At 39.4% G+C, this 72,089-nt stretch overlaps 2 protein-coding genes across 3 annotated transcripts; both read right to left on the reverse strand.

The window, feature by feature from the left end:
• Nucleotides 1-16,694: 16,694 nt before the first annotated feature.
• Nucleotides 16,695-34,096, reverse strand: cant1a (calcium activated nucleotidase 1a). Of its 2 annotated transcripts, none has more exons than XM_055183156.2 (4): nucleotides 33,939-34,096; nucleotides 24,046-24,707; nucleotides 23,294-23,497; nucleotides 16,695-18,236 (listed from the first exon to the last, which is right to left on the reverse strand). In XM_055183156.2, the coding sequence occupies exons 2-4, from the start codon at nucleotides 24,683-24,685 to the stop codon at nucleotides 17,866-17,868; spliced, it is 1,215 nt and encodes a 404-aa protein (XP_055039131.1). In that variant the 5' UTR covers nucleotides 24,686-24,707; nucleotides 33,939-34,096; the 3' UTR covers nucleotides 16,695-17,865. The 2 variants fall into 2 exon arrangements, with proteins under 2 accessions (XP_055039131.1, XP_055039140.1); XM_055183165.2 differs by lacking the exon at nucleotides 33,939-34,096 and adding an exon at nucleotides 27,275-27,382.
• A 2,882-nt stretch (nucleotides 34,097-36,978) lies between these two features.
• On the reverse strand, nucleotides 36,979-45,847 carry syngr2a (synaptogyrin 2a). Its single transcript, XM_073856786.1, has 4 exons — nucleotides 45,634-45,847; nucleotides 40,232-40,471; nucleotides 38,582-38,716; nucleotides 36,979-38,355 (listed from the first exon to the last, which is right to left on the reverse strand). The coding sequence occupies exons 1-4, from the start codon at nucleotides 45,730-45,732 to the stop codon at nucleotides 38,152-38,154; spliced, it is 678 nt and encodes a 225-aa protein (XP_073712887.1). The 5' UTR covers nucleotides 45,733-45,847; the 3' UTR covers nucleotides 36,979-38,151.
• Between the last annotated feature and the right edge of the window lie 26,242 nt (nucleotides 45,848-72,089).

Here is a 72,089-nt window from a genome sequence, read left to right on the forward strand (position 1 = left end):
GCATATCACTATAGATATACAGTACAGTTATCACCATAAGTAAAATTAACCATTGTTTTATTAGTGTATTAACCATGTTTTAGCAGATAAATTGCCATTTTTATTATCATAGTTTTACTATCAAAAAACTGCAATAGTTTTTAGCAAATCACACATATCGCCTTCTGTTTGATACTGGTGAATTTTTTTTGCTGTCTATTCTGTGTTAAACTCATGACATTCAGAGTTTATCTTTCTATATTGTTGCCTCATTTCAATGCAGCAGCAGTCAGTGAATAAACAGCACTGCAGACTAGCGACATCTGTTGGCAGATATAATTTATCCAGTAGAACTGTTTGATTTATGGTGGCAAAAGCTGCACTAAGGTCCATTTAAACAAGAAGTGAAATTGCACCATGATCAAATGCTAACTGCAGGTTATGATGATGTTTCAGTGCCATGGTGGGTCCTAAAAGGGAGATTAAATTACAAATTGGCTGGGGTTTAACTCTTAAGCAACATCAGGTCCCAGGTGGATAATTATGTACACTGTTCTAGTTAACTGACAGGGCTTTGCTTTGTGGATTATTTACTGAATGTAAATTCAGTAAATAATCAGATCCGTTTGTATTTGTATTTATTATTTATAAAGAACATTTCAATACAACCAAAGTTGTCCAAAGTGCTGTACAATAAAATAGACATAAAATTCCTAATAAAAATCTAAAATATCATATACAAAACATAAAACATAACACTTACAACATGAAACATATACATAACTAGACGTTAATCACCTAATATAGGATAAGCTGAATTTAGGAAATGAGCTTTTAGCAATGACTTAAATCTAGAAATTGTCCGGGCAGATCTAATAGCAAGGGGCATTGAGTTCCATAACTTTGGAGCAGCTACTGAGAAAGCCCGATCACCTCGAAATTTTAGTTTGGATCTGGGAACTAGACCTGTTTGAGTCGTGACTCACTTGGATCTTTCACCCGGATCTTTAAATTAACTCACGAGTCCCGAGTCTCTAGTATCCTTAACCCATTCAGTTGAGTCCAGTGTTGGGTAAGTTACTCAAAAAAGTAATCCACTACAAATTACTAATTACTACTTTAAAATTGTAATTTGATTACATTACTGATTACTACATGCAAAAAGTAATCCAATTACTAATTACTTTACTTTTAAGTTACTTTGACATCATCAAATGTAAAAAACTACAAAGTGAAACTGTCAGAAACAAGGACGGATAAACCCAAACGCAGTGTTAATGTGAAAATGTTTCTTGTAACATTTGAAAACAGGCATGATTACAGTGCATATTTGAATGCTTAAAGCTATTTTTGGTGTGATTTTTCCCCCTCCTAAAATTACTGGTCATATAATGATCCAGAAATATTTGTAGCTTTTATAATAAGTTACACATGTTTAACATCTATCTATCTATCTATCTATCTATCTATCTATCTATCTATCTATCTATCTATCTATCTATCTATCTATCTATCTATCTATCTATCTATCTAGTCGCGAAACTAGAGTTTTAACATGTCATCGCATTCGTGAGGGATATTTTGGTCAAGTTAAAGAATGCTAATATTCATGTAAGTTCGTTAAATATAACAATCAAAAGTTGTTTTTGTAATTGTTTAAATAAACATATGATTAATTAATGCACTGCACGTGTAACAATAGCCGGTTTGACAATTTAACTTTAATTGCCAGATCAGAACAGTTTAAATGTTCATCTGTTGTTTTTATTTTGTCGTTTTACTATTGACCCTTGAGGTACCCAAACAACAGACAAAACTAGTTATTAAAACTCAGTTTTATTAACAATAAGAAAACAAAGCAGCACACAATGCAAAAACATTAGCATCTATACACAGCTAGACAGGAAAGTTAAAATTGGCCATATCAATGGTTGCAATCACAGGCTGCATTACAAAAATGGACGTTCTAATGCCCCCTAGAGGGTGTAAAGGTTCTGAAGTCACAGTTACTTTAACAGGTAAATTTGTTACTACAATTTCACACTGTAAAATCACGTCACACCATCACGCTAGTATAAAAAAAGAGAAGCTAATATCCATAAAATAGGTTGTAGTCGAGTCACCAACTGTCGAGTCCGAGTCGAGTCTCGAGTCCCAGTGTTCGAGTCCGAGTCCAAGTCCGAGTCACCAAAGAGTCAGAGTCGAGTCCGAGTCGAGTCACCATTTACCAGAGTTCGAGTACGAGTCGAGTCTCAAGTCCCCAGTGTTCGAGTCCGAGTCGAGTCTCGAGTCCGGTATTCGAGTCTGAGAGTGCCTACATGTCTCCACTCTGGGACCTTCAAAAAACTGATAAAATGTATTAAAGAGGTTCTACATTAAACAAAAATGACATCACTGTCACGATTGCAAAGGGAGTTTATTTACTGATTTGACATATACACTTTGCAACACACTTTGCAACTTTACGAGGCCATCAAAAGCATGTGTTTACTTCCATTGTTGTGTAGCGTAGAAAATTTACAAATTGCATTTTTAATCATGCGGTGGTGAGATCGTAACAAGGGCGTGGTGAGCTTGAACCTGCTTACGTCACGAGTCATTTTTTGGACCCAACATCCAATAGGAAAATTCAACTGCAGTAGCCACCATTCAACCTGAAGAGGGCAGCACTCAGACGTTTTTACACCATATATTGTAGGATTGAAACACTTTATATCCAAATGTCAAAAAACGTACATCAAAATCAATGAACAGCACTAATAAACCATAATTCTTACAGATCAGTAACTAAAAAAACTTGGATTAGGGTTAAGTTACTCTTTTTAAGTTATCAACAGACAAAAAAAATGCTGTAATCTGAACCAGACATACATTAACCTTAGCTTCTTCTGTTTGTTATATATGCATTAGTCAGTAATATTTTTTTTAAAAAGCTAACGTTAGGCAATGGAAAGCATTTTTCTTACTTTTCTGGGTGCATCCGTGACAGGTGTCTGTTAAAGTTTGAGGTTGTCCCAGCCTTTTCCTCAGTTGTGCGATTACACACACAACATTAAGCGCTGCTCTTTCCAGCATTAGAAGCAAAATTCGCGTAGGCGAACTTCACGATCGGGGGCACGTCTTTCTGCATTTTACAAATGTGAACATTTAGCCCACGAATCATGCATCATGCATTGCACAAGCGTAAAAGTGAGTGACGTTAGTGAGTGTGTTGTCAAGCAAAGAGAGCGAGAGGTAGCAGTGTCTGTGAAGGGAGATCGCGACCGGTCTTGGGCACGAAACAGGAAAAGTGTAACACCTTATATAATTTTTATAACATATTTAGTCAAAAATAAAGTGATGAATGCTCAAGTCCGATTGTATATATCCTCGAGTCCGAGTCCAAGTATGAGTCATCAATCCGCGAGTCCAAGTCAAGTCACAAGTCCAGAGAATGGATTATCGAGTCGGACTCAAGTCCAAAGAATAGTGACTCGAGTCGGACTCGAGTCCGAGTCCAGGACTCGAGTACTCCATCACTGGTGTCAGCAGGGTCGTACGCACCCCCCGTCAACAGCCCTCACTCACGGCAATCCGAAGGGAAGACTTCTCCCGAAACTGCAAGGAGGGGAAAGCGAAACAGTAACGAATCGCGGGTAAAAACCCGTTCACTCACCAGGCAATAGCAAAGTTACTTTCCTATAGTACAAGGAGTAGAGTGCGTTGAATAACCCTTTGCTGTCTCTGCCGCGTCTAGACAGATGGCAGCCGGCTCGCTGTCACTGAGTTCCCAGGGAAAGCGTAATCCAAACGCTTCAGGTCTCGTCGGTCTCAATAGGGTCGCTCGCGTCTCCCGTCGACAGTGCTTACTCACGGCAATCCGACGACGAAAACTTCACCCGAACTGCGAGAAGGGGAAAGTGGATCAATACGAATCACAGATTAAAATTCTTCCACTCACCAGGCAATAGCAAAGCTGCTTTCCTTTAGTGCAAAGAGTAGGGTGCGTTGAGTTATCTTTTCACTGTCTCTGTCACGTCTGGACAGATGGCAGCTGGCTCGCCTTTACCAAGTTAACAGGGGCAGCGTAATCCAACGTTTCGGGGCTCGTCATTTGCGGTGCATCAAACTTTCATCGGGCGCCGGTCGAAGGAAAGCAAAGACCCTGTGTAAAGGAACCCATCGGCGTTTTATCCTCTCCCGCCACCAAAGCCACTGATTGTTCATTAGTCACACCTGAAAAAAAAGTCTCACCCACAAGCACACAAACATGTATACAGCCCTGCCCCCCCCAACGGTTCATTCAAATGTCCCAGTGCACAAAAGATCGTTCAACATTTCCAAACATGTATACAACCCTGACAATTCATTCATAATTTCACTGCATGTTGCCCCGCTACACATGCATTGAGCTCATGATAAAATAACATAGTTAAATAATGTTAACAAATAAAACCTTATTTTAGTGATTTAAAAACACACCTGTACGATCGCTTCTGGCAGACCAGATGTCATCGCGCAAAGCCCACTCTGAAATGCCAAGGTTTTGGACATGTATTGTCTGTATTCCACTTGAAGGACAACACCCGCTCACACAGCATCCATTTGCCTGCGTCTCCGATGAGTGATTAAAGCACATGCTCGTTAACTGACGCTGCGCGCATGCTCGTTAACAGACGTTGCTGTGCAATGGTAAAACGTCATTTTAAAATACATTTTAATTAATTTTTCAACACTTAATTTGTAACGCTAGTAACGTAATTTTGTTGTCATTGGTAACTGTAATCAAATTACATACATTTAAAATGTAAAGCGTTACGTTACTGCGTTATCAGGAAAAGTAATTAGAGTACAGTAATGTGTTACACAGTAATGCGTTACACAGTAATGCGTTTCTCAACTCTGGTTGAGTCCTACTACAATTCAATGTAAAACCATAAACAGCGCCACCACACACACAAAGTGTTTCCAGCTCTGACTCAAGAATCTCTCAAGTCTCAGCTCGTAACCGGCTGATCCGCGCGAACCGACTCTCCGGCTCTGACCCATTGTCTTTAACCATAACATAGTAGGAAGACTCACCATTTTAGATGTGGCATCGAAGTTTATGAAAAATAATCCCCTTATCAATGTTTTTAAACTTGACTTAAACACTTTTATAGATTGTATTTCTGGATTAAAGGGTAAATCAGCATTAAGATGTATGCAATACTTAACTGATTTAACGTAATTAATTTAACTGATAAATAAAAATAAGAAATATATTTCAGATGTGGCATTTTTTGTCTGCCATGTTACCGGCTTTACTATGACAGCAGTTTTCTGCAGTGTTTCATGAGTCCCATGGTCTGCGAGTGTGCAATGTTACCGGCTCTGAGAATCTCGAGTTGAGCGGATGGGTCTGTACTGAGTTTCCTTGGCGATTTAGCAATACTGACTCAAGTGACTCAAGTGACTCACACAACCCGGATCACTTTAGTGAGTGACTCACAATAACCCGGATCCTTAAAAGGAGTCGAGTTTGCCAGGCCTACTGGGAACCACTAAAAGAAGCCGGTCAAAGGATCTCAGAGGCCTGACAGAGAAATAGCGGTACACCAAGGTATCCAGATACTTTGGAGCCAGACCATACAGAGACTTAAATACAAATAGTAAAACTTTGTATTCAATTCGATGATGGACCGGCAACCATTTAAGAGAAGATAAGACAGACGTGATGTGGTCATGCTTACAGGTGCCTGTTATCAGTCTCGCAGCAGCATTTTGAACTGACCGTAGTCGGGACAGATCTTTCTGAGTAACTCCTATGTAAAGAGAGTTAGAGTAATCCAAGCATGAAAATACAAGGGCATGAACAACTGTTTCTAAGTCTCTAATAGAAAGAAAGGGCTTCATCTTCGCGATCGAATTAATAATACCACAGAATTAATCTGCTTATCAAATTTAAATTCTGGGTCAAATAGTACTCCTAAATTTTTCACCAGTGGTTTACTATACTTGGCCAAAGGGCCAAGAATAGAATTTATGGTACCATATTTCCCATCTGAGCCAAAAGGTATTATCTCAGTTTTACTTTCATTAAATTAAAAAAATGTTAACGCCATCCAGTCCCTAATGTCAGCTAAGCAGTTCAGCAAAGGAGAGATATCTGATCCCCTATCTTTTCTAAGTGGCAGATAAATCTTTGAGTCGTCAGCATAAAAACGAAATGAGACACCATGCTTCCTAAATATTGTTCCCAAAGGGAGCAAATACATAGAAAACAAAAGGGGGCAAGAATTAACCCTTGTGGAACGCCACACGTTAGTGGAACTGAAGTAGACATGCATTCACCCAGTTTCACCGCAAAAGTCCTGTCAGCCAGATAAGACCTAAACCATTTAAGGGCTGTACCACAAAACCCAACATGGTTTTCCAATCGGGAAACCATAATATTATGATCGACCGTATCTTCGTATTATGAAGATATTCATATTAAAACTGCTTGTCATACCATCTGAACCAAAGATCCATCACAACCTTTCCATTCAGCTAGGTTCCTCGACCATCACCCCTTCCAGGACAGCCAGAAACCTGGAAGTGGTCATTGATGATCAGCTAAGCTTCACAGAACATGTTGCCAGCACCGCCGTTCTTGTAGATTCATTCTCTACAATATTAGGAAAATTAGACCTTTCCTAAATGAGCATGCTACGCAGGTCCTTGTCCAAGCTCTTGTCCTGTCCAGGCTGGACTACTGCAATGCGCTACTGGCTGGACTTCCAGGCTGCACAACCAAACCCCTACAGATGATTTAGAACACAGTGGCAAGAGTGGTCTTCAATAAGACAAAGAGGACTGTAACTCCTCTCTTTGTCAAGTTACATTGGCTTCCTATAGCAGCTCGCATCAAATTTAAAGCTCTGCTCCTGGCCTTTAAAACCACTACTGGATCAGCAACCCGTACCTTCACTTGCTTATACAGCCTTACGTACCCTCTTGATCCCTGCCTTCTGTCACCGAGCAACGGCCTGTGGTGCCATCTCAAAAAGGGAAAAACATTATGGTGTACCTTCTCTGGAGCTGTTACACTACTGTGGAGTAATCTGCCGGTCGTGACACGATCTGCTGACTTTGTAGCTGTCTTTAAGAATTGGCTAAAAACCCATCTCTTCCGACATTAACTTACCTTCTAATATAGGACTTACTATCTTTCTCTTTTCCTTTTTCTTGATCTCTATCTGTACATTCTTACAAAAAACTTTGGCTATGCATACTACAGTTGTCAACAAGCCTGAAAATTACAACCCGACCCGACCCCGGCCCGTGGCTTTTAAAGCCCGGACCCGATCAACGTGAGTTTAAAGCCCGGACACATCAACGTGAGTTATCTGTCTGAACCCGACCCGCGGCCCGGCGGGTTCACGCAGGTCCCGTCGGGTTTGTCGGGCCGGCCCAACCCATTGAGAGGTCTAATGCATACTGTGTTAGACTTGATGAGACTTTTCCAGTGCACTTACTGATGTTCCTTTGTTGCAATAATTGGTTCTATTGTTTACCTCATTTGTAAGTCGCTTTGGACAAAAGTGTCTGCTAAATGACTAAATGTAAATGTAAATTTACTGTCATTGACTATGTTTACATGCACAAAATTTTGTCAATCCGACTAAATTTTATCCGATTATAGTGACAAAACCGTTTACATGCACCCTAAACAATACAATCTAATTAAAATGTTAGTTTACATGTACATTTGTAAGGAGGAGGCCGAGTCGGACGAATCTATTTGCAGATGTTTATTAAAACACCAATCGTACAAACAAATCCAAACAGTATAGGGTGCATGTCAAATTTTTGCACGCATTCCTCTGCCCTCTATCATCCTTGCTAACATGCAGTCCCTCCGGAACAGGTCTGACGAAGTGCAAGCCTGTGTCCGATATCAACATGAATTTAAAGAAGCATGTATCCTAATAGACAGAAACATTGTTGGAAAAAACAGACTCGGGGGGCCGGCATTACATTGGATGGGTTTGGTGCTCCTTTTCGTATGGATCGGGATGCAGCGACCACTGGAAAGTTACGAGGGGGCGGCATGTGCTTGTACATAAATGAGCGTTGGTGCAAAACAACAATAGTGAGAGAAAAGTTGTGTACAAAAGATATTGAACTACTCTCAGTGTCCTTGCTCCATTAAAGGTGCCTATAAATGTGTCGTCCCCCCTGGGCTCTGCTGACCACAACTGCGTGCATCTTATTCCAGCGTATCACACTTGTCTTCAGAGGGGGAAAGTGGATATAAGGCAAGTGAAGGTCTGGTCTGAAGAGGCTTCGCTGGCTCTTCAAGGCTGTTTGGACTCTACCTTGTGGGAGGAGTTTGTTCAATCCTCAAGGGACTTAGATGAATTGCCTGATGTGGTGAGCTTATGGGTTGCATATTGTAAGGACACTGTAATTCCTAAAAAAGTTGTCAAAATATACCCCAACAACAAGCCTTGGGTGAGTAAACAACTTAAAGATTTGTTGAAAAAGAAAAAGCAAGCATTCAGTCAGAAACAATCTTCAGGAATAACATAGTATTCAAAAGGAGATTAAATGTGAAATCAAAAGGGCTAAACAGGACTATAAACTTAAAGTGGAGCACAAACTAAGTAATAATCTGCTAGGTTCAGCATGGGACAGTATTAAAATAATGGTTGGTCAAAATGATAAAACCAAGTAGCATTGGAAGTCTTTACCTCAGACATATCTTTGGCCCAAGAACTGAATAAATTTTATTCTAGATTTGATAAGCATGATTTTAGTAATGAAATTTTTGGCCAAAAACATTTTTAATGTCCCATCACCAGTCAGCTGTATGTTTTCCTGTACAAAGTGTTGTGAACTCTTTTAAATATTGCAAAGCTAAAACAAGTCCCGGTCCAGATAATATTGGCAGCCGTGTAACTAAAACCAAAACTATCACTAGGCCTGGCTACTGCAGCAATATAGAACCTTAAATCTGCATTGCCTTGTATTTTTAACCTAACAATATTGTAAATAGGCCTAACAGTAAAGTTTCACTAAAAGATATCAATTTAATGTACAAAAGTAATTACTACTCAATGGAAATATAAAATTGCAATTTACATTTATGGACAGTTATAGGTTATAGCGTATTCTGTTTTTGTTAAAAAATATTCTTTTTGTGGTCAAAACCTAATTTAGTGCTTTTGTAGGCCCAGGTCAATGCAAACATAAAATACTTGATCTATTAGGCTACAACTTCAATGAAATGCTGCACTATGCACAGCTAAAACATCTGACAATGAATAAGTGGAGAAAGACAAGTTGTTCAACAAAAATATTTTTATTATTTAATCATTTCTCCCATTACACGCCTCCTCGTTGCCCGATCTGTTGCCAGGTTGAACACAGCACCTGTAATCAAACAGACAGATGTTTATGTTTATGGTATGTAGCATCCAAAGTCAAGTATGCTGATGTCACGAGTGACTATTGGGGCGGAACCAAAGTTGTGAAGGAAAGTTCTGCCCGGACCGATTTGTGCAAACACGTCACTTCCGGGTAACCCCGGGCAACGGAATCAGCGGGAGCAAGCTACAGGTGTGTACGCTGAGGTGGCGAACACTGACGGGACGGTTCACCGGAAGCAGGAAGTATAAATAGAGCGTGTGAAACACAATACGTGGTTTCATTGTTGTTCCATTGTTTCCTGTGGATGTTTGGAGCGGGCGTTGTGGCAGAGCGGTGTGTTTATGTGGCGAAGTGAATGATAAGGAACCAAAGAAAGGACCTGTTGGAGTAGAGAGAACAGAGAGATGAGTCACTGAAACAGGTTGGGAGGAAGACAAACTATATTAAAGAGGTACATTCTTTCCTGTGTGTGTGCATGTGCATTGAAGGCCACCGTGAAGCACGATCCTTGGCGGAGATCTCCTAGAGTCAAGCGACTTTGGAGAACCGCGGGAAGAGGACGAACGTATACAGAGGAAGAGAGATACATGTTACCAGACCGTGAGTACAAGTAGTTATTTACATTCACTGAGGCATTTGAAGAACAGATCGTAAACTGTTGTGTGTGTTGTTGTGTAGTGGCCCCACCGTGGAGAACGAAGCCAGTGGGCGAGCCAGCAGGTTGCAGAACATCCGGACCGCTGTGCGGGGACTCGTGTCATCTACACAACCGCCTGTGGAAATTAAAGGAAGTAGAGAAATTGTGAAAAACACAAACTAATTGTTGTGTGCAAACCCTGTGTGGAGAGGAGGCCTAGCCATCTGTCCCACTAATTTAGGTGTCGCGCTGACTCTGGAGAGGAAAAGGAGCTGACAGGTCTGTTACGGACATCATCTTGCAGTCCTATCTACATTCCCTCCCCTCTCAGGACGGCACAGGCCGTGACCAGGCCAGCAGCAACCGTGTGTAAGTGGGTAACGATTGTACTCTCTCGCCGTGGACCAAGGTTAGGTGACGTACAAATTCTTTCACCTATGTTGTAATACCCACCGGAAATGCTTCGAGTGTGATCGAGAGGCGGTTCAGCTAAAAGCCATACTTACCTGCCAGCAGCCTGCCATTGCAAACCTCCAGTGCCGGAGGAGGGCACGATAATACAGTGAGATTTTCGCTAACCTGTCTCTCGTGTGTAACTGTAGCAGGCCTCCGGGACGAGCTTGGGAGCTAACAGACCGCGGACTGAGGCAAGTCGCCCAGGCACCCTGTGTACAAAGAGCAGAAGAGGAAGTTACGGACACGAAGGAATCCCCGTTTATACTTACCTGATTACACTACGGTCATTCGCAGGAGCGAGACGTAGCACGGCTTGGGAAGCCACGGAGTTGATCCCGCAGCAGAGAAGGTAGTTGCCCCGCACTCATACATCCACTAATTACTGTTTTCACTCTGCCTCCAGGAGAAGAGGAGGGCGCCACGGGTTCAAGAAACCAAGGAGAAGGAGTCCTGTCCCCCTGTCTCCCCCCTCCTCTCAGCAGTGCCTGAGGCCTCGGCACTTGGCCCTCTCCTCCCCCTGCAAGACCCAGCTGGAGGGCAGAAGAAAGCTTATTTTAATTCCCCCTTTCCCCTTCCCAATGATAGTTTTAAATAATTTAAATAAAGTTTGTTTTAAATTTCACTTACCTGTCTCGTGTGCTTGGTCATTGGGGTGCTTTTGGGGACCTCCTCGAGGTGGACATTAGTAGTCCGCTCCGACTGGTAACACTTATTATCATGAAGTAAATGAAGTAAAAGTACAGTTTTTTTCACTAGAAATGTACTTGAGTAAATGTATCTGTCACAGGGTGACTATGATAGGGTGGAACCAAAAGCAGAGAAGATTGGTTCCGCCCGAAGATGGTTTCCGCCCACGCCGAGCAGTGCAAACACCAGCACTTCCTGGTTGCTGTGACAACATAATCAGGGCTGATAAGCAACAGGTGAGGAGGATTAATGTTGGCAATGCGTGATTGGAAGAGGTAATGAAGATGGGAAGGATAAATAGACCTGCAGCAACATAAGGAGAGGGAGTAGATTTCCGGGGCGAGCTCTGCTCCGCCAAAGGCGGACCACAAACGACACTTCCTGCGAAGCGCCGAGGGCGCCGTTGATCCGGGGATCGCTTTGGAAGCGAACGGAAAGAGTGCGGGCCCAAGAGAGGCGAAAGGAAGGAGTTGTAGCTATATAATATAGCAGAGCTCCACGGAAAGCGTGCTTTGTTGCTGTAGTGTTGGTTGCTGTAGCGAGCATTGTTGTAGTGCTGTGTTGCCACGGAGGTCTGGCGGAACTAGTAAACAGAAGAATCAGAGCTGGAGTAACTGGGCAAAGAAAACGTCGCTAAAGCGAGTCACTGGGTCAAGTAAGTGGAAAATAGTCGCTGTCATGATGTGGATGTGCTGACACGATATGCCTTTGTGGAGTTAGAGAATTTGGGAAGAGCACTTACCGTAGCGGACGGCGAAGATCATCAACAGCGGAAGCCTCAGAAAGTGTGAGTAAACAAACTAAACGTTGGGAAGAACGAATCCACAGTGTATTACCTGATCTTGTGCTGTGAGTTTACCACGCAGCGTTGCGGCCCCACTGGAAAGGGAAGCGTGGGCGAGCTGGGGAACAACACTGGAAGTATAAGACACATGTGAGTGGCATTAAAGTCTGTGTTACAGATTGTGAATTTAAAGTGTATTACCTGATCTTGTGCTGTGAGTTTACCACATAGCGTTGCGGCCCTACTGGAAAAGGAAGCGTGGGCGAGCCGGGGAACAACACTGGAAGTATAAGACACATGTGAGTGGCATTAAAGTCTGTGTTACAGATTGTGAATTTAAAGTAGATTACCTGATCTTGTGCTGTGAGTTTACCACGTAGCGTAGCGGCCCCACTGAGGAGAGAAGCGTGGGTGAGCCGAGGAGCACCAGCAATAACCACCGGGGGGTCCTGTGTCCATCTCTTAAGAACTTCTTCCCCTCCACCAAGAACATCACCCAACCAACTGCACGGCGGGCCCGGGTCGAGTTCTGGCTTGGTCCATAATTCACTAAGTGTGTGTGTAGTGCCGTGGGTGAGTCTGTGTCTTCATTGTGTGTGTACACCTAAGCTTGCAGTGTCGTGCTGTGCTCATGTTGACAGAAGCCACTTCAAGGCCAGAGGAGTCGTGAGGATATTCCAGCCGTTGAGGTCGGTGGTGTGTGAGTTGGAGGAATTTGCAACTTAGGACTTCCTTGAGGGTGAAGTGACGGACCTTTTCTCGATGAGTGAATGGGCAGTGGTGAAGTATCTGTTTACTGAAGTGAGTAAACCATTTTATGTTCAGTGCTTTGGACGGACGGTTGTTGGGCTGACGTCTGCACAAAATAACTGTCCTTGTGTGGAGCCTCTTCAAAGGTTTGCCCCTGTTCCGTGTCTCCGGTACTGTGAGTGGAAGAAGAACAAGGGAAGCGTTCGGCTCTACACATCCATACTCGACGTCCCCCTCCTGCCCTCTTGGAGGCCGTAAGTCCAAGCACATTGTGTTAAATCCTCACCTTGTTAAGCCCACTGCCCCAGAGTAAAGTTTATATGGAGAAACCATTGTGTTGAGAGGAATTTGGAGGAAAATAAAAGTCTCAGTCTTGTGTAACACTTACCTTTGCTTACAGCACGAACCTGAAGAAGGAAGTAAAGTCTCAGTCTTGTGTAACACTTACCTTTGCTTACAGCACGAACCTGAAGAAGAAAGTAAAGTCTCAGTCTTGTGTAACACTTACCTTTGCTTACAGCATGAACCCGAAGAAGGAAGGAAAAGTCCCAGTCGTGTGTATTACTTACCTCTGCTTACAGCACGAACCTGAAGAAGGAAGTAAAGTTTCAGTCTTGTGTAACACTTACCTTTGCTTACAGCACGAACCCGAAGAAGGAAGGAAAAGTCCCAGTCTTGTGTATTACTTACCTCTGCTTACAGCACGAACCTAAAGAAGGAAGTAAAGTCTCAGTCTTCTGTAACACTTACCTCAGCTTACAGCACGAACCTGAAGAAGCAAGTAAAGTCTCAGTCTTGTGTAACACTTACCATTTCTTACAGCACGAACCTGAAGAAGGAAGTAAAAGCCCCAGTCTCGTGTGTATTACTTACCTCTGCTTACAACACGAACCTGAAGGAGGAAGGAGACACAGTATTAAATTGGTAGACAGTATACTAACCACCTTCTTCTGTGATCTGCCTCCAGGAGAAGAGGAGCGTGCCGCGGGTTCAAGAAGACCAACCTCAAGGGGACTGTCCCCCTGTCCCCGTGGAAGCTCCGCCTGGAGCCGGGAAGGATTCATTGTTTTAATTGCCCCCTTTCCCTTCCCCATATTATTTTAAATATTTAATAAAGTTCATTTTAATTATACTCATTCCTTGTGTGTCTGGTCATTGGGGTTGGCTTTGGGACCTCCTCGAGGTGGAAACTAGGAAGGGGCGCGGCTTGTTACAGTCTGTGGTCCGCCCGACCTGTGACATATCCTTAAAAATCACTTTAAAGTACTAGTTACCCAAAACTGTAAATGGAATTTGTTACACACCTCTGGTTAAATCACCCTGTTAACAGACGCTAAAATAACAGATGAGAAGATTGTCTTTACCAACCACACAGTCGCTCTGACTGACACCTGCATTCATTTAGTCACTGATTAGGTCACATGGCGTCTTGCAGTGTAACCGTGAGTCTGAACCGAGTCAAACAATGATTAAATTGCCAAAGATTAATTTTCATTATAAAGATGGCGGCAGATACACTACACCAAAATTGCCAACATTCAAACTTAATAATGCACAGCTAGGGCTAAACCATTATCCACGAGTGAACATGCTAAAGTTTTCCTAATATCAACGACATTCCAATCATTAGTATACAGGATGATTAAAAAAAACAATGTTTACGGCCACAATTATATCAATAAATCAATACTTACTCAAAAGAGGGTCCAGCTGAAACGTGTCCCAGCAAAGAAAGTCTCGATTGACAGATGTGCATCGTTTAACCGTTCAGTAAAGGCTTGTCCCAGGATCCGACATGGGTCCGTTCAGGATCTGCTGTTTGACAGTAGAATTTACGGCGCTGAAGGAGGCGGAGCTGATCATCTGTGCGGCTCCAAAACGAATGGTTTGGCGGCTTGAACGCGGATCCGCATAGGAGTCTCCTGCTGTGTGAGGACCTATAGTCCTTACGTCCTTGTGATGAAGTGTTTTGAAAAGCTGATCAAAAGTAAACTGTCATCTATGACGAATCACCTCCTTGATCCACTAAAGGTTGCATACAGACTAAACAGGTGTCCAGGATGCGACTGTAAAAGTACTCAACCTCATTTTAAATCATCTTGAGGGCAATAGTAATCATGCCAGACTACTGTTTGTGGATTTCTCATCAGCCTTTAACACCATTCAGCCCCATTTGCTGGTTGAGAAGCTCCTACATCAGTTCAAACTAGAGGCAAACCTTGTGGGTTGGATATTAGATTTCCTCACAAATAGATCCCAGCGAGTGAGAGTAAATGGCCATCTTTCTGGCTGGGCCCTTACATCAACTGGTTCACCGCAAGTGTGTGTTCTTTCCCCCCTTCTCTATATTCTGTATAGGAAACAATAAAGAGGCTGTGTGCAGAACGACTTAAACACATGTTTACTTTCTTACTTAACAGACTCACACTACAGGTGCTGCAAAGGCTCAATAAGGTTTTCTCACAAAACTTAACATAACAACGGCCTTTACAATAATGACCCAAAAGGTGGCAGTCTCGACCTGTCAATACACAAATCTATTACACTAATGACTATCACTCTGTGACTGAAAACCGATTTTTTTTTTAATTTGCTGATGATACGGTCATTGTCAGCTTATTGAACAAAGAGGAAACTTCACATGGTTCGGTCATTGATCACTTTGTTACATGGTGTCAGGATGCTTTTCTTGAACTGAATGCCTGTAAGACCAAGGATATGTGTATTGATTTTAGGCGCAATGTCATTAACACTGAAAAAACTAGTATACATGGTCAGGGTAGAGGTTAGAGGTTGTTACAGAGTATAAGTACTTATGATCCATTATTGATGATAAGCTGTGTTTTGACACCAGTGTGCTCTGTACTGTAAGAACCTTTTTTACAGGTCCTTTGTTGAGTCAGTTGTTATCTTTAATTTGCTGGTATGGGTCTATCAGTGTAAAACAAACAACTCCATTTCGAGGTTAATCAAGGTGAGGAGCAGCATCACAGGTTCTAAGCAGAAAGGTCTGGAGGAACTTTACCACAAGCAGATATTAAGAAGGGTTGAATCTATCCTGGTAGATAATTCTTATCCCTTACAGGCTGAATTTCAGATGTTGCCATCGGGATTACGCCTCAAACTCCCAAAAGTCAGAACAAATAGATACAAGCACTCTTTTGTGCCTGCAGCCATTCTGCTTTTCAACTCTATGAAGAAGCAAAGATAACTTAGCGATTTAAATATTTATTGATTGTTTTTTGTTTTTATCATTTTTAACCATGTTTGTATGTAGACATTCTTTGTATTGGTTTGTGTGTGCATAAAATTGTGTGTAATTGTGTTTTGCTATCAGCTTGCACAGCAAATTGCCCCATTGGGGACAAATAAAGAACTTTGAGGCAAAGGGGTAGTCGTGGCACAGGCAATGGTCAAACAATAACAGGCAGTCCAATCCAGGCAGACAAAATAAAGGGGCAATCCAAAAGGCGTAAACACAAGATAACAGGCAACAGTCACAGCAGGTAATCAGAATACAAAGTAGAAAATCGCTCGGCAAGGCAGGTAAACTAGCAATACTTCGCATTGTGGCTTTGGCGTGAGCGTGCTTATGAAGGAATGGAAGTCGTGAATGAAGCAGAGGACTCCGGTGACGGCTCCCTCTGCTGGCGTGGCATAACAACACTCTCTGTAATCCCAACCAAACATCTGCATAACTAATGAATGAAATCCTTTCATCATTAACCTGCAGGGGAAAAAAAACCCACGGAGAACTTGAAAAAAGCTGATGACTTGGCAACGCCAGCCAGCACACAGCATGTCTCGTCGAATTCACGCTTTATCTCTGGATAAATGTACAAAGTCAAAGTTGAGTTGGAGAAAGTTGTTCTAATACATTTTCAAAAGGCACGTCGCAATTTTTTGCTTTATGTAGCCTCATGTTATGAAAGTACACATGAACATTGTAGAATGTACAGCTCGTAACCCCATTAGCTTAATAATGCGTTGTGCCATTGCCTTGCTATTACATGTTTACATGCATACTTTTTACCGGATGATCGGATCACAGATCGGAGTAGCCTACACCACGCATTTGAATGTGATCGAAATTTGCATCCGATCGACCCCAATCATATTGATTAAGGCGGTTTACATTAAGGCTTTTTTTGCATGTAAACATACCTATTGAGGCAGCACAATAAATACAAATGTAACTGTATAAGTATTACCCAAAAGTGTGCTTCAAAGTGATCTGTGGTAAATTATTTTATAGATTTTTATTTGAGCAGAGCAAGAATAAATATAACTATCAGCTGTTAACACTTCCTCTCAGTTTAACTTTATTGTGATTTTTTTTTCTTTTTTTTTTTTTTACAAAATCCCTAAAACCATTTAAACAGTTTATAAGATAAAACATAATTTTAAACATGATTAAAAGAACAAAATAACAGAATACCTGATATTTCTCAGAGAAAATAAAAAACTATAAACCCAGCGATGAGGCTTCAGGGAAAACTAACATTTAACATTTTGCAAGAGTTTAACTGCTTATACATTACATTTGATTGATTTTAAATGTATCTGATCTGTTTAGTTTATTACCAATTGATCAGGAAAGTGGATAACACACACACACACACACACACACACACAACTAAATATATGACATTCAACAAACCACATGGCAAACCTCAATGATGTGTATTTGAATTAAAATCATTTGATCTTGCATTCTATGGTCTATCACTTCATTTCATTACATTCATGACACGGCAAATACAGTACTGGCATGTAAAGGGGCATTGCACAAGATCTCGGGCCCTATTCATAGGCAGTCCTGATGGGCCCCCATGCCCCACCCCCATAATATATTCCAGACTTTTCAAGGGCCCCAGTCTGACACCCCTGGCCATATAAAACTAAAATAAAAATCTGATTTTGATGAGGACTGTAATGAGAATATTAAGTAAATAAATATGAAGCAAGAGTTAAATGCCTCAGACTCTAACCAGGACTAACCAGTAACTAACCAGGACAAGTGTCTAGACAAAGGCTGCCAGTTGCTAGCTGGCAACGTTTCAGATTCAAATCATTATATGGCTTTCAATTCTTTTCACATACAGACACTTAATGCCCACGACATGAACATGTACATCGTATCTAGTAGACAGTATTTCTCAGTCCTTGGCATTCGCAATATATGAATGATCCCTCACTAAATGAACTCGAGTCCCTCGTACTTTACATCCCCAATCTTAGTTTCAGGAAGTAGGATTCGCCCATCCAAGGTGAACGCTACAATGTAAGTGGCGATTTTTCCAGCATCCTCCTCAGACTTCAAGGCGACAATAATCTGGTCGTCTGTGTTGGGGACAAACTTAAAGGAAGAAAAGCCATGGGTGGGGTTCAGGGGTCCCACCTGTCTCACTTTAATGTTCTGGAAATCGGGTGAGCAACTAAGCATTAGATTGGTGCCACGGCGCTCATCGGCGGTCTCGTCGTAACGCTCGCTGCTAGCGCGCCGAGGCAGGAAAAACCAGCGCTGCAATGTGTCGCTCCAAGCTGCTGACTCGTGTATGAGGTATCCTGAGATGACCAAAGAGAAGACCATTAACAGAAATAAAGACAATACTGAATAAAATTAATAATAAGTCTATAGCATCGAAAACATGCCAAGGTCGTAGTTCACGCCAAAAAAATACACTAGACTGCATGAAAATCATTTAAGCATATAAAGACAATAAAGCCTTTGAGGACTATTTCTACATTGCCAACATAATTTGCTCCTCAGTTGTCATAATGTTAAACGCTTTCACATAAATGTCATTATTCACAGTTTTACATGAAAACCAGCACAAACACCAACCTTAGTACAAGAACTACTATGATGAAAATAATGTAAAACTAAACAAAAAAAGCTACATTTCTTGTCCAAAGATCTATACATGGTCTGTGAATGACATCCAAACACAATTCAATTACAGACAACTGTCACTTAATGAAGTTGAAATGAGAAGAGGTTTTAGAAATGTTCCTTTGAACTTTTATTGACAGCTATGGAGTTATTTGAACCTACAGCTTTAAAGTGTCAAGGACTTTTACTTTCTCTTTTCTTTAAAAGTACTTTTATTACATCATTTGACAAATTATAATCAAATCTGTTAAAATGATTAATCCATGAAACCACCAAAAGCAACTTTGACCTTTACTACAGTACTATATAGATTGAATTGTTAAAAAGGTTATAAAAACATTGCGTGCTATATATCATTGCAAAGCTTTTAGCAAAGAGTTTAGCATCAATACATTTAAAGGAACAGTATGTAAGAAATGTATATCAATGAATCATAAAATGGTATGTCACTAGACAGAAAGAAATGTTCATTTCAAATACTTATATCACTGACAACAGTGGTCTGGCCAAGATATTGTCATTTAAAAAAGGGAGTTGCAGCCCTCAACTGATGTTTATGTTGTCATGTTGTGTATTGGCCACCAGTTGTGTGATTGCAGTACAATTTTTAGCCACAATCCCACATTCTGTTCCTTTAAAGGTGCAGTGTGTAATTTTTAGAACGTCTCTTGACAGAAATGCAAAATAATATACAAAACTATATTATCAGGGGTGTATAAAGACCTTTCATAATGAACCGTTATGGGCTCTATCTTCCACCCGGCGCAATGCAGCGCAATGCGCGACGCAAGTCTCTTTTGCTAGTTTCCACCCTGCGCAAATATAATTTTCACGTTTAGCGCCACGTTGTTTAAATAGCAAATGCATTTGCGCCCCCTTTTGCGCCCATGGGCGTTCTGGTCTGAAAACAAGGTGTGTTCAGGCGCATTGTTGGCGCATTGCTATTTTGAGGCAACTAAAATAAACTACGCCATTGACCAACAAAAACCTGGTCTAAAGTCTAAAGTCAATGGCACAATATGTTTTATGTTATTTAAAGAGCGCATTAGTAATATGTGCCTATAAACGGGAGGACAACGCGGGTTTGCTTATCACACCTGGATGCGCAGCAGCACAAAAACGCTTTTAAATATGAAAGATTAAAGGATTAAATGTAAAAGATTATTATTGAGTCTCTTGGACATAAATGAGGACCGATTATGAGACGTTAGAAGGCACAAAGAGCTGCTTCACCTGTAGCCTGGTAAGTAAATAAATGCTTTGATTTAAACAAATGCATCTATTTTTAAATGTTTTTTTAAATGCTACCTCACGGATTTATTGTATATGATAACTCTGTACCTGTGGATATGGTGAGACGAGAAACATTTTTAAGTAATGCTTAAAAAAACTAAACGCTGTCCAAGTGCTGAAACGTGCAGAGAGCCGTTTGTAAATTCTTGATCTCCCGTTTGTTACAAATAAAGTATTTTTAGAGTACAAACCTTTTCTTACATAATTGTAAATTATTTTTTGATGATATTGGATAGCCATACATTTAAAGCAATTAAAAAGCCTCCTTTTTACTTCCATGACCAAACGAAAACGATTTTTTAAAGGTTTTAATAATAAAATAACAATTTCAATACAAGTGAAAAACAACACATTTTTTAACATTAATCTTAAACTGGGGATCTTCTTCCTCCGCTTAGTTTTTCAGTTTACAAAGTCCGTCATCTAAATAGGGATTAGACATAGCGCCAGCGCAACAGGCTTTTAAAGGGGATGAGAGCTGAGACTGTCATTGGTTTATTGCATGTTACGCCCAAAATACTCCCATTACAATAGGACCTACCCTTTTCGACCATGCGCTCAGCGCACAAACCATTTTTCCCGTCGTTAAATTAGCAAAAGTGGATTCGGACTAGAGGTGTGAATCTTCACTGGTTCCTCGATTCGATCCGATTATTAAGTTAACGATTCGATCCAATCCGATGTTACGATGCATCATGATGCATCACGATGCATTGCATCCTTTTTTTTATTACTGCACATTGCTACATTTATATTGATGAATGTAAGATGTCAGATACAGTATGTGAACTCCTTTTTATTTTGTTTTCTTCAAGAAGTATACTAAAGTATACTACTTAATAGGAAACAAGACAAACTTGGTCTGTAAACAGCAGACAACAGCAGCATTTAAAAAAACTGTCAATTAAAGTATTATCAACACTTGCATCCTTTAGCAGCTCGGGGTGAAAACGGTTAACGTGGTTTCTTAAATTAGTTGTATTGCCTACATATTTTATTTGTGCATGGCAGGCTTTACACACAGCGTGTGTCTTGTCCAGTTCGTGCTTACCAGCATGTTCACAGAAGCCGAAATGAGCCCAGACATTGGCTTTTAAGATACCTGGTGCATTTTTTATCACTCGTGTCTCACAACCTTCCGCCTTTTTTCTACCGCCACATACCTGTACGCGACGAATGACATCAGCAGGCTATAATCGATTATGGGTTATTACTGCATCGATGCAGAATCGTCCACCCCCGCATCGCGATGCATCGCACAATCGATTAATTGTGACACCCCTAATTCGGACACGCCCATTTAGACTTTGCACTGTGCGCTTTAGACAATGCGCTTAGATCATTAAAATAGGGACCTATGTGTTTATTAACTTAGAACGAGACCTTTTTATCTACATACACCAAGGGCCCCCTTACATGGAAGTCGCCATTTTGTGCCGCCATTTTTCTACAGAAGCCCTTAACAGACAAATCTTTTTACCAAGCTGTCTCTGACGATGACATGTTTGTCCTGTGTTGGCTACCAGAGCTTCTTAATGCGTTTCAAAAGCAAGGGGTGAGCAGTGGACTGAGCCGTTGGTTGCAATTCGCAACCTCATCACTAGATGCTGCTAAAATTTACACACTGCACCTTTAAATCTTATTGGTTCTTACATGTCTTGTGACTCATTGTCATATCCTAATGATCCTGTCTGTAAAATCACAGACTGAAGTCTTATAATCTAATAAAGAAATGAGAAGCATTACAATTTTATTTCAATCTTTGACATGAATATGATATCAAGATTATATTTACATGAATGATCTTTACATTATGTAGAAAACAGTCATCACTAAAAAAGACTTGTTGTTTTCTCAGGCAGGGTCACATATTTATAAAAGAGACATGCAAGAACCACTGACATTTAAAGTTTTCCATGTGCTTCAATATTTCATTTAAAAGCTAATGTATGGATTTCACATAGGGATGCACCGAATATTCGGCCACCGAAAATATTCAGCTGAAAATCGCCCAAAAGAGCAGTTTTGGTTTTCTGCCGAAAGACTTTTATCACCGAAACAATACGGCCGAAATGTTGTGATGACGCAAACAGAAACTGCAACCTGCACGTGCTTGTCTGAAGCAACATGTCTGCGGATGTATTTAACTCTGTACGCGCATAGGCACATGCGGTTGAATGTGTCCGGTCCAGTATGCCCTTAAAAGATCAGAACTCTTGATGTATAAACTTTAGAGAGTCGCGCTGTGTCTCATACTGTAGTCCATTAACATACATTTGGCGAATAAAGCAATTAAAAACAACGTAACATTTTTATGTGGAGCAACTGTTGTGCTGTTTGAGATTCGCTCTCTGTCTCTGTGTGCGCGTTTAAGTGCCCTCAATGGTGCACACACGAGAAAGACGCGTTTAAAAAACAAGCGAACATAAAATCTTTTTTTATATATATTGACAGGGCACATACAAACAAAATGATCTCCACAGTATTATTTTTCTAATAAAAACATTTGCTTATGTCTTAAGTGTATGTATAGATTACAGTCAGAAACCAGTCTGTGCTTATTTGGTCTTAAAGAGACAGTAACCTCAATTAAAATACTTAAGTCTGTCATTAATGTTAATCAAACAACCCAAGACAAAGAGAAAATCACTTCTGTAGCTCTAAAAAATAATAATATATTTAATTTATGCAATAAAGACAGTGTTATCATTCATTTAATTTCTGTACCTAATGCTAATTTCAGACCTTATAAATGTACAACTGTTCTTTTTTATAAATGTTTGCAATTTCTTTATTTGTTATTAGATTTTTCCCACCCCATTTTGTTGATCCGAAAAATAATCCGATCCGTGCCTCAAGAATTTTCATTTCGATGCATCCCTAGTTTCACATATATAAGACGACGTATATGAACCCACTGGAGTCGTGGTCCGATATATGACTTACACATGTTGTCATCACTGTAAAACAAATCTCATTTTAAAGCACATCTGCACACAGGAGGCTGAATCAAAAACAAATATTCAGATAGATTTCACAGCTGTTTACTTCAGTTTTAATTAGGGCTGCACGATAAATCGCATGCCATACCACGCGCATCACGTCAGTGATGCCGGTTCCTTGATTAGTATTAAATCGCCATCAGCTGTTTTCAGATGGCGCGACATTAACTGCACAGAGCCGTAGTTCCCTGACAATTTGGGCCATATCGCATACATATTGCAGGCGATACGTCCGCGATAATTAATGCGAAATTGCCCCGATTGTCAGGGAACTACGGCTCTGTGCAGTTAAAGCTGCTCCATCTAAAAACAGCTGATGGCGATTTAATACTAATCAAGGAACCGGCATTATGAACGTGATGCGCGTGACAAACACATGCGATTTATCGTGCAGCCCTAGTTTTAATACAAATACACATAAAGGTGTTGCATACCGGGTGGACTGATGCCTGCAGCTCTGCGGAGAGCATTGTACTGAGGAACCCAGTTTTGGTGCTGCACATCTCCGTGAAAGCCAACTAATTTCACCCACTCAGGATTGTTATTGAGCACCTCTCCGGTGGTGGTGGTCCACTCCTTCCCCAAACCTCCAACATACAGATGCTCATCTTTCACTGCCAACCATTCTGCCTTAAATCCTGAACAAGACCGAAACCGGGTATTAAGACTTAATCCACCTTTAATTTTGAGTCTTAAACATGTGTTTCATATTTCAAGATTATATTTAAAGACACAAAAACAAAATTGGACACATTTACGTGACATTAAACAGAATGTTGAATTAATTGGATCAAGAAAGTTGGGTGTTTAACGCAGGTGATGGAAGAGTAAGAGGGCTTGGTTACTTTCAGGAAAAGCCAGTTTATTACATTTTGTAACACTCTACAAGACAAACAATCTCACTAAACAACTGAGTCGATACATGGCCCACAGGATCCTTATGTATCAGGATTCCTTCTCGACACAATCCCAAAACTTGTCCTCATGAAACCTTGGGCACAGTGAAATGTTGACAGGAGAAATGTGCACACTACAGTGATTATTATGTGCTGCGATCAACAACTAAAGAAACTTTAGTTTATGAAGTGTTTGAGCCATGTAATGCATGCTGGGCTTTATGTAGTAATGCAGTGAATCATTACTCAGCTTGTCAATGAATTCAGATCGAACTCACATAAAGACTTACCTTTTGAAACAGAGCCATCTCCATCGGGCAGTATGACCCAAGGCACCGCCTTAAGTCCTTCAATGCTATACACGATGCCCGTTCGATCATCCACGCTGTACAGTTTACCGTTGAAGACGACTAATTCGGAGAGCTCCATGCCCCGACCCTTCTCCGCTAGGTGGCTTTCCAGGACCGCTCTTTCCTGATCCCACTCAACATCCACTCGATCTCCACTCTCCGACACCAGCAGGTGACCCTTAAGCATATAGCTGAACCAGGTTAGCTTCTTTTCACTACCCGAGTTCGTGTCCAGGTCCGCGATGACGGCGATCCTGTAGCGCGTGCCCAGTTCTGTGCGTTCTGCCGGGCTCAGCGGGTACGTGTCGTTGTAGCGCTGTTCTGCTCTGATGTCTGGATGACTTAACCTCGTGCCTTGTCTGCCCCTATGTCGGGGGTGAAAGGGCAGGAACTGCATGTAGATGAGGAGGACGAGGGTTAGCGCTGACGCTACCAGCACGATAGCTTTCCATTTGATGCGGAAGCGAGAGTCTGTGGTGTTGGTCATGGATGCCAGCATCGGGAGTCCTCCCACAGAGATACGCAGCGAGTTCATAGGCTCATTCTGACTAGGACGTGCATAGCCTGCAGAAACAGGCATGGGGAAGGGATGGCAGTCGCACCTGCGCGTAGAAAAAACACATACTATATGAGCGGTGCACATTAGGTAACCTTGACACACATAACATGATGTGTCCTAGTGATATGCCAAATTTTGAGATCGTCCTATTGTCAGCCTGTGAGATCTCCAAAACACAATAGTATCGGGGGGCGGGGCAATAGTTGACTCTTTATTTATTTGTTCATTTTTTACTAAGTCACTGGATTGGTCAACAAAAAAAGAAGCCGATTTACTCTAAGGGCAAGATGTGCATATTACAAGTCCAATTAATCTTCTGTGCAACAACACGCTCACACTTACTGATTATGGGGTCAATCAAACTGGGTGCTGAATCCCTCAATGTGAATAATGTCATTAAATGTAAGAAAAGGACAGCACTCACAGTTCAAATTGCAAAAATAGAGTTTAATCGCCCACAACGAACGTTTCGGGCTGAACGCCCTTCTTCAGCATGTAATGGCGATTTCACAGATTAATCACAGGTGTTCCCTTCAATAGGGTGTTCACCTCTGACCTGTATACAATTCCTCTAAAAGAGGGAGCTCAAGATACAAGCAACCATCAAAATACATTTCTGAAAATGTACAAATTGTACAAATACACTGATATGCAATAGACAAATGAAAAAAATGAAAACAATAATATATAAATAAATTTACAAAAAACAAAAAAGAAAAGAAAAAGAAAGAAGAAAGAAGAAGAAGAAGAAAGAAAAAAGAAAAAAAAGAAGAAACAAAAAACAAAAAACCAAAAAAAAAAAAAACAAATTTATTTATATATTATTGTTTTCATTTGTCTATTGCATATCAGTGTATTTGTACAATTTGTACATTTTCAGAAATGTATTTTGATGGTTGCTTGTATCTTGAGCTCCCTCTTTTGGAGAGGAATTGTATACAGGTCAGAGGTGAACACCTTATTTAAGGAAACACCTGTGATTAATCTGTGAAATCGCCAGTACGCTGAAGAAGGGCGTTCAGCCAGAAACGTTCGTTGTGGGCGATTAAACGCTATTTTTGAAGCTTGAACTGTGAGTGCTGTCCCTTTCTTACATTTTATCATATTACAAGTCCAACAATAATAATATTATCGGCAACTATCGTCATAAAAGCCCACTATCGGCCATATGTCTGACAATCGTCAATACAGGACAGTATCATCCATCGGCTAATGTGTCCATCATTTGGACTTACAATAAAAGTTCACTACGAAGATTTACTTTCTAAATCTTATTTAGGAAATGACACAAAGATAGGCTTGAAACGGCTTGAATAAGTCTGATAAAAGTAAATGAATTATTCTGGCCACACTTTTTAAAGTCAATTCTAACCATTAAAGATCCAATTTGTAGAATCTACCGCTAGAGGGCGCACAATCAAAACAATAACACTGACGTAGATTAATGGCGCTCTGAAGCAGCGTGAAATTATGGGATTTGTTGTCTTTAACTCAAATACTGATGGCCATCAATCAGACGGGAACGAGAAATCATTTTAATGGATGAGGTAAACGACAGGCGCATAAAATTCCACATTTGTCATGTGGTTTCTACGTTAATAAAGGCGGGAATAAAGGGTAACGTAGATATTAGCGTCATTGACAGGCGACTGCACTGCCCCGTGTCACTGTTTTGAATGGCAATTTTCTCATAATTTACAAGTAATTGAAAACATTAGTGATATTGTTAGTAATGAGCTGGACAAAATATGTAACACTGGCCTAGTGGTTTTTGGATATTTTACTGCAAATATCTTACAAATTATACCTTTAACTAACTATTATCTACTTTTGCCTCAATATACTACTAATTACTGCTTATTAATACTTAGTAAAATAGTTGTTACGTTTAGGAATTGGGTAGGATCAAGAATGTAGAATAAGGTTTTGCAGAATCAGGCATTAATATGTGCTTTTTAAGCATTAATAAACAGCCAATAACTAGGTAATATTAGAGTTAAGTAACTCTAATTAAATTACTAGAAAAATAAGAGTAATCTATTTTCAAGAAACAGTAATTAAATTACAGTAACTTATTACTTTGTAACTAGTTACACCCAACACTTCATGTCATTTTTAAAACATTGCTGGTTTTTCTCATGCAAGTAAGAAGAAATGTATTTCTCATGATTTAATTGTACTCCGTAAACAACACAGAAGTAAATTATGATCATGGTTGTTGTGTTTGTTATAAATCAAAGAAGATACAAATGTCACATGACAATGAACACATGCAAGATGCGGTATGCCCGTAATAAAACTGTATCCACGCATACTGTATAAAACGGTGCTATTTTAATGATAAAACAGTAGATACTTTCTCTGATTCAGTACATGATTTCATGAGTTCACAGGGCATATGTTTGTACAGTACGTGTCGGTTACAATCATCATCTCATTTTTGACCACAGATGACATTTAGCCGGCTTTGCATCTGAACTCTTCAAATGTTTAATTCATTTAATTCTCAAGTAACTAGCCTTTCTAAACTACATAGTTTTAAACCTAAATTTACAGAAAATACCAAAGGATTAGGAAGTGTGAGAATATTTCCAGACATGAGACCCTTACCTGCTCCTCTCCTGTGTCCCTCATAACTAAGTAAAGACAGTAAACCCATCTGATATCTCCGAGTATGAAATGAAAAGTGTATACGTGGAGGTAGGGAGTGGCTTACTGAATAGAGATTAGGCAAATATGATGAAAACAGGTAAGACTGGATATCATAGCAAACCTTTACTCTATAATAATCTGCACTTATTAATACAATATATTAGGAAATGACATTGTGATGCAGTTTCCCGGACAGGGATTAGACTAGTCCTAGACTAAAACAAATGTAAGAGCTGTCCAAACTGAAAACAACTTGCACTGACATATCTTAAAATACACCATTGCCTTTTGTTTAGCCTGAAAATGCACAGACGTAATGTCTTTAGTAAAGCATGTTTGTTAAATTTATTTACTAATTAAACTTAGGCTTAGTCCTGGTTTAAGCTAATCCCTGTCTGAGAAACCACCCCTATGAGTTTAACCGCACAAATGCTCTGAATAAACCCTACCGTCAATAAAAGGATGCTGTGTACTTTTTATATTCTGTCAAACCACACCAATCTACAGCTCATCTGTATTCGTCTACACATAACCTTCATATTGAATAAGATATTTTAGCAGCGTCATCAACAACCAGGCCTGGACTGGGGAAAATAACACATTCATGTAATGTTTGGCCTTAAGCAGCCCACTATACGATCACAAATACCACCCATCGTTGTGCTTATGTGACTGTGTATACCAATTCCATAAAGCCATATAATGACACATTAAATACTTATAATAAGTGTCATGTTATGATTGTGATGTTAGGTAAAGTGTCAGAGTTATGATTGTCTTTAAATCGGAATCAAATAACTGTCAACTTATTCCATAATGCCTAAAGTTCCTAAAAATATACTATTCAACCTACAATCAATAATAAATAAAACAACAATACTGCCAGCTGACTCACTGTTAACTTAGCCATAATGAGATTATTGTAAAAAATCCATAAATTATTGTCATTTTCCGTGGAGTTGTGTACTTTATCCCAAAAGTACCCAAGGATTTGTAAATCCAGAGAAAATCCTATTTTAAATAATGTATCGTCCCTTATCTCCCTTGTGATTGTTGCCCATCAACAAAGTAATATCCGCACCATCCTGTTTCTGGTTGTAAAAACTATTGTAACACAAGTAGACAAACGCCTGGAAGACACTGAATGCCAGCTGTTTTTTTCAGCAGAGCGCCAGCTTTCTTCAGCCGAGCACTTTGGTAGCTGTGATACTTGAGCTGTGAGCCGGTTGGTTGTTGTGATACTTGTCCCGCCCCTCCTCCACTGTGATTGGGCGGGCGTTTGAGAACTGACATTGACGAGCGAAGCTTTCCACCCAAAGTTGAATCTCTTTCAACTCTTGACACTCAGAGCTGAGTGCGGAAAAAACGCAGAGCGCCAGCTTTCAGCGCGGAACAAAAACGCAGAGCTTCCATTGGAAACAAAGAGATAAAAAAGAAGAAAAATGCTGCGATGTACGAGTGTTATGGGCCGGTCAGACAAAAATAGTACGAGTTGTATCAGCCCAAAAAGTATGTCGGCCCCGTAGGAAATTGCTGTGTGTGTCAGATGGCCAGTCCAAGCACTTACCCATCCAAAGAGGAAAAACAGATGGCATGACTTTTTATTTCCACTGTAAACTAAATTTGGACTTTTATAAGCTGTTGATTTAAATAATGCTGCAGCCGATATATATTGGCCGATATTTGGACCTTTTTAATTATCAGCACCAAGCCACCAAATTTTTCTGTTTATATGATAATCATTTCAGTTGCACCTTATTTATTCAAATCTTTTTACAGAAATAATAATTCATTTATATCTAATATTTTGAGGTCTGACTGCTTTACAATTGCATGTAGTCCATAGTAAAGACTGGGGGTGTGTACAATTTCATGCAGCGTTGCGCAGACCGATCGGCATATGACCACAGGTGTTCTGTTGAAGTCTGTTTTTAGGCTTGTTGTGATAGCAAGTGATACTGGTCCCACACAGTGGTTAGCCTCTCACCGCCTTCATTTGGATTTTTTTATAGTATACAAAATCATTTAGTTCAGTTAGAGAGCAGACACTTCAATTAAAAACTGAAAATGTCTCATCAATTCAGCGCGAGCTAAACGAGAGTCACAGCACAGATGAGCAGCTGTCAGATTTAATTTATAAACAACGAAAGGGTCACCAGCAGACTGACAAGATGTGTCTAAGCTGTGTGCTTATTCCTTTTGTTATTAAGGTTTTATGTTTATTCTATGTGAGTTTGTCATTGTTTTGTTGTTGTGTTTCTCAATATGAATAAAAATGAACTAGGGATGTGCATTTGTCATTTTTTCATTTCGATTAATCCATAGGTCTGAAGAAAGAGTACTCGATTAACTGGGGGCGGGGCAATCAAAGGGGCGGGGCGTACACGTCATGGTGAAAATTAAAATATTTTTATTAAAAACACTCAAATAAAACTTAATTTGAAGAAACTATGACAGAACAATGAACACATACTAGATTTTTAATGAATTAAATGTTTTTAACAGAAACCTCTAACAGGAAAAGCTGTGTGATGAAGTGAAACTAAAGGGTTAATAAACACAAACCGAAGCTCTTTCTATATGACGCACTCTGCATAATATTAAGCCTTTATATACAACATAAATGTACAACGTGCATCTATCTGCATTAAATGCAAGACTTTAACTAAGTTATCTAAAAAAAAGAAAGTTTAAATCCCTTTGTGGATGTCCATCATAAACGGCGCACTTTTAAACACGTTCAGTCAAAGCTCAAGCTTCATAACATTAAGCAGCTTTAAGTCTTTTGCTATCATTTTAGCGTTTAGCTGTGTAGTGTCATCCTCTTACCTCAGTCAAGATGTAATGTTAATGCTCGTATGGCTCTCTGGTATCTCTTCACAATTAATGTTTAAATATGAGATGATAACCCATTGAACTTTTGACGGCGCTGTACATTTTGCACCTGACTGACTGTATTTACGAAAATCACGGCATCCTTTTAAACCATAGTGCCTCAGTGATGTAAGTTGTGGCCGGCTTCGCGGGCTGGCAGTCTGCCGCGCATTGCGCAGATTGGCGGGTTCCTGCTGCGCGCCAGGCACGGTCGCGCGGAATTATCTGTTTGTTTTTGAATCACGCATGGTAATGTTACTGATGTCATACGTCGGTCTGCGTAGCTCGACACGACGTCAAACACGCATCTCCAGACCCAGTCTTTACTACCACATGCGCTTGTAACGCTAACCAGACATCCAAATGCCGCCATATCCACAATAAATAAATACATAAACAAATAAACAAACCCACATGATCATCGTTTTCGTGATCGATCATCAATGCCACATTCGAGTACTCGAGCAATCGAGTACTTGTGCCCATCTCTATAATGAACCCAGGCGTGCCACTACCACCCCCGTTTCACACCAAACATACAAGTCAACCTAGCTATCCAAAATCTTAGAGCATTCACACTATCCAGACTAAAGCACACCGTGCCCCAGTGCGATTGTCTCCCGTCCCTACTCCCCCAGAAGCACTCAAAATGTACTTTTATCGATCCAAGCCCAGGCACGCTTTCGTCAAAAGGATGCGATTGTTTTGAACAAAGCAGGAAGTACCCTTTTAAGTACTTAAAACATATTTACAAGACATAATTATTGTGGATCTGACATCTCACAGTACTGTTTGAATAGGTGTGTTAAACTAGTGTGGTGTTGTGTGTGACATAACATAATGTCATGCTAAAAAGTGAATAATTGGTCATTTTACTGTCTGTCAGACGTTGGCTTTACATTGAGTAACACTGAGTGTCTCAATGTAATTCTCTAATAGAGAAATTTACTGGCTGATTGAAAAGATTCATGGGCCAATGCCAATCCAAATATCGGTGATATATCACCCTCTGCAATATATTGTCCTATCACTAATCGTAATGTGAAGTGTGTATTTTCTTATTCAGAGTTGTTAAAGGAATAGTCTACCCATTTGCCATATTAAACTATGTTATTACCTCAATTTAGACGAATCAATACATATCTATCTTTTTTCACTGCGTGCACTGTAGAGCGCGTTGTGAATGTGTTAGCATTTAGCCTAGCCCCATTCATTCCTATGGTACCAAACAGGGAAGCCACCAAACACTTCCGTGTTTTCCCTATTTAAAGACTGTTACATGAGGAGTTATACCAGTAAGTATGGTTCCACAAAATAAAACTTTTTTTTGGTACCATTGGACTGAATGGGGCTAGGCTAAATGCTAACACATTCACAACGCGCTGTACAGTGCACGCATTGAAAAAAGATAGATATGTATTGATTCGTCTAAGTTGATGTAATAACATAGTTTAATATGGCAAATGGGTAGACTATTCCTTTAACAAGGAGCTTAACTGTGGTGCTTAAAGGCGGAGTCCACGATGTTTGAAAAACGCTTTGGAAAAGGAGACGGGCCGACTACCAAAATACACTTACAGCCAATCAGCAGTAAGGAGCGTCCTACTAACCGACATCCTTGCCGGGTTGCGTATGTGTGGGGCGGGTCTATCAACAGAAGGTCCAGATTCTATTGGGGTAGGGGTGTGTTTGTTTAGGTGATTTCAAATATCAACATTGGCTTTCAAACATCGTGGACTCCGACTTTAAATACATGTACAAACATTACGTTTTCATGAACATGCGCACAGCAACGTGACATGGGCACGCAACCTCGATAGGGACTAGGGATGTTAACAATGAATCGATCTTTGATTAAAACTTAATGTGTTTGCGGCACCTGCGCAAAACACATACAGCCAGAGAAAAAAATGAAACGGAGAATTTAAACTAGCCATGCTCACAACGATGCTCGATGCCAAACAGACAACGCAACAAAATGGCATTCACAGTGTATCTGATAGGGTGTGACACAGAAAATGCAAATACGGTTGGCATACTGAAAGCAAAGACCCTTTTCAGGGAAGCCTGCAAGATTAGTATAGCAACGCTGCTAACGCTGCTATACACAGGAAAGGAGACCAGAAGCCGTTTTTAATGAACAGATTAAAATGTAATTTTAAATTCTGACAAGAAATTGTATAATGTAAAAGTCGTTACACTCTGAACACCCACAACATATATCATTGATCATCATTATTAACTGGCTGCTGTGTATTTTCTAATGGAAGGTTGCCATCTCCATAATATAAGCATCTTTGGTGAAAGTACGCTGCAGGTCTAAGCTGAGGTGACGACAGGAAAAGTGCCTGACGGGATATGCGACTGTTGCAGAGTGTGTATGTGAGGCGGAGTTATATAGTCATTGTATTGCATTACAAGTTAACATTTTTCTCATTTTACAATCCCACTAGCATGTTATATTTAGACAAAATAAAATCTTTTAATTTGCGTAATGAAGCTGGCGTTTTTACACACACTTTTATGTCATTGGTTATCTGCAGTAATTGCACCATTACTCGATTGATTTATCTTTAATTTAAATGATCATCGAATATAGAAAAGTGCATAAATTGAAATCCCTAATGGACAATCCCTAAAATCTCTACCAGTTGACAAATTTCTACCAATTAATTATACCAACCAGTTTATCACCCACCCCTAGAGTATGTGGTGTTTGTCTTCTCTTTTAATCCTCAATGCCATACTTGTTTGTGATGTTTGATCTCCTCCACAGCGCTTTATAATACATCATTCTGTCTAGAATCTAAACGGGTAGGATAGGTGTTGTTTTTGGCACTGATTCACGCATATGATCCACTCCGTGCTATTGCGCTGGACCAAACGCTTGTGTGCTTTAGCTGCTTGTGTGATACTGATGCAAAATCAGACTTCATTCATTCACCACAATGGACAGCATAATTGCACTGTCTGAATCATTCCCTAGTGTCTTTGCTTCAATCTACAAAGTATTTGATTGGACGGGAACTTTGATAAGAAGTTAAAGTGTAGAATGATGTCATAAAATTCTGAATTTGTTTTGGCCGCACGTGATAAACAAAACATGTAAGGCGGGACTTGATTTCATCCATCAAGAACTGATGGGATCGTTGGAAGTTGGGCCATGTTGCAAATTGACACAATCTTTTCCCAGGCATAACAAGTCTTGGATACACCACAGATTATCTTTTAAAAAAATTAAATAAACACTACAATTATTTATAAAAAAAAATTACGTTATTGATTTCATTGTGACTTTAATTTTAATGCATCTATTAGTTAAAGCTGTACAGTTGTACTATAAACCATATTTTTCCTGTAGTAAATTTTCTACTAATAAAAATGGTTTTAAATGTAATGTAAACATAGGACAGAAGTAACTAGTTAAATCTTAAAATCAAGTGATATCAATAACTGATTCCTTTAGTACCGAAACAGTATCTGTAAAAGTAAGCACAGAAATAACCCTGCAATATTGTAATGATATTTCTCTCTCTCTTTCTCTCAAACTGGGATTCAGAGGCCGAGAGTAATGTTACAGCATATTTCACAAACAACACTACAGCCTCACACAATCAGCTGACAAACTTTGTATAAACCTGACAAACATTGATTTTAAAGCTGTTTCTTTAGCCCGATAAGATTGTCATTGTTGGGTTTCTGCACAAACATAGCGCAAATTTTCTTTCTCTTTTAATGACAGACTCACCGCGACAGAATACGACCTCGTGCTCTGCTGAAGATAAAGTCGAAACTTTTTAATGTTATAAACTCTCATTCCAAACAGATCCATTCAGCACATACAGCAGCATTTCACATTCCCATTTACTTCCGCATTCGGGGGTGCGCTCACGTGGTGCATGGAAAACTAGTTTTTGCTGTTCATCCTTGCGTCAGCTTTACGCATTCTTTTCTTATTAACGCACACACAGCACCGATAGAAATATTGTCATATTCCACAAATAACAACAAGATTTAACAATTAATTTAAGAAAAACTACAAACACTACTAAAAGACACTTATTTTGATCATACTATCTAGGCTAGTGAAGACATGTCAAACCTGTTTGTCAGACACAACCTGTTGCAGAAATGCACTAAAAGTGTCAATGGGATTCTGTGTTTAAAAAGCTCTTCTCACACCTATACAATACAAATACACTGTGACCATGGTTAAGGTACAGACTACATGTAACTGGATTACGTAATCAGGATACAAAACATAGTAGCCTTACTGTGATTTGTTACAGTTACATAAAATATAGTAATTAGATGCAGTTACATTTAAACAATTTAAACAATTAATCTGTTAATAATATGTGTATTTGGCATTCTGCCGTGCCGGGGCGCCACGACTGCGCTTTTGGCTATAAGGTATACAGCAAATGAAATCTTGCCGGCTGAGTACTGTTCCTTCACCCAAAGCTAATCCTAAACACAACATTCCATTGGATTTAGGCTGTAGCTGTGTCCCAATTTAACCTAATCTTAAACTTTTCGGCGTTTGCTGTATCCCCTCTAGACAAAATGCAGCTGGCAAACTCATGCTACCGTCCTAATAAATTAATAATATGAATAAAAGGGGTTAATGGTACTGAGCCTTCACATGGCAGCCCTCATGACTCATTTCACAGTACCACACAATTCTAATGAATTTATTTTTTATTGGAATCAAAATAATGGTTATGAACTACAGAAACCACCAACACTAGGCAAAACAATATGGGGAAGGAGAAATATGCAATTAATTGTACTTGTTTTTCCACATAAATATGCTTGTAACCAATTTCTTTAATATATAATTGTACTTTTAATCACTCATCTATTATTCAAATATGCTTATTAAAATATAACAAGGTCAAAACATGTATCCGGCACCAGTATTCCTGGTTAAGGGGGAATACAAGGGAGTAATGGTCATTTAAAGGACCTGATGGCCGCCACTTTGAAAATGGGGCCTTTCGTCAAACTTTGGTAAACTTTTGGTATGTTTTTAAGTACATCTGATACTACTGTAAACCACAGAGAAGCCTTTTGTAAGAATTTTTTTGGGGTCAAACCATATTTGCAGCTGAGTATTAAGTAAAGTCCTTCATTGATTGGCGTTGTTCACTAATTTATAAATCATTTCCTAAACTAATTTTCCCCAGGAGTTTAGTTTCATGCACAAATGCATTAAATCAACACAGAATATGATGATTACATCTCTGTTTGGAGAGAAATCAGGTGTTTCATATAAGGAGACATCATTATGACCTGCTCACTGTTGACACATAGGCTACGCTTGACAAAGTAATCATGCTATAATTGCGAATTTCTTCGCATAATATAATATCATATTTCATATAACATTTGCTGAAACTAGGCGGATTATAAACATTTATGCTCCGCACAGTTTATACTACGGGGCAAGTTAACGGTCAGCAGCAGCGATGAATCAAAGCAAACCTGCAAGGACAATTAATGAGTTTGGCTGCGGGTGCTTTGGAAGTTCTTCATTAAACAGCTGACCAAAAATTAATTCATATCTTTGAGTGGACTTATTTATTTACTCATTATGTGAGTACACCACAGTTTTATCAGTATAAAAATTGTGTGTTTTCTTACTGACTGGCATAGACAAATGTGGCCTTTGTAATTTGGAGATTTTGTGGGAAAAGAGTATGTCTTAAAACATGTTTAAATGTTGTTTGGATTAAGGCACAGCACAGCACACTTATTTTGTTTTAAAATGTTCCCTTATGGACAGTCTGAAGTCATAAAAATTGGTTGATACTGTATTTTTCATGGGGAACGTGTAAATCTAATATTAATTTTAATGCTGTGAATTTGGACTGAACATCACACTTCTGTTAAACCATTTGTAAAATAAATTATTGTTCAATAAACGGTGTATAAATTGGATTAACGTATATTAATGTACACTTTATGAGGTGTTTTTAAAAACATGTTCATGTTTTATTTCAGATATCATTAAGTATTTTTATGTGATTTATATTTGTTTTTAATATAATTACATTCATGGTTTATCAAATTCTTATGTATTAAGAACAATAAAAACAATGTAGAGAAAATGGTTTGTTGGTTGATTTTTTATGCACAGGCATCAGAATGTAGAGGTTAGGAGAACCTTCTGGTAAAGTTCCCTGCTGGTTAGTTTAACGTAAATAGAACGTTCCCTTTAGGTTCTGAGACATTTCTGAAAACCATACCTGGAACGTAAATGGAACGTTCTATTTACGTTAAGAAAACTTTCCTGGCTATAACAGCAGGGAATGTTCTTGGGAACTTTACAGCAACCAAAAAAAAAACATTCCTAGAACGTTATGGGAACCAGAAATTTTGAATTTACACTGTTCAAAAGTTGTTTTTTAATAAAATTTAAGTCAGTATGAAAACATAGACTACTTACAGGCTGTGAGTTGGAAGTGGGCGGGATTATGATAATGACCATCATGTCCACGTCAACTGGCCAAGGAAGTAAACTGCCGACAATCCGTGTGTTTGTGCTGTAGTACATCATTGGAGACGATAACTTGCGTCATCGTTTACTTTAGGGTTTGTACCTTTTGCATATCGTTAACATGAACTAATACACACTTACACACACCAAAGAACATGTAAAATCGTGTAGATGATAATAAGAGATCTTTAAAGATATTTAATGTTTAATCTTTACATTTTTCATACCTTGTTTTTAGTTACTTGTATTAAGTCTGTATTAAACAAAATATGACTAATATGTAATATTAGTTAACAATCATGGAATCAAGTTTTTATTGGGCAGTGTTTCATTACAAAACAAGATCATATAGTAATAACTGCTGTTTCAGTAACAGTTGCATAGTAAATGAACGAGAAGAGAAAGCAAGAAGACAGTTTTTGCTTGAATTGAACAATTGAACCTTTGCCTTGATTAAACCCTACTGTATTATTAGACACTAACATAGATTGGTGAGCTATCCCGTTTCAATTCGGTGATATGCTGAAAAAGTGTCAATACATAAATAGATGTGTAGACTTACTTACTACAAGCCCCTTAAAAAGCCCAAGTACTTCAGTAAGAGGTAGAAACCTTGCATCGTATTTGGCCGGACACAAAAGAAGACATTTTAAAGATCACTTGCAGAACAATACACACATAGTGAACTTTATATGAAAGTTAAGCATTTCAAGGTGCATAAAGTTTCACTTACTTATCTGCATTATCAGTGCGCACACAAAACCCATTGTCTTGCACAAATGAAACCCAAGCATTTGTTTACAGTAGTTCATTTTCAATTTCATAACATCACTCCAACTACTCATCAATATCTAATTCAGTCTCGACAAGACTGAAGACAACTTTTAGTATATTTATTTGGCAAATAGGAAAGTCAACATATCCATGTACTATAACAATTATTATAATTTGGCAATGGTGTTGTTTTTAAAGAGTTCCTTTAGCATCTTAGTGTATTTGGCACATTTACACAATTAGTCTGGTTTTGATTGAGTTTTTCCAAGTGCATTTGTTTGGAAACTAACCCACTTCCTAAGAAAATCAAGGTAGTTATTCAGTGCTTGTTCAGCTATGTTAGATGATTGTAAATGTAGGACTGTCTGCCATCTTAATATAAAAACATACAGCTGGAGTCAAATCCATTTAGTGAAAGCCAATTCAGAATAAACCAACAATGAACCTAACAAGTTCATTCTCACTGATGTTAAAAACACAACTGTCCCACTCAAGGATAAGCGTGCGGCAGGTGCTAGAAGCCAAATCAAGTAAAAAATAAATAACTTTCAAGTTCCTGAAAGACCACATGAAACCACACCAGGAACCCAAGTGTCAAACAAAGGCTGGAAAAAACACAAAGTGAAGAATATGAATCAGTCCACACAGATTTGTGTTAAACTGCTTTCTTTAACACTAGTTAGCTTCAGTAAGACGGAGGCTGATACGCTCCTTCTCCTGCAGAACTGTTAGCGAACGGGGACTGCTGGTAACCTTCAGGAGCACCAGGAGGATATGGATACGCAGACGGATAAGGTGAGGTGTGGTCACTGACAGGATCGGTGTAGCCCAGCCCAACGCTGTCCAAGCCCTGACGGTAGTGTTTAAATGCAAACACGGTGAGCAGTGCCTTGAGAAAGAAGGAAGAAATTTCATCAAATCTACCAGAAGAGGGCACTATGACCACAATCACAGTATGGGTTCCATTATACTGTGTAGTAATGCTTAATAATAATCCATCAAATTTCTTCTTTATATTCATTTTATAGCCCTTAAGGAATTATAGTATATAATGTTTTAAATAGTGTTTAGCGTATTTGTAAGTGCAGGATGCCATACAATAACATTGTTCTCACCCAGGTAGCAATGGAGAAGAAGGAGAAGGCCACCACGGCTCGGGCTGCATCGGCGGGGATTCCATCAGTTGTCTGTGTGTTAGACCACTGATTGGCTAGCACACAGAAACACACAAACCACAGAAATGTCCAGACACCAGAGAAGTGAAAGAGAAAATGAAAGTAGATTTTAAAAAAACACTGAAAAACGGCTGTTTGAATCATTAATGAATGTCTGTTAGTTTAAAGGTGCCAAAGAATGCATTGTAATAATCTGTTAAATTGTTCTTTGATATCTACAAAGAAGGTTTGTGACTTTATTAAGTGCAAATATTATCTTTTACATGTTCATTTACAACCCTAGGATTTGTCTTTAGAATGAAATGGTCGATTATTACCTTATTTAAAAGGGTCATGAATAATAATGTGGAGCTCTGCTCTGATTGGCTGTTTCTCCTTCAGTAGCTCTGTGGCTGTTTCTCAATGTCAAGGATACTTCCTTGGCAGGACTGGTCTTTCCAAGTCACTTCCTTCAGAGGCTAGGCAAGGCTCCTCTTTAGAATTTTGAAAACACATAAATGGAACAGGCTAGACTCAGTCCTTGGTTGCAATTCCGAGGATCCTCAACATTGGAACAGTCCTTCGACGGATGTCAATGACGTAGCATCCTCGAAATTCTGGCTTCCGAGGATCCTTCCTTGACATTGAGAAACAGCCACTGTGTGTGTGTGTGTGTGTGTGTGTGTGAGTGGGCCTGGTAATTATCAATTATCAGGATGCCTGTCCCCACAAAGATAGGAATACCAATATTTTTGTGACCTTGTGGGGACATTTTGAGGTCCCCATGAGGAAACAAGCTTATAAATTAAACAGAATTATGTTTATTAAAAATCAAAGGTAGCAGAAAGTTTTCTGTGATGGTTTGGGTTAGAGTTTGGGGAAGGGAATAGAATATACAGTTTGTACAGTATAAAATGCATTGCATCTATGGAATGTCCCCACAAAACATGGAAACCAGAATGTGTGTGTGTAAACAGACGTTATGTTTGAGTCTGTAGATACAAATTTTGAGGAATAATCAATTGTTTGGACGCTTCTGAGTGGTAAGTTTGTGTTTTTTTTTCAGTACGGACTTGCAAAACGTTACTGTAACGTCAATAGTAGAACTTCAGGCTAAACGCTATGGGGGGGTTTCCCGGACTAGCCCTAGACTTAAACACTTTTAAGAGTTCTCCAAACTGAAAACAACTTGCACTTACATATCTTAAAATACGTCAGGCCCCTTTGTTTTACCTCAACATGCAAACAGGTAATGTTTTTAGTAAGGCATGTTTGTTAAAACTAGTCATGTTTCCTAATTAAACTAAGGAGAAACTACTTTATATAAGGAGAAAACAATCGTGTTTGAGGCTCACGGTATGTCATTACCATGTACACAACTCTTATTATTCATCTATGCTTAGATAAATACAATTTAACATTCTAATGCACCTTTAAAAATAACAACATTATTATTTCTGCGAATGTGACTCTGCTGAAAGTACTTCAACAATATACAATAGCTAATATTGCATAAAATCACAGGCAAAGATCAGATTGTGGTTCTAGATGAATAACATGAGTGGGGTCAAATGAAATTATCACTATCTGCTTAATTCATTTCAAAATCTTACCAGAGAAAACAAGATCACTCAGGACAACGTATTTTCTTTCGTTGGCATTGCTGATCTGAGGGAGATATGCATCCAGCACAATAAAGATAACACAGGCCAGGAAAGCTAGAATTCCAATAAAAGTACCATAACTGCAAGCACTGTCATTTTGATTGAAAATACATTTAGTGTCCGCTCCAGTTGATTCATTGATGTAGCCTTCAGAAATTAGGGTAGCAAACACTACTATTGAGAAGATCTGTGATGGAAATAAGTCAACAGAATTTCTTTAGTTAGGCATTATCACAAACACACACAACAAAAAAATGTGATGTCCACGTATGTGAACATCCAGGTCTTAGGAGTTTAAAAGCACTGTCAATTCAAATGCTATAGACCATTCATCTTACATCTTCTACATATGAAGAGTTTGCTTCCAAAATGCATATTTACCGCCAAAATCATTATTGTATCTGGTCAGTATTAAAAAGTAAATTCTTAATTTTACGCAAAATCCAATATCTGCCGTGTTATTCAGTCACATTTTCTCCCTTTTTTCCTAACCGTGACAAACGTCACTCTTCCTTCTCTGCAGAATGCAATAAATCTGCTTCACAAATCACAGCGCACAATTCCATGCAACAACAAACAATGGCAGCGCTCTGAATACACACGCAATCCTAGTTTTCCTCATCTACTTTGTACTTCGTGATCAAACAAACAAAAACAAAATAATACTTTTGATGGCATTGATAAACCTGTGGTGGTTTTCTGTGGTGGGGAAGAAACGTAAGCCATCGAAATCGAATAATTTACGTGAGAGGCACTCAGGCAAAGGAAAATGCAAGCTTCTGTCATGCTAACACATTGACCCCAGGTGAACTTATGAAAAACTTTACATTATTTTACTCGAAGTCAACAAAATCGAACAGGACCAAAACATTTTACAGCTGATTGCTGTCAAAAAAGTTTAGCGACGACGTCCCAAGGATGACAGCAGCAATGACAGTGTTCTTAATATGACATTGTAATAAGAAGTGTTTTGATCAGGGCTTTGAACCAGTTTTTTTCCCAATTGGTTCGTTCCAAACAGAAACAGTATTTTAACGTTTCAGGTGTTCGGTTCAACCCTAAAATTGATGTTCCTGAACCGGTTAGAAAAAAAAAAGTTCCTGAACCGGTTAATAACGTTCCATGTCAGCTGTGGGACATACAAATAAGGACATTAAACTTATTAGTCTACATAATTTTCCTTAAGTCTCTATGTTGTCATCAAACATTAAAAAAGGCTACATTATGTCATCTGTAATTCTGACATGCCTACATTTGTTGAGTGCACTTAAACACGCACACACACACAGACGGAGGATGAATTCCAAATGGCGCTTCGGGAAGAAGATGCAGCATAAACAGTCGCTCCACATAACGTGAAAATTATGTTGTTTTTCAGTGCTTTATTCACCAAATGTATTTTAATGGACTACAGTATGAGACACAGTAGTGCAACTCTCTCTCAAGTTTATACATCAAGAGTTCTGATCTTTGAAGGGCATAGGGATAATCACGTTTGATTGGAGTTGGACCGGACACATTCAACCGCATGTGCGTCTGTGAGTAAAGAAAATTGCTCACTTTAGCGCATTTTTGTGGTTAAATTGTTTAAAATCACTTAAGTGTTAACATTTGCAAGCCTTTGAAACATGTGCAAATCATCAAATTTTTGCGTATTAATCCACGAATCGCATGCGAGACGAACCGTGGGTCGTGATATGTCCGGAATGGATCACGGATCAACTGTGATACGTTACACCACTAATTAGTATTAAAAAAAAAAAACATCTTTCTAACGCGTTACTCCCATCAACTAAATGAATATAACATGACAAAGATAAATGCACATTTGAAAATTTAAAGGGATAGTTCGGCCAAAAACGACACCAAACCCATGATTTACTCACCCCCAAGCTGTCCGAGTTGCATATGTCCATCGTTTTTCAGACAAACACATTTTCGGATATTTTAGAAAATATTTTAGATCTTTCTGTTGATTGGGTGTGATGTTGCGGGGTCCAGCGGTGGTCCGCGACCTTCAAGTCCAAAAAAGTGCGTCCACCCCTCACAAACCAAATCCAAACGGCTCCAGGACGACAAACAAAGGCCCGTGGGCAATCCGCGCGGTGCTGCTGCAGAAATATCCATATTCAAAACGCCATCAACGTCACAAACTACCTTCCGGCAGCGCCGCCATCCTAGACTCAGTAGAGAGTATTAGCGTAGTGTACGCACTTTTCTTAGTGACGTATGACAAATTCGGAGGGCGGGGGCACAGAGCAGCAGCAGATAAAGTCTGTACGCTGCGTAAGCTCTCATCCTGAATGCGCATCACTCTACGTGGGCGGCGCTACCGGAAGGAAGTTAGTTACGTTAATAACATTTTAAATATGGATATTTCTACAACAACACCGCACGGATTACCCACAGAAGACCTTTGTTTATCATCCTGGAGCCGTTTGGATTTAATTTGTGAAGGATGGACGCACTTTTTTTGGACTTGAAGGTCGTGGACTATTGCTGGACCCCGTAACATTACATTTAATCAACAGAAAGATCTAAAATATTTTCTAAAATATTCGAAAATGTGTTTGTCTGAAAAACGATGGACATATGCAACTCGGACAGCTTGGGGGTGAGTAAATCATGGGTTTAATATCGTTTTTGGCCGAACTATCCCTTTAATGTAAGGGAAATGTCATTTTGTACATTCTGTAATCTAATGCGATGTTGTTCTTGTTCATGATGACATTTTCTTTTCTTGTTGTTGTAATTAAAGGCAGGGTAGGCAGGAATCATCTAAAAGGCCTTTTTGCAGATTTGTTTGAACTGTCTTTGTATACAGATACATAATCAAAATGCAAGTACTCTAAAAAAGAGAGTACAAAACTCGAGTGTCTGTAGACCTCTCACGACTGCCCCAAACACAGCTAATTATTTCCATTCGGGACGAAACAAATGATTAGCTTGCGCGAATATCACTCTCTCTCGCTACCATGGCACCATCCGTTGCTGTGGGATCTGCCCAGACATGCGCACACCCGATTGATTTGAACGTGCACGAGGCACTCTAGGAAGAGCAAAATGGCAGAGAAAGTGCTTTCAGAACTCACAGAAAGTGCATATCCAGTCAGCGAAGGCAAACAAGGCAAAAAAAATAAATAAACAAAGCAATCAAACGAGAGTAAATATCACGTGGCTTTTCCTCGAGTCGATGATGTGGTAGCGGTATTGTCTGCGGAGTGTAGTCCTCATCAGAGTCAACAATGCTTTCATCACGGAAACTCTTCCATGCAAAACACTAGCTTAATAGTGAGTACTAAAAGCCATCCTATCTGTTTATATTCCTAGTGATAAAGTTAGGTGTATTATTACATGTGATTGTGACATGATGTTATTACATGCACCGCGCTCCTTCCTCTCCGCTTGTCTGAGGTAGCAAAGCTGTCGGTGTCGCGCGTTCATGTGTTCTGGGGGCGTGGCTTTAGAAGAAACCCAGAAGGGAGGGGGTGGAGTGAATGGAAAAATGAGCTGTGTTTAAAACAGTGGTGAGAGGTCCACAGACACTGGACTTCCATACTCTCTTTTTCAGAGTACCTACATTTCACTATGTATTGATATATAAAGACAGTTTAAACAAATTTGTAAAAAAGTTTTTTTAGATAATTCCTGCCTATCCTGCCTTCAATTTATAGCATTCACAAGATGACCTGTTGAATTCATTTTGGGAGTGATGACTGACTGAATGTATTTTTGATCCAGTACCTGTATACAGTATATGGTATTAGTATTGACCAAATTCAGATGCTGTCATATGCCGATCAACTTACTTAAAAAATATCTTTTATATTGACTCAACAGATTTATAGCATTTTGAGAAAAAAACCTTGTCATGGACATTGCATTTTGTGAAAAAAATAATCAGTTTTTATAATAAATCTTTGAAAATCAAATTATGGATTAGAATTTGTAATGTTTTTATAACCTAAAGATGCTATGTGAAAGTTTGTAACAGAAAATAGTGGTTTTCATCTTGTCACTTTCTTGGTATAGAAAACATGTTTTTACCAAAATTAGTCAAAATGGGTTTTTTTGTGTTTTGGAACCAAACTCTTCATATATTACCATGTATTCTATGTCATCTTTCTATACAGCTGTTTCTTATGTCTTGACTGTTTTTGTGCCACAGAAATTTCTTGCAGAAGTGACCAAACAGATCAAGGTTAACTTTAGCAGTTCACAGATGCAGTAACTATACAATAACAGTAATTTATGTTTTTTTAATATCTGTGGTTCACATCATCACAGCTCAGGAGAAGTCCAGGAGAATAATTAACATTTGTTTGAAAGACAGATGCTTTGCTTGCACAGCACACCCTGAAAGTGTACACGGTTACACATGAACACTGACATCACGAGTCATGACAATGGTGATCCACAGAAACACATACAATCTTTACTAGAGTCTAACCTGAGATATGATGCGAAAGGCAGCAGTTTGTTTGTTAGGCTGGGTTCGCAGGCTGGTTTTAGTTTGTTAAGCTGGGTTAGTGAGGGATTCTAAAGTCTCATAATAATCATGCATCAAAATTTGATTTCAATCTATAACATGATCTCACTCACTATATTAAAGAGATCAAGTTGATATTTTTACAGAATGCTTTTTACATCATGTAGAATGATTTTATGTAGAAAGCTGTGTCACATTTATATATGTTGATGATCTAAAGCAGCATTTCCCAACCCTGTTCCAGGAGGCACACCAACAGTGCACATTTTGCACATTTCCCACATCTTGACCAGATTAATTCCCATCTTGATATCTCTATCAATGAGTCGATGAGTGGAGTCAGAGGTGTTTGTATAGGAAGAGTTGTGTAAAATGTGTAGTGTTGTAGTAGTGCCTCCTACAGGAAACACTAATCTGCCTTCAGAAGTAAATGGCCATTAGGAAAGAGACTGAACACACCATTGCTGCCATCTCCAGGTACATTACAACTCAGCAGACGGTTACTTTAGTTATTCAAACCAAAGCTGGACATTATGATCTGAATCCTCTCTGTTGTCATTTTAAATTTAAAAACAAATGTGAATTTGTGATATTTTGGGGTGTAATAGAGTAACATTTCCACAATTTAAGTGTAAAGTCCTGAACACACAAACAAAACTAGCTGCATTTCACCAAATGTATTAAAAAGTGTGATGTCACTCCTGCTGAGTCACGTGTCACAGATCTGAGCAAACTTTCTACCATATGCTCTGCTGTGTTGCGCGATTCGTTTCTTTAACAAATGCTACAGTTTCAGAAATGTCTCTATAAACCTGTCCGTCTGGTACTAGGACTAGTTAGTTAACGATTAGTGATCTCACCCAACTGAAAATCCGCACGATCGTCTGCGGCTGTTTAATAAAGCTCCTGAAATCAAAAGCTCCGCCGGCCAGCGAAGCCCCGTACGCGCTGTTGTCCATCGCTGTCGGTGTTTATTTCGGTGTTCGTGTCTTTATGTGTCAGATCTTCAGCGGCGGAGAGTTTGATCCTCTGCTGTTTACTTTTACACTTGTTTCCTGAAAGCAGCGCGCCGCCCTTCAAGGAAGTACACGTCACGAGTTACTCGGTAACATACTACTCTAATAAGCCGGACATCCAGTCAGTCACAATATTCACTATAAACTTTTCATCACCTGTGCTCACCACTGAAAATCTTTAGTGTCTCCTGTGCGGGGCTAGCTGTCGCAATGACCATTTACGATCATATCTGAAGATTTATTTGTTTCATCTGTCTATGGAGATTAGTCCGAACCCACCAAACATCCCTGCTGAAGAAAAAAAAAATAGAAACCATTACAGAAATTCGAATGGTTTTCATTACAAACCATTACCAAAAGTAGTGTGTTTTGGGCACATTCCAATATGATTTATTAGTTTGTATAGGTTTCCATTACAATTTGTATTGGTCTTTATTTACACTTTTGATGGTTTTGTATTGGTTCTGATGGTTCCATTACAAGTTTGTATTGGTCTTTATTTACACATATTTAATGGTTTCCATTACAGTTTTGTATTGATCCTTAATGGTATCCAATAAACAAAATGCCACCAATAGAAGGAAACAAATTACCAAGAGACCCACTATGACCATTACAGTTTTCTAAAGAAACCACTAAATTTATTGAAGTCATAATCCAGATGGCATTTCAACATTGATTCACTGTTGAATCAACGTCAGGGACCAACATTGAATTACCTTTTGGTTTTGCAAATTGAAACAACGTTGATTCTGTTATGTTGTTTCAATGATGTAACACTTTCAACATGGAGGAATTTCAACTTCCTATTTGTTTTAACTCTAAATAAAGATTTTTACTTTACACTGCAACTCATGCAATGTTTTCAGTGCATTTATCAAATAAATGCAACTTGCTGCTCATAACTTACAGTACAACCCCATTCTTAAAACGAAACACCTGAAGTAGGTAAAGTTTGAATGTGTACAAATATGACGGCACATGCCTAACCTTTATAAATAAACATGAAAGCAGCTGCTAAAATTTATCTTATATAGATAAAACACATTCTTTCAAATAGTTAGGTTTCCAGTTAGTAGTGTAGAAGTGGAAAATTCCAAATATAGAATAAAAACATAAATATGAAAACAAAATCATAATTAAAAGTCATTGAATAGAAAACCTTTTTTATTCAAGGAAAACGGCAAATATTAATTTTGTTGTTGGTTTAGCTGAGAGTCTTCTTATGGCCGCCAACACCCATCCATTCTGTACTTAAAATATGATGACAGTATCTAAAGAGCAAAAACAATCACAGGTTATTTGATTGTCAAAAATGCTGTATTTTTAGCCCATGTATAAAAAAATCTTGTTATTGTAAGGGCAAGATGTGTTTTTTTATTTTCTGACTAGAAACATAGCATAGCCATCTGATGAAGGAAGAAAGGTGTTGTGTTTATAAATGTGACATGAGCTTCTTGTTAGCAGACATCCTGACCTGATCAAAAACTTTTGATTAGAAGATGTCTTATTTTTAATATACGTTTTACAAACTTACCACAGGTCATCTGGCAAAGCAAAGACTTATGAAACAGCATCTTCCCAAATCTCCTCTTCAGGCTCATCTTAATGTATCTATCATGGCATTTGATAAAGTTATAAAAAGGAAAACATATTTCATTAGTATAGAAACATAAATGAAATTGGTTAGAAATACAAAAAAAAAAAAACTGTGGCCCAAGTCCAACTTTTAAAGGAATTAAGAATGTTTCCATTTTTTGTCATGACACTACTTCATTACGTTTAGAAGGGTACTGATTTGGGCATCTGGAAAGTCACATGATTCCACCTCTGTGTATTTTATCACACCTCTTCAAATTGCACGCCGATTTGCCTACAATATAAAACACATAATAACATAGAAAAACAAGCCATAGCCCCTTAAAAAAAAAACATAAATTGTGAAATACAAAACACTGCATCTTAATTATTAGGATTACAATTTTTGATCTGAATACAATTCAAAACAAATACTAAATGCATTGTAAGGTTGTAGGGGAGGTTATAGATGCTTCACAATAAAAAGGTCAACTATTGGTTTCCATTACAACATGGTAGCTTGGTGGTGCATTACAATGGTGGATGATAGTTTTAATTTAAAATTTTAATTGAATCCTTTCAAAAGTGATGTTTAAAACCATAGTACATAAAGATATGAAGAAAGAAATGCTGTTATGTACACAACAACAACAAAGACCCATTTTGTCTGTCAGTATGAAGCCATCTTTATAACTTGCATCAACATCCACTCTAAACTATGAATGAACTTCTGGCTCTGTCTACTAAAAAAACAAAGGGTTTGAAACATGTACATATATTATCCACTTTATTTGAATTATTTTCAAATGTGGAAGTAAGTCACGTGACGTATTTCCCTTCTTTGTGCAATATGTCAATTTCAATAGCTAGCCCGTAGAAAACAGTGTAGTGGGAGCATGCATAAAACATGATTTAAACAGTTATGGTGAATATTTACTACACCTGCCATCGACAAACCAGTGTGCACCAGAAGTGGCCTGATAGATCATATGGGGGTGGTTTCCTGCACAGGGATTAGACAAGTCCTAGACTAAAATAAATATAAGAGCTGTGCAAACTGAAAACAACTTGCACTGACATATCTTAAAATGCATCAGTGCCCTTTGCTTTGCCTCAAAATGCACACCAGTAATGTTTTTAGTAAGGCATGTTTGTTAAAACTAGTTATATTTCCTACTTAAACTAAGGCCTAGTCCTGGTTAAGATATGTCTGCGAAACCACCCCATGAAGATATATTCAATCATTTCATGTTGTTGTTCAGGGTGACGGGTCTTCAATGTGCAAATATTAAAGCACATGGGCATATCAGTATCTTTACAATGGGAAAGTCAGTTGAGTGTTTGTACAAGGAATAAATCAAGACTTTGTGTTTTTAACATTTTCAGGCGATGGTTTAAAATGTCACACTACTTTACTACTCAGACTACTTTAGATGACAGAAAAAATATTTACTGAATATTCATGTATAATAATAATAAAGAAAAATTAGGAAAATGATGTGTCCATGCCTGATGTTCTCATCCTCCGCAACACTTTTTGAGAACAGTTTAAGCACACATACAGAATTTTAATAAAGTTTGATTTTGAGTGACCAAGCACATGGACCAGTTACTTCAAGATGGCTACCAGGTAAGATCATTTTTTTACAGTTAATTTGAAATATTGTCTTGTCAGAATGCTTACACGACATTTTGATTATCATTACCGCAACAGATGCTTATTAAATGTTAATTTAATTAATAGAAGCATAATAATTTGATTTTAAATGCATGTGCAGAATCTCCAAATTATGTTCTTTCAGGTTTGTCATGTCATTTTGAAAATATGTCAGTGTTGATGTTTTCTGACTGTTACGGTAATGAGATTTTTTAGGACTAATTTTTTAAATTATGTTACACAAAGTGTTAAATGATAAGTACAAGTTTTAAAATTAATGTTCCCATTTACTCCAGACTTTGTTTTTCAATGTCTGGTGGGAAAAAAAAGTAAATTTAAGCAATTTTTACATTTTCATGCTTGACATTTTTAAAACCAAGTTTTCGTGAGAATCACCCCACCATTGTTTCCTACATTATTTTCCTATATTTCCCTAATGACAATGATAAACCAGTACTGAGAAATTCACGAGTTCACACTTACAAATAATTCAGAACAGAGTTATTAATATGCGTATTTGGCGTGCTGTCCGAGGAGAGGGCTCCGAGCTCGTTAATGGACTGAGCCCGGAGCGCTTCCTGGCGGGGAGAGGGTTCCGGGCTCAGCCTTAGGCCCGAACCCAGAACAATCCCCCCTGTTCTGGTTAGTAAGTAGACTATGCAATCGTGCGGAGAAGGGGAGGTGGAGGGATGCTGAAACTATCGAGGAATGAGGGTGAGTTGGTTTCCAGTCTATATAGGTTTCTGTTGATGCCGATCAGGTGGATAGCTGATTGCTGATTGTCAACAGCTGGTCATAGTTGAGGTGATTAGGTTGATTATTTGAACGTGTTCCTCCCGAACTTTGTTAATTAAACATCATCAAGTATCAGGTGTTTTTAAAAAGCCACTCTCACTTCTCACCTTTGAAGTTTCTTTTGTTTGTGTGTCATTCTGTTTCTGACCTGACAACCCTTGGCTTCCTGTTTCTTGTTCAATCCTGACAATATATAAAAATATGTTAATGCATACACTTGCATAATGCATTTAAGTATAGATCTTTTGCGAGTCGACGTCACAGATAAGTCACGCGCGCAATGTGGTGGCAGAAAAACAGTGGAAATGAATGAGACACGAGTGTAACGAACAATATAACTCACTAGAAAATGTCTTGTTGGGCTGTTGAGTGTCAGAATAGGAATGCCAAAATAGATGACCTTCATTTTTATAGTATACCGTCATCGAAGACACCATTTGAAGATAAACGTAGGTGTTTATAAACCCTCAACCGGACAGACTGGAGTGATGAAATCATCTAAAAATATTTTAATCATTTGAATAGAAAAAAATTAGAGAAGATATCCGGTGTTCTGTCAAAGTCTGTTCCCTCTATGTGTTTCTTATAGCGTTTTCATCACGTTACGTTTATAATTTATTTAGAAAGATTAAAGATTTGAATGAGTTCATAATATCAATAATATTACCATTTATTAAAGTTTTCATATTTTTTGTTTTCTATTACTTCTTTTTACCTTCTATCTTAGCCTATGTCTTCTTCCTGTTTGTTCTAAATTATGGTGTTTACTAATAAATATATAAACATAGCACACACACACACACACACACACACACACTGTCATGACTTGGGTCTTTCGACTGTTCTGTTTCTTTTGTTTTTGTTCTGTGTGTGTGTGTTTTGTGTTTTGACAGTTCTCACGTGCGCGTCTGCCACCTGATTGATCTAATCATCACTGATTTCATTCACCTGCGACACCCACCTGTTTCTCATTTGTCTCCCCATTCGTTTGGTATTTAAGCTCTTTGTGTTTTGTTGCTCCTTGCGAGTTCGTCATTGTTATGTTGCTTAAGTCTTGTCATGTCGTGTTCGCCGTTTTTGTTGGATTTATATATTTTTGAGCTTTTTGTCTTTTTTGCCATTTTTTGCTCTGCCTGCTCTGTCTGCTTTCTCTCTTTCACCACTCATTAGGACTACAGCACCTCCGCTCCTCTCCGCTTCAATGGATTATTACTCCTCTCTCTCTGCCCTGCCGGTCTCTCGTGTGTGGCCGTTGCCCTGTTGCACTGAGTGAGCACCTCTTCGCCACTCTGCTGTACCTATCGGACTTCATGCTGTGCGCTGTCCAGAGTACTGGTAATCCCTGCTGTCCAGCAGCACTGTGACGGATCGTTTGGTGTCCAGCCATCAGCCGGCTATACTGCCGTGTTGTCATCTCTTCTCTCTCCAATTCGAATCGGTGGTTTCCCTACATCGCGCGGGACGCGCGATCTCCAGTGCACGTCTGAGACTTCTATGTCATCACTGCGGCAGAGAACTTTGGACAGTTTTCTTGGACTATTATGACCGGCAGAGCGGTGGTTTGATCCCCCGAGAGTGTTTCCAGTTTTTTCTCCCTGGCTAGCCCAGTGGTTTTTCTCTGTCTATTATTTGATCTTTATTAAACGTTTGAGTTATCTGCAATTGGATCCTTGCCTCTGTGTGTTTTATACGAGCCCTGACAGACGAACTCGCCACAGATGGATCCAGTGGATGCTGAAAACGTACGCTCTGCTCTGGCACAACAAGGGGCATGGCTGGGGCAGCAGGATGCCCAGCTCACTTCTACATCGCGGGAGGTGGAACGCCTTGCCGCTCGAGTTTCCAATACCAACACTCAGCTCGAATGCTTGCGGTTGGAGGGTTCCATTCCTTACCATTCGTCTGATCCTGAGCCCCATGTTACCAATCCACCCACATACGACAGAGATCCTAATGCCTGCCGGTCATTTTTGTCCCAGTGCTCCCTGATTTTCTCTCTCCAACCCCGCAGATACGCCGCGGAGGAGACGCGAGTGGCATACGTCATCACTTTGCTGACCGGCAGGGCGAGAGAGTGGGCTATGGTGGTCTGGAATGCTCGATCTTCTTTCTGTCAGACTTTTGAGGATTTTCGTTTGGAGATGTTGAAACTATTTGATCGGTCAGCTCAGGGAGAAGTGGCCGCAGCTCATCTGGTCCATCTGGTGCAGGGTGGTCACACTGTCACGGATAATTCCATCCAGTTCCAGACGTTGGCGGCGATGTGTGGTTGGAATGAGACGGCTCTTCGGGCTCAGTTTGTAGAGGGATTAAGAGACGAGATTCAAGACGAGATCGCTACTCATGATCTTCCACGCTCCCTCGATGGGCTTATTGAGCTCGCTCTGCGGATTGAGAAACGCCTTCTGCATCGTCGCCATCGCCGCTCATTACGTCATCGAGCTCTGCAGGCGGCAGATTCATCCTCTCATTCTCCATCTGTTCCTTCCTCTGTGCTGAGTGAACCTATGCAGCTTGGAAGAATGAAGCTGACATCTAAGGAGAGAGAGCGGAGGTTGCTTAACTGTTCACTAAAAGACAATGCCCATCGGGGAATCTAGGAGTCCTGGCTGGTGGGCACGGCCGTTCATGAAATCTCCTCTGTTTCCAGCACTCTTCTTCTAGTCCTTTTGTCCTTTGATGGTATGGAACACCCCTCTGGGGCTCTTCTTGATTCCGGTGCGGAGGGGAATTTTTTGGACTTCGATTTGGCATGGAAGTGGGGTATTCCTGCCGTTCCTCTCAAGGTCTCGTTAACCGTATGGACTCTGAAGGGAAAGCAGACAGCACAGGTTACCCATTGCACTCCACCCGTTAGTTTGCACATATCTGGTAATCATCGTGAAGAGATTGTGCTGTACCTCCTGGATGATTCTCTTTCTCCCGTTATTTTGGGACATGCATGGTTGGCACAGCACAATCCTCACGTTGATTGGCAGCGTAATGTTATTTTAGCATGGTCACAGTCTTGTCATGCGTCTTGTCTTGGGTCTGCTCCTTCTGGTTCTGTTCTTTCTGTTTCACAGGTTTCGACGGTCGATCTGACCGGGGTCACAAGACCAGGAAAGGTTCCGAGGCACCCTCCAACTAGTGACGCCATTCGCCCAAAGCCAGTTTGACAGCCAGCAACTCCCGATTACCTACGTCGTAATTACGTTCAGCAGGGCTTAACCAGTGGGAGAAAAAGGCACACGGATGCACCTTCCCGTCCTTAGAGGACTGCTGGGACAAAACGGCGCCTACCCCGACCTCTGATGCATCCACCTCAACAATAAACTGAGCCGTAAGATCTGGAATAGAAAGCACAGGCCAATAACCTAGAATACATCCGTTCAGCCAGGAGATTAACCTCGCGACAGGCTCGTTGGGCACTCTTCTTTGACCGATTTAACTTTACCCTCTCGTACCGGCGGGGTTCTAAGAACACGAAGCCCGATGCTCTCTCTCGTTTGTTTGATTCTCCTTACACTAAGAGGACCGAAACCATCCTCCCGGAGGGGCGGGTGGTGGGTGCCCTCCACTGGGGAATCGAGCAGCGGGTGAGGGAGGCTGGCCGAGAGGGGGAAGTGCCAGATGGGTGCCCGGCGGGTCAGTTGTGGGTTCTTGTTGCTCTCCGTTCCGAGGTCATCCGGTGGGGCCATGAGTCCAAGTTTGTTTGTCATCCTGGAGTTCGGAGATCGTTGGCTACCGTCCGTCAACGATTTTGGTGGCCTTCTATGGCATCAGATGTCAGACAGTTTGTATTAGCCTGTCAGGTGTGTGCTCGTAATAAGACCTCTCATCAAACTCCCGTTGGTCTGTTAAAGCCCCTTTCTGTTCCCTCCCGCCCCTGGTCACATTTAGCCGTAGATTTTGTTACCGGCTTACCTAATTCTAAAGGTAACACTGTTGTTTTGACTGTGGTGGACCATTTTCCCAAGGCGGTCCATTTCATTCCCCTTCCTAAGTTGCCCTCTGCCAAGGAAACGGCCCAGATATTGATTGAACACGTCTTTCGCTTACATGGTCTGCCCTCTGACGTGGTATCTGATAGGGGTCCTCAATTTATTTCCCGTTTTTGGCAAGAGTTCTGTAGACAGATTGGCGCTACCGCCAGCTTATCTTCAGGTTATCATCCTCAGACCAACGGGCAATGGGAACGGGCTAATCAGGATCTCGGTCGAGCGCTCCGCTGTCTGACATCTCAATTTACGAGCTCCTGGTGCCAACAGCTTCCCTGGGTTGAATATGCTCATAATTCTCTTCCTGTTTCTTCTACCAACATGTCCCCTTTCGAGGCTTCGATGGGTTTTCAGCCACCTTTGTTCCCATCACAAGAATCCGATGCGGCTGTTCTGTCTGCTCTAGCCTTTGTTCAACGCTGCAAACGCACTTGGGACAGGGCTAGAACAGTTTTAATTCAGGCAGCCAGACAAACCAAAGCCGCGGCCGACCGCCACCGTCGACCTGTGCCCCATTATATTTGTGGGAAGAAGGTATGGCTTTTCTCCAAGGATTTGCCTCTCCGAGAGCATTCTCGCAAATTGACTCCTCGGTTCCTTGGTCCATACAGTATTATTAAGGTCGTTAGTCCGGTGGCGGTTAAGCTCAGATTGCCTCCTGCTCTCGGTTGGATTCACCCTGTTTTCCATGTGTCCAAGGTTAAGCCTGTGTTCTTTTCTCGCATTAATCCCGTTCCCTCTGCTCCTGCTCCCCCTATCCCTCTGCTAGTGGACAGCTCTCCTGCCTATTCAGTGAGAACTTTACTAGATATGCGTAGACGGGGCAGAGGTTTTCAGTATTTAGTTGATTGGGAGGGTTACGGTCCAGAGGAGAGGTGTTGGGTCCCGGCCCGGGACATTCTGGATCGGGAGTTAATCGCAGATCTCCATCGGCGACTAGGTAAGCCTCCTCCGAGACCGCCTGGTGGCGCTCATTAGGAGGGGGGTACTGTCATGACTTTGGTCTTTCGACTGTTCTGTTTCTTTTGTTTTTGTTCTGTGTGTGTGTGTTTTGTGTTTTGGCAGTTCTCACGTGCGCGTCTGCCACCGGAGTGATCTCATCATCACTGATTTCATTCACCTGCGACACCCACCTGTTTCTCATTTGTCTCCCCATTCGTTTGGTATTTAAGCTCTCTGTGTTTTGTTGCTCCTTGCGAGTTCGTCATTGTTATGTTGCTTTAGTCTTGTCATGTCGTGTTCGCCGTTTTTGTTGGATTTATATATTTTTGACCTTTTTGTCTTTTTTGCCATTTTTTGCTCTGCCTGCTCTGTCTGCTTTCTCTCTTTCACCACTCATTAGGACTACAGCACCTCCGCTCCTCTCCGCTTCAGTGGATTATTACTCCTCTTTCTCTGCCCTGCCTGTCTTTTGCCCAGCTGTCTCTCGTGTGTGGCCGTTGCCTTGTTGCACTGAGTAAGCACCTCTCCGCCGCTCTGCTGTACCTATCGGACTTTATGCTGTGCGCTGTCCAAAGTACTGGTAATCCCTGCTGTCCAGCAGCACTGTGTGGATCGTTTGGTTTCCATCAGCCGGCTATACTGCCGGGTTGTCATCTCTTCTCTCCCCAATTCGAATCGGTGGTTTCCCTACATCGCGCTGGACGCGCGATCTCCAGTGCACGTCTGAGACTTCTATTTCATCACTGCGGCAGAGAACTTTGGACAGTTTTCTTGGACTATTATGACCGGCAGAGCGGTGGTTTGATTCCCCGAGAGTGTTTCCCGTTTTTTCTCCCTGGCTAGCCCAGTGGTTTTTCTCTGTCTATTATTTGATCTTAATTAAACGTTTGAGTTATCTGCAATTGGATCCTTGCCTCTGAGTGTTTTCTACCAGTCGTGACACACGTAACTTGGTGAAAACCTTATAAGAAACATTACACTAAAGAGAAATATAGGGGAAACAGACTTCTACAAAACACTGGATCCATAAAAAACACAGTTTAACGCTAAAACACTTCACACCGCTATTGCAGAGCTGTCACTTTCTGCCACCAGTTGGGCTCCGCCCACAAAAAAACATCATCTCTGTTTAAAAACAAGCAAAAGGTCTATATAATGTAAAATAGCAGGGTTAACACGTCACAACATTACCTGATCTAGTAGTGGCTGTTGATGCATGAATATCTCAGCATTAACACGATCACCATCACTAAGGGCTCTGATAACAAAGACATTACAAAAGAGTTAAAAAATACACTGAAAACAAGAGCACTTTTGTCTGGATAATTAATATTTTAAATCTCTATTAAAACTATTCAACATTCATTACAATTCATTTCAATTTGAATAGCATATGCCAACTTACAATGCTTGACTTTTTTGTTCAGCGTTTTATGCCACTGACTGTAAATCATGGATACAGTGCGAGGGACAGCAGGTGCGAGCATAAGCATAACATGTGAACATGGGAATAGGGCTCAACCCGGTCGGGCCAGTGGTTCAGGGTTTTACTTGCCCTGTCAAATTACTATGGTCAAGTTAAGAGAATGTATTTTGGGGTGAACCACTCCTTTAACACGAGCAGAAACAGTTTTTGTTATGTGAGCTTTAAGGTGGCAATAATAGCATTAGTGCTAAAATACCAAGGAAATGACCTGAAAGAAAAGTGAACATAAATATACAATAGTTACTCCAGAATTTATGGCTTGTGTTTTAATTCTGTAAGTTACTGTAAGTTATACAACCTTAGATTTATGCGTCAAACCACAAATTGATAACTTGCGTTATTATAGTTAACTAAACAATGGCAGAGAAATTTAAGAGCAAGCATAACACATTTTTATAGAAGGTAAAGAAATAAAAGATCTGCACCACTAACGTTATTAGCTCTCACAGCTGCGTCACGCTTAGTCGTTCACATCAATAGTTAACATAGTTCATAATATATTAATCATCGAATTACCAACAACAAAATTAACATTACTGTTAACTTATTTTAATGAAGTAACCAGGAATTAAGGAAAACTTACCTCAGAATTTACCACAAAAACGAAAACTGTTGTCTGGGGAGAACATGAGTTAAATCCACTTTATTACACGGCTCTCTGGAATGCTTGATTCTGATTGGTCAGTTGAGACATTTGCAGGTTCGTTCTTTTCAAATAATAACCGCTCCAAAGTAATAACGCATAGCCGGTACTACTTGTATGTTTAAAATCCCTCCGCGCCAACAAAGATTACTGTTTGGCGCCATCTTATGACAAACACTGGACAATCGCAATTAAGAATGGTATATTAAAATAATAATTCTTTTAAAGGTGACATAGAATGATTGAACAGAGTATTTATCCTTGTTCTGTGATGTGACATGTAGATAAAAAAAATTATTTGGGTCTGTAATGCCTTAGAAGCTTCCTAAAAACCTCTCTCAGATAGCTCTATTAGGGTGGGGGATTTGCACCTATTTGGATCCCCCTACTGGCTTAACTTGCAATCTCATTACTGAATGTAGCCAATTATTTTAAAGTGGAGGGGCAGTTATATGCCTGTGATGTCATAAGCATCAGTTTTTCAGATTGGGTCGTTTTCTGGCTGACATTTCTAAAAGTGGAATTACTATGGGACTGAGATGTTTAGCATGTATAGCACTTTTTGTATGTTTGTGAATGTGGGTAGTAGACTACCATTATTCAACAAAGACAAGGTAAAAATGGTTTTTCATTCTCTGTCCCTTTAATAAGATTTATTTTAATAATTATTTTAATAATTAGTGGTGCTTGCATTTATTATTTATTATATTTTATTCTTACATCCGCACACTTTTTCGGCACTTTAACTCGTCCCGCACGGTTTGTAGTAGTCGTAGACCCATGAAAGAGGGCTCAATCAACTCAACTGGCTTATTGAGGACACGAATGCTATGACTTTTATAAGGGATCGGGCGCAGGATTTCCGAAAGGGGGGCGAAAAACCACCCGAAAAATCCTATTGACTTAACATTGCGCCCAACTTTGACATAGCTCCGCTCGAGGATTTTGTAGAAACATGTGGGTTACGACATTTGAAGAGGGTGGTAGGCTCTGTAAGAACATGCATCACAAAGGGGTGTAAGTTGTACCCCTGGGGTGTAAGAGGCGCCCAAATGTGCCCCAATGAAAAGTCAATGGGGGAAAATCCCATAGACTTAACATTGCAAAAATTTTGACGGGTCATAGCTCCGAGCGAGGATTTTGTAGAAACATGTGGGTTACTAAAATTGAAGAGGGTGCTAGACTCTGTCAGGACGTACCCCAAATTTTGCCACGGAATAAACAAAGCCTTATATCTTTGCATCAGAACATCGTAGAGACATGGGGGTTGGACCATTTGACTGGTGACTCGGAGTGTAATCACTAGTGGATGCCATATTTCCCCAGCAACCATATACAGTACCCTAGCAACCAAATAAACAAAGCCTTATATATCCACATCAGAACATCGTAGAGACACTGGGTTTGGATCGTTTTACTTGTGATTGGGTGTAATCATTCTTAGAAGATTTTGTCCCCTAAAATTTGCCACGTCAAGCATCACTTCACATTTTCTTCAGGAAATGTACCTATATAGTTATTATTATTATTATAAGTATTAATGGCAAACTCCTGGTGGCTAGATACCTGTTAATCCATTTCCTGAATTTATAACTAGCCATGGAAATCACATGTCCCACCAGTGTTAGAATCAATTAAATGATATACATAAAAGCATTTTTTGCTTCTTAACATTACATAACATGGGCAACCCAGAAAAATATTTCCACAAATCGGGTACTGAGATCACCACTTGTTTTGAAAGGGGCAAATAAAGTTACATAGATTATTTATTTGGATAAGCCCAATTCTGGCATCTTTACACTGGCTACCAGTTACATACAATTTAAAATATTACTAATCACCTACAAAGCCTTAAATGGCCTAGCACCCTCATATCTTAGAGAATTATTATCAGAATACAATCCATCAGGTGCACTGCGGTCGCAAAATTCTGGTCTCTTAATTATCCCTAAAATATCAAAAGTGTCTAAAGGTGGCAGGTCCTTTTCCTACTTAGCCCTTAAACTATGGAATGATTTACCAACCGACGTCCGAAAATCAGAGACAGTAGATAACTTTAAATTTATACTTTAAACTTTTCTCTTTAACAAGGCATTCACATAATTTGTTTTAGTAATGGTACTTATCTTACAATAGCTAGCTTGTACAAGCTAATAAAAAAATAAATTAAAACCTTATTTTCGTCAACACTCCAAAGCATGGTAAATGTCATTAATACTCTTTAGTAATATGTTGAAACTTTGAATTAGTTGTCGGTTTAGTCTTAATTTCCACATATGGTCGGGTTGCGATTTTGGCTTTTTCCCATGATCTTGAGAATAGTATGTCACACAGAATCGTTTGCCACTGTACGTTAGTATTAACGACGGCAGTGGGGCCTCTGGCCTCTGTCAAACGAGTTTCTGTTTCTGTTTTAAAGATCATATGGGGGCCCCATACATAGACTCACCCTGGGCTCACAAATTTTCTAATATCATCAACTATATGTAATACACTTAACCAGCAATAGTTAGCCTGTCCGGAACCGAGCTGACTTAAACCACATCACTGTGTGATTTGCTTTACATGTGAACGGCCCCTACGCTAATAAGATTTTGTTTCTCTCTCCCTGTCTCGTCCTCGAATGTGACTAACCAGAATAATCAAGGTTTTAGTATATTTTTTATTGCTACGTGGCAAACAAGTTACCAGTAGGTTCAGTAGATTCTCAGAAAACAAGGCAAGGCAAGGCAAGGCAAGGCAAAGTTTATTTGTATAGCACATTTCATACACAAAGGTCATTCAAAGTGCTTTACATAGAAATGAGAAAACAAAAATCAAAGATACATGAATTTGAAATATCAATTAAAAGAAAATAAATGTGATTTTAATAAAAACTGTTTAAATGTGTGAAAAAGAATAAAACAGGAATAAAAGTATAAAACAGTTAAAAATAAGAATAAAAACAAGAGAAATAGAAAATAATTAAAATAGTGCATATATAATATAGTGCAATCAGTTCGGACGCAGCATAGTGCTCATTCAGTAAATGCATAGCTAAACAGATGTGTTTTGAGTCTGGATTTGAATGTGGCTACTGTTGGAGCACATCTGATCTCTTCTGGAAGCTGGTTCCAGCTGCGACTGGCATAATAGCTAAAAGCTGACTCTCCTTGCTTTGAGTGAACCCTTGGTATTTCTAGCTGATGTGATCCTAATGATCTGAGTGATCTGATAGGTTTGTATTCAATGAGCATATCAGCAATGTATTGAGGTCCTAGTCCAATGAGTGATTTATATACCATTAATAATACTTTAAAATCAATCCTAAATGTAACTGGTAGCCAGTGTAGCGACCTGAGGACTGGTGTGATATGTTCATATTTTCTGGTTCTGCTCAGAATCCTGGCAGCAGCGTTCTGAATGAGCTGGAGCTGTCTAATTGTCTTTTTGGGAAGGCCAGTGAGGAGGCCATTACAATAATCCACCCTGCTGGTGATGAAAGCATGCACAAGTTTCTCTAAGTCTTGTTTGGAAACAAAGCATCTAATTCTTGCGATATTTTTGAGATGATAGTATGCTGATTTAGTTATTGCTTTGACATGACTGCTGAAACTAAGGTCAGACTCCAGAATCACACCAAGATTCCTGACTTGATTTTTAGTTGTTTGACCCCTAGCGTCAAGGTATGCATTCACCTTGAGAACTTCATCTTTGTTTCCAAACGCAATGACTTCAGTTTTCTCTTTGTTTAACTGAAGAAAGTTTTGGCACATCCAACTGTTAACTTCATCAATGCATTTGCACAGGGAGTTAATGGGGCTATAGTCGTTAGGGGATAGAGCTAAGTAGATCTGGGTGTCGTCTGCATAACTGTGATAGGCAATTTTGTTCTCTCTCATTATTTGGCTTAGTGGGAGCATATACAGGTTGAACAGGAGTGGCGCAAGAATTGAGCCTTGCGGGACTCCGCATGTCATGGATGTCCACTCAGATTTATGGCCACCTATACTTACATAATAACCTCTCCCTTCTAAGTATGACTTGAACCATTTCAGGACCACCCCAGAAAGTCCGACCCAGTTTTCCAGCCTGTCAAGAAGTATGTTGTGATCGACAGTGTCAAAAGCAGCACTGAGGTCGAGTAGCACCAGCACTGATAGTTTGCCTGTGTCTGTGTTGAGGCGAATATCATTTATTATCTTTATGAGCGCTGTCTCTGTACTGTGGTGTGGTCTGAAACCAGATTGAAAAATGTCAAAGTAACCATTAGAAATTAAGAATTTGTTCAGCTGATTGAAAACAACTTTTTCAATGATCTTGCCTATGAAAGGAAGATTTGAGATTGGTCTGTAGTTGCTCAATACAGTGTTATCTAGGTTGCTCTTTTTCAGGAGGGGCTTAACAACTGCAGTTTTAAGGGACTTTGGAAAAGTCCCAGAGTGAAGTGATGAATTTACCACTTCTAGGAGATCTGCTTCTAAACAGTTAAAGACACTTTTGAAAAAAGATGTTGGGAGTGTGTCAAGGGCACAGGTTGATGTTTTAAGATGCTGTACTGTTTCTTCCAAAATTTTACCATCAACTGCTTCGAAATCAGACATCGTAACTACTTTCTGATGTTGTGGTCTGATTTGTCTGACCCCGGCGCAGCTCAAGGATGTGCTGATCACCTTTCTGATATTATTGATTTTCTCAGAGAAGAAGTTAGCAAACTCACTACATTTGCTGTCTGAGAGCATTTCACTTGGAATGTGACTTGGGGGGGTTGTTAGTCTCTCTATAGTAGCAAAAAGAGTGCGTGTGTTATTTATGTTTTTGTTTATAATATTTGAAAAGAAAGTCTGTCTAGCTTTGCCTAGTTCCACACTGAAAGCACGAAGGCTGTCTTTATAGATATTATAATGGACTACAAGTTTTGTCTTCCGCCACATGCGCTCAGCTTTTCTGCATTGTCTCTTCATATTCTGCACCTCTGTTGAGTTTCTCCAAGGTGATTTTTGCCTGCCATTCTTCTTCCTGACTTTTACAGGAGCAATATCATCGATTACACTCTTAACTTTCGAATTAAAGGAATCAAGGAGAAAATCAACAGAGTCTGCAGATATGCTTGGTGTTAAAGATATAGCCTTCATAAATAGCACACTGGTGTTCTCATTTAAGGATCTCTTTTTGACAGACACAGATCTAGTTTCAATAGTAGGAGAGATTAATATATCAAAGAAAATACAGAAATGATCAGACAGTGCTACATCCTTAATAACAACTGATGAAATGTGTACACCCTTACTGATAATTAAATCTAGAGTGTGTCCACGATTGTGTGTGGGTCCATGTACATGTTGAGTCAGATCAAAAGTATTTAAAACAGCTGTGACATCTTTTGTCATAATGCTTTCTGGCTTATCTATGTGAATGTTAAAATCTCCAGCAATAGCAAAACAGTCAAACTCTGAGGAAATCATTGATAAAAGTTCTGTAAAGTCCTCAACAAATGCTGGAGAGTATTTTGGGGGCCTGTAAATAATGATCAGTAGAATGCGTGGGGTACCTTTCAACACAATACCTAGATGTTCAAAAGACGGGTAATTCCCAAATGACACTTGCTTACATTGATAGACATCTTTAAAAAGAGCAGCAAGACCTCCACCCTTCCTAGCAGCTCTGCAAAAACTCAAATAGGTAAAGTTAGGAGGGGCTGTTTCATTAAGGACTGTTGCACTGTAGCTTTCTTCTAGCCATGTTTCATTTAGAAACATAAAATCCAGGTTGTTTGTGGCTATTAAGTCGCTGACTAGAAGTGATTTGTTTTTAAGTGAACAGATATTTAAAAGTCCTAACTTAATAGTACAATTTTTTTCCCTAACAGAGATCTTAGTTTGACAAGTCACAGGCAGCAGATTAGATTGATTTGCAACAAATGAGACTAAGCATTCATGATATGCACCCTCTTAAGGCTGTGCAATTGGGCAACTAGTTGAATTAGTTGAAAGGGGTGTGTTCAAAAAAATAGCAGTGTGGCATTCAATCACTGAGGTCATCAATTTTGTGAAGAAACAGGTGTGAATCAGGTGGCCCCTATTTAAGGATGAAGCCAACACTTGTTGAACATGCATTTGAAAGCTGAGGAAAATGGGTCGTTCAAGACATTGTTCAGAAGAACAGCGTACTTTGATTAAAAAGTTGATTGGAGAGGGGAAAACCTATAAAGAGGTGCAAAAAAATGATAGGCTGTTCAGCTAAAATGATCTCCAATGCCTTAAAATGGAGAACAAAACCAGAGAGACATGGAAGAAAACGGAAGACAACCATCAAAATGGATAGAAGAATAACCAGAATGGCAAAGGCTCAGCCAATGATCACCTCCAGGATGATCAAAGACAGTCTGGAGATACCTGTAAGTACTGTGACAGTTAGAAGACGTCTGTGTGAAGCTAATCTATTTTCAAGAATCCCCCGCAAAGTCCCTCTGTTAAAAAAAAGGCATGTGCAGAAGTGGTTACAATTTGCCAAAGAACACATCAACTGGCCTAAAGAGAAATGGAGGAACATTTTGTCGACTGATGAGAGTAAAATTGTTCTTTTTGGGTCCAAGGGCCACAGGCAGTTTGTGAGACGACCCCCAAACTCTGAATTCAAGCCACAGTACACAGTGAAGACAGTGAAGCATGGAGGTGCAAGCATCATGATATGGGCATGTTTCTCCTACTATGGTGTTGGACCTATTTATCGCATACCAGGGATCATGGATCAGTTTGCATATGTTAAAATACTTGAAGAGGTCATGTTGCCCTATGCTGAAGAGGACATGCCCTTGAAATGGTTGTTTCAACAAGACAATGACCCAAAACACACTAGTAAACGGGCAAAGTCTTGGTTCCAAACCAACAAAATTAATGTTATGGAGTGGCCAGCCCAATCTCCAGACCTTAATCCAATTGAGAACTTGTGGGGTGATATCAAAAATGCTGTTTCTAAAGCAAAACCAAGAAATGTGAATGAATTGTGGAATGTTGTTAAAGAATCATGGAGTGGAATAACAGCTGAGAGGTGCCACAAGTTGGTTGACTCCATGCCACACAGATGTCAAGCAGTTTTAAAAAACTGTGGTCATACAACTAAATATTAGTTTAGTGATTCACAGGATTGCTAAATCCCAGAAAAAAAAAATGTTTGGACAAAATAGTTTTGAGTTTGTACAGTCAAAGGTAGACACTGCTATTTTTTTGAACACACCCCTTTCCACTAATTGCCCAATTGCACAGCCTTAAGAGCGTGCATATCATGAATGCTGGGTCTTGTTTGTTTTCTGAGAATCTACTGAACCTACTGGTAACTTGTTTGCCACGTAGCAATAAAAAATATACTAAAAACCTTGATTATTCTGGTTAGTCACATTGTACTGCTATTATTTTGAACAATACTGTATATATATATATATATATATATATATATATATATATATATATATATATATATATATATATATATATATATATATATATATATATATATATCCCGCAATACATAATTTACAAAGCATGCCGTTTTACAATGTCAACACAAGGTGACAACACTGGGTTTTAGACCAGGTGTAGCGGTAGGCCTTAAATATTACGAGTGAGTGACAGTTTAACCGTTATCAGGATGCCACGATGGCCACATCAAAAAAGCGCAAGGTTGATAAGGAGGGGCGTCGATTTAATGAGCGCTGGAAATCTGAATTTTTCTTACAGAGAGTCATAATAATTGCGTTTGCCTAATTTGCAATGAGTCTGTTTCTGTTATGAAAGAGTATAATGTGAAGAGGCATTACCAGACAAAGCATGCAAACTCCTATCAGAAGTTCTCCAACAGTGAACGAGAGGATAAAGTTAAACAACTAGAAGCCTCTCTGGTTTCCCAGCAGCGGTTGTTTATCAGGGCAAAAGAGTCCAATGAAAACATTACCAGAGCAAGCTACGAGGTGGCAATCCTCATCGCAAAACATGGAAAACCTTTCTCTGAGGGTGAGTTTGTCCAGGAATGTGTAATGAAAATTGCAGAAAACACCTGTCCAGATAAGAAGCAAGAGTTTGCAAATCTTTGTCTTGCTCGCAACACTATCGCACGGAGAATTGAAGAAATATCATCCGTCATCAAAAAACAAGTGACTAAACGTGGCCATAAATTTGACAATTTTTCTTTGGCGTGTGATGAGAGCATTGATATTTCAGACACTGCCCAGTTGCTCATTTTTCTAAGAGGAATTGATGAGGACATGAACATCACAGAAGAGCTGCTGGACCTCAAAAGTATCAAGGGGCAGACACGAGGTGTGGATTTACAGATGTGGCCTTTAAAAATGCGCGTCTCTGAGAGCAGAATGCCGCGAGCACTTCCGAAATTCTGCGAGATCCCGCAGAAGGGGGGTTCGGTGGGGGACGCAGGAAATACAAAAACCTGTAGATGGCAGTCGTGTTTCATGTAGACCATACTGACGACAATTTGTGTGCTTGACTTCATGCTGAGTGTATACTGTATGATATTGAAGTAACATGACATGGAATTTCTGTGTTTATGCGATAGACTTTGATGTCATACAAATGCACGCTTTTTTGGCAAACATTTCGTTGGCGAAGTTTTCTTTGCCTGTTACATAAACAGTCACATATTCTTCATAAAAATCCGACTCAAACGCGCATCATTTGTCTTATTTTTTTCCGTGTCCTTACAGTACAAGAGACGTGATGTATGATAACTGAGTCTTATAACAAAATAACTCGCAAAAACCTTTGAAGAGACCGAGTGCATTTAAGCAATATCATTAACTAGTTTATCTAATTTTACATTTAGTTCATTTTTGCATCTGAACGTTTTAAAAGCTTTAACATGGTTGTGTTGCGCTTTTCTGCATTACTGAACAGTATGAATATAAGTAGAAATATAAGAAAATATAAGGTAAGCGTGTTGTGTGTATTTCCTAATTATAAGCTTTTGGGAAATTGCACCAAAACTAAACGTGCATAAAAACATAAACAAGTCATTTAAATAAGCAAAAAATCTTTTTTTATGAGCTCAAAATTTTTTATATAATGTGCTATTGCAAAAAGTGCCCATCTCTAAAGGAGAATATTCATCTTTAAAGTTGAAGAAACAAAAAAGTAATGTACTGATAAGCATTCGTCTATATATATATAAGGGATGTGCCCGAAGCCGAATGCGTTATTCGGAAGGGCACGGATAATGGCTTTAAAACGAATAACGAATTCATCCGAATAACAGAAAAAATATTCGGCCAGACATAATCAAGTGTTTACAGTAACAGCTGAATTATAAAGCCCTTAAAGCACGCATAATATGTGTGTTAAGTGAATGAGTGTAATCTGCGCGTCCGTTATTTAGAAACTCGAGATGTTTTGGAATTAGTTTTAAAACGCTCCTAATATCAAACTTCTTTAAATCCAACTGTAAAAAATTACCCTTTTAGTTTTTTTTGTTTTATTTAATTACACAAGACCAGAAAACCTTGATAAAATGCTGCACTCTGATAATAAAATATTCATTAATAACTCCGTGTCTCCGTGACTTCGGTCACAGATGATCTTTTAATTACTTCAAGTTAAAGCCAGCTTCATTGTCAATCTAGGTCAGGAGTGGGGAACCCTGGGTCCTGGGGGGCCGCTGTCCTGCAGAGTTTGGTTCCAACCCTAGTCGAACACACCTGAATTTCATTTCCAAGCAATCCTGAAGACTTGGATTAGATTTTTCAGGTGTGTTTAATTAGGGTTGGAACTAAACTCTGCAGGACACTGGCCCTCCAGGACCAGGGTTCCCCACCCCTGATCTAGGTGAATATAAAATAAACAAGTAAATAGATAAAAATATGAAAATGTAACATTTTAAAAACAAAATTTATACTGAAGATTATTATGACATGAATTGCAATTAACATTAAAAAAGTTAGTAAATAACAACTGAAACATTTGAATTACATCTTTCTAATTACCTTGTTTAAAATTATTTTGCTTGTTTTGAACTAAGTCAAAACTGACTTTTAAATAATAGAGCATACTGTTACTTTGAAATTATAAACGAATATCTGATTATTTATTAATTTAGATGAAGATTAATGAGAAAGTTTTTTTTTAAACAGTTCGTTCTGTTCGCGCAAACGCTGTAGGTTATGGACATATTTAATAATGAGCTTAGCAAGTTTGTTGTAATGCTTTATATGCTTTCGTAAATTCTTACCAAACAGATGTTTTTTACTATTCTGTGATTCTGTCAGTGCAGGTACTTGCGTGTCTGTGCGTTGCGTTTCGGATCTGTCAGTCAGCGCGAGTCTTGTTGATCTTAATAACTTTTTAACATAAATCAGTCCCGAACTTTATCTCTCTTGATAACTCTTTAAACATCAAGCAAGTCCTGCATTTTATTTTCAAATTCCTGCATGTTTTTAAACCGAAACCAAGATGTCAGACATAACATGCATCTTAGTATTAATCATTTCACTCTCAGAAAACGTATTAGATGTTTAATTAATAGAGTATTTGAAAACATCCCACTCATTTAGACAGAATGGATCACATATGTAATGTGCTGAAAGACACAATAAACGCTTAAAGGGATAGTTCGGCCAAAAACTATATTAAACCCATGATTTACTCACCCCCAAGCTGTCCGAGTTGCATATGTCCATCGTTTTTCAGACAAACACATTTTCGGATATTTTAGAAAATATTTTAGATCTTTCTGTTGATTAAATGTAATGTTACGGGGTCCAGCAATAGTCCACGACCTTCAAGTCCAAAAAAAGTGTGTCCATCCTTCACAAATTAAATCCAAACGGCTCCAGGATGATAAACAAAGGTCTTCTGTGGGTAATCTGTGCGGTGTTGTTGTAGAAATATCCATATTTAAAATGTTATTAACGTTATAAACTACCTTCCGGTAGCGCCGCCATCTTAGACTCAGGAGAGAGTATTAGCGTAGTGTACGCACTTTTCTTAGTGACGTATGACAAATTCAGAGGGCGGGGGCACAGAGCAGCAGCAGAGAAACTCTGTACGCTGCGTAAGCTCTCATCCTGAATGCGCATCACTCTAAGATGGCGGCGCTACCGGAAGGTAGTTTATAACGTTAATAACATTTTAAATATGGATATTTCTACAACAACACCGCACGGATTACCCACAGAAGACCTTTGTTTATCATCCTGGAGCCGTTTGGATTTAATTTGTGAAGGATGGACGCACTTTTTTGGACTTGAAGGTCGTGGACTATTGCTGGACCCCGTAACATTACATTTAATCAACAGAAAGATCTAAAATATTTTCTAAAATATCCGAAAATGTGTTTGTCTGAAAAACGATGGACATATGCAACTCGGACAGCTTGGGGGTGAGTAAATCATGGGTTTAATATCGTTTTTGGCCAAACTATCCCTTTAAAGCGCTCTCAAGTTCAACGCAGATGGGCACAAGCTGTATGAGGCTTTGAAAATTAGAAGTTTGTTTTCCATGCCTATTATTAATGAGAATCAAGTTATTTGTCTTTTTGATAAAAAATTTGTAATATTATTTTTAATAAATATTTACAGTTATTTAAGTCATAATTATAATAAAAGCAAAAATTCATTTAAAATTGTAAAACATATTAAATGCTAACTTTACTTACAAATTCAGAAAATATTTTTTACAGTGTATAAATAAAACGACACGAAGGAAGTTCATTCCAAAATGTAATGCGTCTAGTTTTAGCAGCTACCAGTGACACAGAAAGTCAAGAAATTAAACACCACCCACCCCCAGATCTGCCAATTCTTTGCCAACCCCCAATTCTAATCGCCTCTCAGGGAATCAAAAGAAAATCGTTTTTTCAAGTTTTGACCAGCGTGTGGCGTTTTAATTCCCACCCTTGCAGTTCCTTTGTTTAAATACAAATCTAGGCCTTCTACATGCGCTGTAAGTTATTTTAAATTAATGTTTATAACTAAAATTAAGTGGATATCGGGTAACGTAATTTGACATATGTTGATATAACCTGGGCTCTCAAGTCCCACGCATTCACCATGAGACACACGCATTTCTGTCAGTTCACACGCTCACACGCCAAACCGTGTAAGCTATTTCTCACGCTGAGAAGTAAAATAGAACTTTTCCTGCTGTACAATTAATAAAGGAGGTGCTGGTATATACACAGAGCATTCCTGTTGAGTTTAGCAGTACGGTTTTTAGGTGTGGTCAACTTTACGCAGCGCCGCAAGAGCGGACAAGCAGATGACATCAGAGTACCGCGAGAAATACGGCGGAGGAGGTTGGTTTCAATCGCTCTCGCGGTACTCTGATGTCATCCACTCATGTTTGAGTCTGTATCAGATGAAAATACAGAATTTGAGGAACAACTTATTGTTTGGAGATTGTCAATGGACGTTTCTTAGTGGTAAGTTTGTTTTTCAGTATGGACCAAAACGCCAAATGCATAAAATAAAAATGTAGTAATATTGTAATGTCTTGGCATGATATGTTTTCTAAAATGTTTAAAAATGAACAAATCAGTTGTGCGAAACTACACAGATATATTTTTTTAATGAAACATATTCAGTGGTTTCAGTGCCTCATGGTGGGGTTGAACCGCTGGTTCAGTTTACCTCATCTGGTTCACTTTGCCCCACAGCCACCATTTTGGGAAAACTGCCTAGCTTAGTAATTCAGGCTAATCTTTAGCTAAATCATTCACATTGTTTTATACATTAGCCTATCACCAATATTTATGGTATAAATATTTAGACCTGAATAAATCTACTTTGACATAACAACCATTATACCTGGTATGTATAAATTTTACCTGATAGGATAAAAACTGTTTTTTTGTAAAAAAAAAATACTTTAATCAAAACTCTTTAATTTGTCCTTCTCTTTAACATAGCCAAATAGAAATTATGGTTGCTACCTGTATTTGTGGTCACACGGCTACAAATCTGTATGGTTGCCTAGATAAAGGGGGTGGGTCAACTTACCCACTGGCTTATTTGCCCCACTCTCCCCTACTTGGTATTAAGAAACCGCTATTGTTTACAGAAGCCGGAGCGCGAGCTACAAACTACAGAGCGAGTGCGCGGGTGCACAATGGTGAAAGAGCAACACACGATTTAAATAACTAAACCAGTGCTCGCAGTACAGACACTTTATATTTTAGCGTACTGCGTACCTTCACTTTCTTTTGCGTGCGACCGCTTCTCATGTTGCTGGTACTCTGCTGTAAAGAGTCAAAGGGCGTTTCTATGTGGCGCTGCGCAGACAGTTCCGCACCGAAGACATCAAAGTACCGCGAGAGCAAGTCGAAATGTTACAAATGGTCCGACTTTACCTTTGCTCTCGCGATACTCTAATGTCAAACGCCGACCAGTCAGCGCAGCACCATTTAAAGTCGAACACACAAAGCGTCAAGGTCTGGGCCCGGTTTCCCAAAAGCACTTATGAATGAACGATTACTCCAGAGCACTCGTAGATCTACTATGATTTTCAAGTGCAACTTAAGTTACGAAGCTTTTGGGAAACAGCCCATAATTCTAAGATGATTCGTACGATCGTTTTGATCTACTTAGCCTTACGATGCTTTTGGGAAACCCGGCCATGGTCATGACTTGCACATTGTGTGTTGCTTTAGTTTAATATAAAGTGCTCATTTGGTTTGATGTATTTTGAGTGTGGCAGTCATTCTATTAGCCCCAATCAATCACAAATCATCGCTTCTCCTATTTCTTAGTAGGTGAACTGAATCTAATCTGCTGTCATCTGCAGTTATATTTACAGAGACCAGTATTCATTAGATTTTAAGAACTTTTTTTGCCACTTTTAAAACTGTAAAACTAAATAAAAAATATCATATGATATGCCGAATGAGCATATAAACATATGTTTTCTTGTTTGCTCCACGGGTTTAAACGCCGTTTTTTTTCTAAAGAATAATGTTAAAACTTTATTGGTGGTGGTTGAGAATAATTTATTTTGCAGAATAATTTATATTGCATTTTAGCAATATAAATGTATCATATTGTTATTCTTAATATAAGAGAATACTCATATATTTTTACAACACTTTTAACTTTAAAACATACATATAAAGATGCTTAGTACAATAGCTTTGCTTCTGACAACAAGTTTCTGTAATAAATCAGTAAATCAATCACAAAATGTTTTGACAGTGCCAAATAAAATGCTTGTCAATTCAAACAAAGCTGAAATGTCATATACACAACCAACCTAGCACTGGGGAGGAACTCAATCTTTTATTTCCGGTTCACCACTACAGGTCGAGTATGCATAGGAACAGTATTATTTAGAACAGCATGTGACATCTCCCTTCTTAAAGATATAACACAACTTATAACTTTTCAATATATTACCCAAGCAAGTATTATTTGTTAACATTACTAACTTGCATATGTTTTCCACTATTGCGTTCTTATTACACTTAAAGTAAACGTGTAGTGTATAATATCCATGAAACTTGTTCAACAAACATAATAAACCAAATTATCACTTCACATAATGCTAATCTCAGATCTTATGTAAAGACATAATACCTTTCAGACAACAGTTAGGTATAGAGGTAGCTTACTGGTCTTAAGTCACTATTTAAGTATTAATCACAGTACTAAGATTCGAACATATAACTACTAACATATGTACAACATTTAAACTTCACTTGTACACAACATAGTCATCAAATCTCTTTGGCACACATCTTGCCCTAGCTGGGCGCTCACAGACTGATACTGGCGGCTGTGATGATGCCTTGGGGAACCCACTATTTGTAGGGGACTTTATTGTCTCTTTCTGTTCTGTAGGTGTACAGTCTGGGTCAGCAATGTCCGGTGTCACTTGTAATGCTGATTTGTCAGGATCCAGAGACAGGTGAAATCTGTTGCGGCGGTAAGTGGTTCCATTTTCTGTCATGACTGTGTATGATCGAGGGGTGGTATGAGGTTGTACCACAACTGCTCGGTTCCATACGCGGCCTTGTCTAATGCGGCAGCTTTCACCAGGTCGGAGGGAAGGCAGTTCTCTTTTCCCCCGGTTATAGTAGCGTGCTGTCTGCTGTTGTCGAGCCACCAACTCATCTCTACCCTGCACTGGAGGTTGGGGCATCAGTTTACGTGAGGTTACAGGCAAGATAGACTTGAGACGGCGACCCATAAGCAATTGTGCTGGCGTAACTTGGAGTCCGCTGATAGGGCTGTCACGGAAATCA

Source organism: Misgurnus anguillicaudatus, chromosome 19 (genome assembly GCF_027580225.2).
Source record: "Misgurnus anguillicaudatus chromosome 19, ASM2758022v2, whole genome shotgun sequence".
Classification (NCBI taxonomy): domain Eukaryota; kingdom Metazoa; phylum Chordata; class Actinopteri; order Cypriniformes; family Cobitidae; genus Misgurnus; species Misgurnus anguillicaudatus.

Excerpts from the sequence above, each read along its gene's own strand:
- cant1a (XM_055183156.2), bottom strand. The coding sequence starts at position 24,685 with ATGCCTGTTTCTGCAGGCTATGCACGTCCTAGTCAGAATGAGCCTATG. Across the intron at positions 23,498-24,045 it reads AGATGGCTCTGTTTCAAAAG|GATTTAAGGCAGAATGGTTG; the intron begins GTAAGTCTTTAT and ends GGTCTTGTTCAG. Across the intron at positions 18,237-23,293 it reads TGCAGGCATCAGTCCACCCG|GATACCTCATACACGAGTCA; the intron begins GTATGCAACACC and ends TGGTCATCTCAG.
- syngr2a (XM_073856786.1), bottom strand. The coding sequence starts at position 45,732 with ATGGACAACAGCGCGTACGGGGCTTCGCTGGCCGGCGGAGCTTTTGAT. Across the intron at positions 40,472-45,633 it reads TCGTGCGGATTTTCAGTTGG|ATCTTCTCAATAGTAGTGTT; the intron begins GTGAGATCACTA and ends TTTCCATCACAG. Across the intron at positions 38,717-40,231 it reads GTGATCTTGTTTTCTCTGGT|GTCTGGACATTTCTGTGGTT; the intron begins AAGATTTTGAAA and ends CACTTCTCTGGT.